This window comes from Cryptomeria japonica, chromosome 8, assembly GCF_030272615.1.
Source record: "Cryptomeria japonica chromosome 8, Sugi_1.0, whole genome shotgun sequence".
In the NCBI taxonomy this organism is placed as follows: domain Eukaryota; kingdom Viridiplantae; phylum Streptophyta; class Pinopsida; order Cupressales; family Cupressaceae; genus Cryptomeria; species Cryptomeria japonica.
The window spans coordinates 70097218-70169306 of NC_081412.1; the positions used below are offsets into that span (position 1 = coordinate 70097218).

General features: G+C 35.9%; 1 long non-coding RNA gene across 9 annotated transcripts; it reads left to right on the plus strand.

Moving 5' to 3' along the window:
- The first annotated feature begins 18867 nt into the window (after window positions 1-18867).
- On the plus strand, window positions 18868-54839 carry LOC131046377 (uncharacterized). 9 transcript variants are annotated; one of them, XR_009105984.2, is made up of 5 exons: window positions 18872-19447; window positions 19656-20142; window positions 22384-22501; window positions 22604-22671; window positions 23002-23346. It is a non-coding gene; the product is annotated as an uncharacterized LOC131046377 (long non-coding RNA). The 9 variants fall into 9 exon arrangements; XR_009105981.2 differs by having other exon boundaries at window positions 18868-19447; window positions 22384-22671; XR_009105982.2 differs by lacking the exon at window positions 23002-23346 and having other exon boundaries at window positions 18876-19447; window positions 22604-22995.
- The last annotated feature ends 17250 nt before the right edge of the window (window positions 54840-72089 follow it).

The following is a 72089-nucleotide window of genomic DNA, read 5'->3' on the forward strand; positions in this document are numbered from 1 at the left end:
GAAAAGCCAAGTTCACTAAGTAACTTTAAGTATCAAGAAGGAAAATATGAGCGGAGTGTATGCCCCCACGTTACAGCGATCGCACATGCCTTATCGGGAGTGATTGCTTTAAGGTAGGATACACCCAAGAGAGAGAGAGAGAGAGAGGGATCACGTTCTTGCAAGGATTTAGCCCCCAATCGAGGAATAAACTCAAGGATAATGAACACAAAATACAAAGAATGAGGTAGTTTCATTTTCCTTGGGGTCAGTATGTTGTATGATAACTCATGTATATCATGTATATATATGCATAGAATAGTCGGCATTCCCCAAAGAAAGGAAACTACCTTGGAAGAAAGGGAATACAGGTGCCTTTTGAGTCAACATGAAAGAGACCAAAAGAGATCTTAATGCTTTGCATCATCCTCAAGTAGACATTACTAGGGACAACAAATAGAAGAATGGGGATACACATAGAAGAATGGTCACAAAAGAGAAAGAAAAGAGAAAGAGGTAGAGGATCTACAGTGCTAATGTAGCTAGTCTAGCATGATATCCACCTCCCGATCTTTATGATCACTATTTTGGGAAGACAAGAAACACGCCAGAGGAGCGACATCGATCATAGTAGATGGAGCTATCACAAGATCCAAACAAGGACTATACTCATGTGCTAAGTCACTTTGTTTGATTCTAGGAAGGCTTTTGAAAATTCTGCAAATAAATGGTTGTCAATATCAACATATTCATATTCCCTATCAAAAGGGTTAGGAGTTGTATTGCCATCATGAATAAAATTTTCACCTATTTCTTCATCAAGATTTATATAAAAAGGGGCTCTAACATGAATAGAAGTAAAACCATCACATGTTTTTTGCAACTTATGATTTGGAAATTTTGGTTCAACATCTTATTTAGGAGAAAAGGGAATCATGTCAATTGTTGGAGTTTTGGGAGATTGAATAGTTTGAGAAACAACTTCACGAGCTCTAGCACGATGTTTTCATCGATGATCTCTTGCACAATGATTTCGTCGAGTCTTAGTAGAAGGCTGAGAAGAAGGAGGAATGTTTATTAAGGGAGGAATATTTGTTGAAGGATAAATATTCTCATCTCTGGTAGTTGGAGGTTTATGTTGAGGTCTTTTAGGTTGGACAAGAGGAGAGGCAAGTCTCTTCTCTCTATAAGAGAAAGGAGGCGGAACTGCACCATATAAATGAGGAATGTTTGGGGTAGGAAGGAGACCAAGTCCATCATGAGGAGGAGGTATAGGTCTAAACTTAGGAGGGATATTATTGTTCTTCTTATGAGAAGGCATAGTTTCATCCATAGGAATAGGTTGGGAGTATTCCTTAGGAGGAAGATTAGTTCTATCCGTTAAAGGAAGAACTTCATCTTCAAGAATGATGGGAATATCAAGTTTTGGAGTGTGAGGTTGTCTTAAGGATAAGATCATATCTTTCTTCCATTTTTGATAAGATTGGAAGAGAGCATCACTTCTCGATGAAAGAGATTGAAATTGTTTAGGCCAAAAGAAATCAATAGGAACATCTGGGCTTCTTTTGGCTAGTCGAAATAAGCTATGGTTAACAATTATGATTTCTCCATTGTGGGGAAATTTTAAACACTTATGGATTGGAGAGGAAATAGCCTTCATGGAAGATAGCCAAGGGTAGTCTAACTTCATATCTAATTATTCGGATGAAGTAATGACAACAAAATTGACATCTATAGATTTAGTGTGCACCTCAATAGGGAGTGTGATAGAACCAATGGTAGGACAAGAAAATCCATCAAATAACTTAATGACCACATTAGTATCATCATAGATTGGTTTATGCAAACGTAAAGTGAAAATATACTCTTCAGTGATGACATTGACCATGCAAGAGGGATCGATAAGCACACCACGACAAGGTTTATCTTGAATCTTCGCAACTATGTATAAAGGTCCATCAGGTGCTCTAATGGTCTCACTAGGGTCAAATGTGATACATGACTCCTTAGGTGTTTCTTGTTTCTATACCATATTCACTAAATTTGGAGTTGTGGTAGTAATATCAGAGGGAGAGAAAGAGATATGTTCAGTCTCAATCACATTAGAGATATCAGAGGGTAAAGGATCAATAAAAATCTTAAGATTTTGATTAGGAGGAGCTACTGATTTGTTTCCCTTATCATTCACACCTGCCACAGATATAGTATTATTATCAATCAGGTCTTGAATATTACTTTTTAATGCGAAACATTTCTCAGTATCATGACCAGGTTGATGATGAAATTGACAAAAATAATTATTATCAAAGTAAGGTGAGGCTGCCTTAGAAGGGTCAACTGGTTTTATTGGAGGAAGGTTGATACAATTTCTTTGTAACAATTGAGACATACTTCTATGTAAAGATTCATTCAAAGGAGTAAATTGTCTTTCTCTTTTGAAAAAATTAGAAATAGGAGGCACACCTGTTGTAGCATTCACATTGCTATTGTTGATGGTGTCTTTGAATTTGATGAAGCCTTAATTTGGTTTGAACTTCACAAATGGTTGTTGAGAACTCTCACCCTTATCACTTGGAGACATAGGAGTAGATTGCTCCAGTTGACTCACAATCTGTTGATAATTGTGAAGTGTTGCGCACAACTGCATAAAGGAAGTAAACTCAGAAAGGAGAAGTTTGTCTGTAATGTCTTTTTGAAAATTAGAAATGAAAATTATTTGAATCTCATTATCATGCATTGGAAAAGAAATTTGAGAATACAAATGCTTATATCTACCAATGAAATCAGTCACTTTTAATTTAACACCTTGTTTACAATGCATTAAATCAGTCAAAGTGATTTTAGGACCTATGTTGTTTTGAAATTATTGAATAAAAGCATTTGCTAATTGTTGAAAAGAAGTAATAGACTAGGAAGGAAAAGAGTAATACCATTGTAAAGCCTTATCTCTTAGTGTTCTAGTAAATAGTTTGGCAAGCAATCTTTGATCATAAGAAAAGTCAATACACAAAGTTTGGAATGTTTTAACATGTGTTAAAGGATCACCTTTTCCATTATAGAGTTCTAGTTGAGGGACTTAAATGTGTTTAGGAGGGACAACTCTAACAATATCAAGAGAAAGTGGGCTCGCAACATCAAATGTGGGCACACTAAACTTGGATTGACTCATAGAAGCAATTTGTTGTTTCAATGATGACATAGTTTGGGCAAGGCTATTAATGGTTGCTTTTATTGAACAATTTATGTTAGACATGTTTTATTGAGAAGGTGGTGTGATGTTATTGAAAGAAGGCATTGATTGAGAATAGGGTGGTGGAACACTATTGTAAGTAGGCATAGGCGACCATTGAGTAGGAAATGAGACACTAAAAGGAGGGATATAATGATTGGATAAATTGCCCCCTTGTGTCACATTAAGTGGTTGAGAGACAAGAGGAATACTTATTGAAGGCATAGATAAAGATGGAGGATTGAATGAAGAAGAGGGATTTCCCGCATGACTAATATTTGTAGGTATAACATTTTGAGTTGATGTAGTCATGATGTTTGAAGTGAAAGTAGGAATGCTAGTTATTGAAGTGGTCAAAGGAATAGAATGATTGATCTTTGTGTAGGAGGTTATGAATAACCTAAGTTCTCAGCACAACTCTTTATAGGCATGACATTATAATCAACAATATGGGCAATGCCACGCAATATATCAATTCCATTCTTATCACTTTGAATCATGCATTTTAGACCTTCAATTAATGGAATAGCTTCACTATTAGGATATTCTTGGGACATCCATTGTTGAAAGTTGTCAAATTGATTATCCAATTTTGAAAGTTGATCTATGGAAACTCTAGTCAAAGCTTCTTCTTCATCATTGGAATCATCAATTGGGTAGATAGGGATGTTATTAGGATGAGAAGAATTAGCATTATCCTCATTGAAGAAGTCACCCAAATTAGGCTCCATCTCTCTGGGAATTAAACCTTAGGAAGCCTTAATTCTAATGCTTCGTCTAATAGGGATAGTAGAGGTAGGACTAATAGTGGTAAAATTCATGCACTAGAGGGAAATTTTAAATATTGGGAACAAAGTTTGCAAAATTGAATAATGCAAAATTCAAGGGAATTATAATTATACAATTTGAACTTTGTTGAAGGAAGAAATGACATAATTTCCAAAATAATTTATAATGAATGAAAAGAAATTGAAATTTTAAAATTAGGGCCAATGGGATACCACTTAACTTTAAAATTAAAATTGACAAATTTTTTAAAATCAAGGCAGATTACAATTAACCACTTAATTTTAAAAAATTTCTTGAAAGTTGTGATGTTGAATTTGTGTCAAAGTATTTTTTATTTTAGAGGGATCAAAATTCGACAAAATCAGCCAATTTCCTAGATTTAAGCAATTAAATACAGTCATAATAGTCTCCCGAAATTTCGGGAAAAAAGCCGAGGACCAGGTTGAAAGTGCACCTGGTCCGCCCAACGTTTTCAGAAATTTTCAAGGATGAAAGTTACGATGATTTTATAGCTAACCCCCCAAAATTGGTTGATTTTATGAAGTTTAGATAGGCAAAATTAAGGTTTGAATGTGAAAATAGGACCCTATTAGGGTTTTGAAAAAGATATGAAATTTAATTGAAAATTTGAAAAAGGTCAAACCTAATGGATAAGGCCACCTTGAATAATGTTTTGAAAACTGAAATTGGTTGAAATTGATTGAATTTTACACAAAATCCAAGTGAATTTTAAAATTAGGGTTTTAGGACCTAATCACTGAATTTTTAAATTTTGAATTTTGGAAAATGGAGGGAAGTTGAAAATTTGAATTTTAGGCAAGAAGACAAAACTGAAAATAGTTCTAAATCTGAAAATTAAATGTAAATTGAATTTTTGCACAAGTTCAAGTTGATTTTTGAAAATTAGGGTTTGGACAATTAACCACTTAATTTTGTAAATTTGATTTGCAAATTGAACAAGACAATGAAAGAATTGAATTTTATAAGCGATTTAATTTTCAGATCTAAAACAATAGATAGAATTTTTTGCAAAACACAACTTCAATTCCAATTTTAACAACTAGGGTTTTTATTGAATTCACCACTAAGTTTTGTAAGAAAATTAAACTTGTACATGAAAAATATGAAATAATGTGATGAGGAGATCAAGTGGAAAACTTTACCCTTCTCAAGAAAGGAGTGAAAGTTTCACAAAGGATCCTCTTCAACCTCTCACACACATTACATTTAAAAGAGGGGGTTGAATTCCCTAGATCCAATATCAATGGAAAGAGATTGAATGCTAAGTGAATTGACAATGAATTTGGAAGTAAAAGTAACCCCTCTTTTAGAATGGATAAGATAAATTAAGTGAATTGAGACTGAGTGTAAAGATGGTAAATAAATGATTGTAACTTGAGATAGAAATGCGGGATGAAGCTATGCACCTAGAATTAGTAGTAAAATACCGAGACGAAGCTCCCTTGTAAATTTGAGCGAAAGTTGCGAGGACTGAGTTGAAAGTGTACTTGGTCCTCCAAAAAATTCGCACACCGAAAAGGGTTTTTCCGTCTTTGAGAACGAAGCCTAAATATGCAAATATAGATGTGCACCTGCAACCTACACACAGAAAAGAGAGGAAATGTTATTGGTAATGGGGGTTTTCCTTTAGGTCAAACCCCAGTTTTGGAATTAACCAAATGATGAAAAGTAATTGCAAGTAAATGACTGAAGTAGAATTCACCTCAAGAGAGGATACAATTGAAATGTAGTTGTTTGAAAGGATATGTGAAGTTGAATGATTTGAATGTTGATAGGGATCTCCTCTTCAATGGTTGAATCCTTGACTTGAATGCAACACCTATCCTTGAAAAGAGACTTGATATGCTCAATACTTGAAAGGATGCTCGAATGCTTGAATGCTTGAATGCAATTTCCACTTATTGAACTTATGCATGCCTTATTGACTTATTGAACTTATGCAAATGGGAGGGTAAAATGCGTCTTATATATTCGTTAATTAGGGTTATTTGACTGATTTTTCGTCTTAGGCTGACATAGAAAACCTTTTCCCATTTCTCATTTGACAAGCCCGATGCAAGATTAATGCAAAGGGGGGCCCAAAATAGGGCAAGGACAGGGGCACCACGTCCTTGTCCTGCCCTAATTCAGGGCAGGAAGTGCAGGAGGGAAGTGTGGGATGCAAATAAATACATGTTTTAGGAGGTATGAGCATGTCTCAGGTCTCGAATCAAGATTAGGGATTGGTTTCGCCAATGTGAAGACCCAAATGCAGTTGAAAATTACAGGGTTGCAATTTTATGACGTTACACATATATGGCTATGTTTGTGAATAGTTAGATGTGTGGTGTGACTAGTATGACACCTAACTCATAGTGTACATGGTGCTCCTCAGTGGTTGAGAATATTTTGCAAGTGTTGGACTCCATCCCCACCTTAGTTTGAGCTTGAATCTAAAAGTAAACAAATGAAACCATATTGATCTTTTTAGTTAAAGATAAAATATAAACAATATCCTCATCAATGAACATAACTTGCTTTCCACACTTTCAAAGTTGGAAAATAATAAATAATATGAAAAAAATTCTAAAGTATAACAATGTAAGAAAGCTAGAGGGATATATTTCCCAAAATAACAATTTCTTAGGAAATAAAATCTAGATGAAAGGGGGTAAAGATCACGAATCTATTTCCAATAGATCAATCCCATGGGAAATACTAGTAATATTTGAATCAATCAAGTTGATGTCAAGCTAAACATTTGGGTGATGAATGACCAAGGTAAATAATTGTTGGCCAAGAGGTAAACTAGGTTGTGATACAAGCACCATAAAAAGAGAAATATTGGCATCTTATATGGCTTTCCAAATTAGCTATAGCCATAAAAGTAAAGTGTGGGAAGAAGAGTGGAGACCTTGTTACAAATTAGGATTTAAAGAACTAAAGAAGATAGACCAATCATAAAACAATAGAGAAATCTAAGAGTATAATTCCTTATCATTATATCATGATTTCAATTCTAATCTTTCCACCAAGCATTCAAAGACTACAACTCCAAATTGTGAAAAATGTCATTATAGGTAAGCTCTTGGATATTCTAAATGGAAATTAGATTGAGAGGAACAAGTTGATAACATTGTTGCAAGGTTACCCAAGAAATCCATTCTTTAGGAGAGATGGTATCTAATATGACATAAAATACCTTTCCAAATAGTTTTTCTCCAAGGGGTTTTGATTATTGGAAATCTAGATGAATAATAATGACAGACTACAAGAGGTTCTAGTTGAAGGAAAATAAAATCTTAAAATCATGACCATCCCACTTGAGAAATTTGTATCAACTATTCAAAAGTTTTTCCAATTATTTGAGCAATAAATGAACCCTTAATTTTGACTATAATGGAAATTATAAGGGAGTGGAAGCCAATACCCTTCCAACATTTCTTTCAATAAGAAGAATCTCCATGGATGCAATGATCAATAAAAATTTCTATGCCTCATCTCCTTCAATAACTTTGATGGCCCACTTAGCACAAAGTGCTTGACTTTATTGATGAATTTTAATAACATACAATCCACCTTTTTCCTAAAAAATAGATTTCCTAAGGAATATGATGGGATTTGGGAGACTATTAAACATTGGATGACATGAAATCTATGAGAAGATTAATGTGTTGATCATAGGTAGCTTAAAATGGGTTTCCATATGAAGATTAATACACATGAGTGGTTGCAAATACTTTGGTACAAAATGGAAACTTATGAGCCAAAGAGAGAGGCATAGAGATATAGAAGGCTATGGTTCACTTGCCACCACATAAGCAAAAATACCCCCAAAATCTACACCATAATGACAACTTAATGCATAGCTCCCTGTATGATGCACCATTCATGCAACTCCAATAACTATTCCACACTACTTAGAAGTCACCCTATACCTCATGCATATCCCTTTGCATAACGAGCTATTTATGTACAAGTTCTAAGGATCATGTCACACAACAACTCATATAATTATATTTGTGGTTTTTTCTACACTTGCATTATCGATGTTAGTGCACAACAAAACTTCAACAAAAAGTTATGGTTTAATAACTTTCACAAGAAGGAAATTGATGCAGGAGCACCGGTCTAGTTCTTACCGGTTGAGCAGTTTTCAATGGAATCGTTTGGGATCATGTCATTTCTTCTTGTTTGTGTGTTTAGCATTGTGGTTTTGGGTTTATTCCCTTATGTTTGTTATCCTTATCATGTTCTATTTTCATAGCATTTGGCTTTGTTTTTGATGAGATATGGATTTTGGTACTGGTCGGTTGATATGTTCTTACTGGTTAGTCTGGCAGCGTGTTGAGCAAAATAGAATCGGGTTGCGGTTGATCTCCGTGACTTGTGGATCATTGGAGATGTTTCTTTGGGACTTGGCCGATATTCCCAGAGGTCCACACATCATTTTATGTTCTGGAGATTGTTCTTAGTGATTTGAGCCGACATTTTACCATTGCACATTTCATGAACCGGTTGGTCTTTGGGCCGACTTGATCGAGTTATTATTATTGCAGATGGTATAAAGTGTGGTTTGTGAATCATTTGAGGATATAGAAGTTAGAAGATTGAAGACATATTTTTGAGATCGAGCGAAGATGTAGATCTGGCGAGATTCTGATCCGGTAGGATTGAGGCTGGAAGGCTAAGGTCCGGATTAGGGTAGAACTGATAGATTGTTCCCGGAAGCCGATATGCTATGTGGATGATCTGCATAACTTGTAATTATGTTGTAAGCGTTATTTGTATCCTGGACTGCCATCCAACATGTGGCATGTGTAATTCTTCAAACAGTTATAAGATTTATTCAAACTGTTTACCGGTTATGTGTTTTTTTATGTTACTGGTTGTTCTTTCTGTTGTTTCTGGCATCTTGTTATCAGTTACCCGTATATCTTGTATGGTTTATGTGTTAAGCTACAAGGTTGGGCTGTCCTTCATTAGATATCCCTGCCTTGACTACGTCAAATGGTATTAGAACTGGTTTGTGAACCTGTTGTTGGACAAAGTGTTGTTTGTGCACCAGTTGGTTGGAGAGAGAACTGAGGCAACTTGTGGACTTGTTCAGATTTTTGAGCATGAGGTAGGGAAAGGTTTGCATGTAGACCACTGATCCTAGAGCTTGAGCTTGAGGCAGTTAGTGGGTGGAGACTTGAATAGATCATCGATTGAGGCATACCACATTTTGGACTGACAGATCACCTTGGAGAGGCAACCGAAAGTTGTAGTCAAATCATCGAACCCCTTGAGGTAGATGCAAGTACCTACTGGCAGATCATCGAACCAGGTCAAGTGATGGGACTCACTTTTCAATTAACCCTAAGAGTCTGATGCAGGAGCACCAGTCTAGTTCTTACCAGTTGAGTAGTTTTCAATGGACTTGTTTAAGATTGTGGCATTTCTTCTTGTTTGAGTGTTTAGCATTGTGGTTTTGGTATTATTCCCTTATGTTCGTGATCTTTATCGTGTTTGAGTTTCATAGCATTTGGCTTTGTTTCCAATGAGATATGGATTCCAGTATTGGCTGGTTGATATGTTCTTACCAGTTAGTCTAGTAGTGTGTTGAGCAAAAATGGAACCAAGTTGTAGTTGATCTTCGTGACTTGCAGATCGTTGGAGATGTTGCTTTGGGCCTTGGCCGGTATTCTTGGAGGTTCGCACATCATTTTATGTTCTAGAGATTGTTCTTAGTGATTTGAGCCGACATGTTACCATTGCACATTTCATGAACCGATTGGTCTTTGGGCTGACTTGATCGAGTTATTATTATTACGGATGGTATAAAGTGTGGTTTGCGAATCATTTGAGGATATAGAAGTTAGAAGATTGAAGACAAAGTTTTGAGATCGAGCGAAGATGTAGATCCAACGAGATTCTGATCCAGTAGGACTAAGGCCAGAAGGCTAAGGTCCAAATTAGGGTAGAACCAACAGACTGTTCTCGGAAGCCGATATGCTATGTGGATGATTTGTGGATCTTGTAATTGTGTTGCAAGCATTATTTGTATCCTGGACTGCGATCCAACATGTGGCATGTGTAATTCTTCAAACTGTTATAATATTTATTCAAACTATTTACCAGTTATGTGTTCTATAATGTTACCAGTTGTCCTTTTTGTTGTTTTTGGCATCTTGTTACCAGTTACTGGTATATCTTGCATGGTTTATGTGTTAAGCTGCAAGGTTGGATTGTCCTTCATCGGATCTCCCTACCTTGATTGCGTCAAAAATCCAAGGGAATGTCATCATTTATCTCAAATTTGTCTTCTTAATGAGGAAAAAAATATGACAATGCTCCTATCAATGATGGAGGCCTTAGCGTGAATCAAAATTTATTTATTGATACATAAGCTCTCTACGAAAAAGATCTTCAAAGAAAGATTTCCCTGAGATGTAAATTTGTGGATTTGATGGTAAGATAATAGGCTTATTTGGAGTATTTGATGGTCATGGAGGTGCATGAGTAGTATAATATGTGAAACAAAACCTATTACTTAATTTGAGAAATGATCTTAAATTTATCATTGATACAAAGTTGGTAATCATTTATGGTTATAGCTAATCTGGCTCAAAAAATGCCACGATTTCTGCATAACATGAGGGTAAGTAAAAAATTACAGATCTTGGTCATGCTCGACAAAACTAGCAGTGTCTTTGATTTTTTGACTGTGCATATAACACGAAGGTTAGTTAGCCGTTTTGGAGCCAGATTAGCCACGTCCATCATTTATACATTCAATTAAACAAATTAACATTTTAAGAAGGAAAAAATGATTACATAGAGATGCTAGCTCAATTACATTATCTACTATTCTTGTTGCCTAATATTCTTTCCATCCTAGCTTCCTTCTCTAGAACTACCTCTACTAGATTATCAATAACAAATATTTTAACAAGAGCTGCTATGCAGCTAGAGTCCCTGCCATTTGCTAAAAAATGGAGATTAGCAATGTTAGAGTAGAGGAGCAAGAGAGTGCGTGCGTTTATACACAGCTTCATAGGTTTTTTTTTTCCTTTGCATCCTTTGACTATTACCAAAATTTGTACAGAATCATGAGAGTAAAAATATCACCAATGCATCTTATCTATAAGCTCTAGGAATTCCCATTGACTAATTTAAACCATAATTAGTAGTCATTCATATGCTTTTTCTTTTTTTTGCATATGTTCTCATCGTCTACTCTTATAAAATTAGTCTCATGACAAAAACAACTAGCTTTGTCTTGTAATTTATAATTTTAATTAGATCCATGAACTTGTCTAATATTTTCACATGTAAAACTAATCAATGATGAGAAATACATGAATGCAACATATTAAATAGAAATGTGCCTAAACAATTGAAGATACACCAGATTTGTATTGAAATGAAACAAAACTGTTACATGTATTCATATGTCTTTGTTGATCTATAGCTTGCAAATTTTAAGACAAGGTTTTGGAAGTTCTTATACAATTAATAGTTATGGAGTAATCAAGCAAAACCAACAACATAATAAATTTAAGGAAGTTTTCAATTTCATTTGACTAATATGTTCAATATAGCATTTGCGTTTTGCTGAATCGACTTCATTGTGGGCCTCTTGATTGTTTTGAGCTTCTGTATTAAAAAACCTACAAAATTAACAAAATTAAGACCAACGATCTTTTGACATTTGCATCAATTTGAACACAAAGAATGATAAGAAATGTTACAACTTTGAGACGATGAATCAATTAACCTGAACCCCAAAAAATAAAAAAATCTTAAACCTATGGGCTCTCGATATATGCCAAAACAAGTTTTTTAACTCTTTTTTGAGACAATGTTATACATTAAAAACTATCAATTAAGGAAGGAGATGGTTTTAAACCCTAAACTTATAGACTCTTATATATGTCAAAACAACTAGTTTTGGTATAATGAAATGTGATTTTTAATATTGGAAAGAAAAATAAATGATATTTTACATATAATTTTAGGATAAAATAACTAAATAATAATTATCTAATAGTTTTGAAATTAAATAAGTGATTTGAATTAAAGTAAAACATAATTTGTGATGGTAAGTGGAAGTAATCTAGGGTTCAAAAAGTGTGAAGCAGGCTTGTCTTTGAACTAAATGGTTGTGGCTAGAAGACTACAGATTCAAATACTCGATATGATGATGAAAAGGAACCTTTGTTTGTTTGAAAGTGTCGAATCAAGAAGATATCAATTCTTTTGGTTGTGGAGCTACACCTAATGAATTGCTCTTAACTTTGGTGAGTGTTTTGACATATGACATTGACCTATTTTTTAAATGGAAGGATTGTAAAAAAATTATAAAATCTCTTAAAATCTATTACATAATTATAATATATTAGATCTAAGTCTTCATTTATGAGTGTGGAGTGTGCCAAATCACAATTCTAAAAAGTGTTTCTAAAGATGTAATGTCACATTTGAATGTGGATGTATCACAAGATCCATAAGGTTTTCTCTTTTAATTAGCTTAACTCTTAGTTGGAAATAATTTGGTTGCATGTAGGGATTGAGATAGTAGAATATTGTGTTTGATCTTAGATGAAAATGACCACCATGCCTCAATCACTACAGAGGTTTTACTTTCTAGAGGAAGCGAGGATAATTTCCATGTGGATTTGTTGACTCTAGAGACAAGAAGATCAAATTTAGATAGGTAGGTAGAAGTCTAGCTTCAAAATACTTTAGGAATACCCTTCTTTCTAGCATTATCTCCTTCCATTCAATTTTCTTGTAAACTTTTTTAATGAGATTTCTTCATCACTGAAGGCAATATCCTAGTTGGGAAACAATTAGAATCTTGTGTGTAGATTCAACAACCAAAGGGATGGAATTTTCTTTGCCTAAGAAGGAAAAATCCTTTCTTACTCTCAGCAAAAAAAAAACTATCATTTTTCAGTCAACTTGGAGGGTGGACATTTCCCCTGGCCCATCCATATGCATTTTCACAGAAAGATGAAGCTTCACCATGTGATTCAAGGTTTCAAGAATATATCACTATAGATTATGTCCATACATGCTACAATGTCGTTGAATGCAAGTTTCACTACTGCTGGTGTTAATGATATACCATAAATGTTTTAAAATCTAACATTGTTGATTTGAACTGCAGAGGTTTGAAAGTACAATGCAGACAAATGGTTTGGCTACTAAGTTAGATTTCCCTAAGCTTCCAATGTTGCAAGGCAAGATTGACAATGCCAATATTGTAAATGCAAACAAAATTGTATGCCATGATTTATTCTGCAAAAGATAAGGTTGCCTATGATCTCCTAGAGAAATATTGAGGGAAAATAATATTCTATATTTTGAAATGAAACAACTAGGTTGTAGAATCTTAAAAAAATGAAAGTATAAACATAAAACTATTCATTTCACAAATCACAACAATGTTTTTGATTAAAAAAGCAGTGAGAACTAGGGCACTGACCCTTTACATAGCATTACTATTAATGAGACCACAGTGCAAAAACAACACTATAACAACATTAACAACAACTAACAACAAAAAAAGACCAAGTCTTAGAAAATAAAAAACAACAACAGAAAACACAAAAACAAACTATAGGGGCACCTTTCTCACCCCAGTGGCATCAATGGCACTATTCCATTCATTAGACAGGAACTTATACAGGTCCTTAGCCTCCTTCTTATCCTTCTCTATGTCCGCAGTACGTTCCATCAGCAGAGATAGGGTGAGCGTTGAGATATGTAAAACCTGTAGATGAAATTTGTTAAGGCCCACAATTTGGGCATCCCAGGCCTCCATCTTGCTCTTGAGCCGATTGACATCATCCATGATAGCCTATACTTCAAGCACAGGGCCCAGGTTCTCAATCCTTTGCGTGATGTCCAACACGTCCGTGCACAACTTTTCCATTTGCTCCATAGTAGGGACACCCTGGGGGTTCACAGTAGCCATGTCATCCATAGTCTTATCCATCACCTTGGCCATATCTTCAGTAGGGGAATAGTTGATATCATTGCCTAGGCCCATTAGGGGAAGAGAGTTCATCACCTGTTCCGCCATCTTTAAATCCGAGTCCAAGTTACTAGAGTCTGGGGCTTTGGTATCCAAATTTTCCTCACCCATGATTCCCTCAGTGCCCATGTTCATAGGGGCCCTATCCTTAACATCAATAGAGTCTTGGGCTTGCATCTCAGAATTCTTCGTGCCAGCGACACCAACAGTGTTCAGAACCATGGGGTCCCTAGTCATATCCACATCCACAACATCCTCACTAGGGTCCCCCATAGTGGTATTAGGGTCCTCTCCCTCCTTGTCCTCAATGGGGTCCTCCTCCGAGTCAATATTTTCGATCACAGGGGTCTTCTTTTTGCGCAAGCTTTTGGAAGCCAATCTAGAGGATCTCCTTTTAACCTCAAAATTAGGGGAAGGATTGTCATTCTTAGCATCCTCAGAGGACGAATTGTCATCAAAGACAATATGTTTGTGTCAAGGGTTTTGCCTTTGCCCTTGGACAGGGAGCGGGAAACGCTGAGAGAGAATGAATTGGATTGTATATAATAAATTATAAATTTGTTTTTCACTATTTATTATGTTTTAATGCCCCATTTCCATGTTTATTACTGATGTTTTGTTTTATTGCTTTGCTGCTATATTCTAGGCCTTTTTATAAAATTTTAAGATTTATTTTATATTTTAATTATAGAATTTATTTTACAATTAATTGAATATTGATACAAATTCCGGGTAACAGATGTATTCATATGGATTTTGGGACTCTCTTGAAATTCTTTTACAATTTATAACTCTCTTAAAAAATCTTTCTCTAATAAAAACCATGTTTTTTCAATTTACAAACACCTTTGTAAATGTTCTATTTATATAATATTATTCGCTGTTGAGATGAGGCTTAAAATTTCATCAATTCAAAAACTCTAACAGATGGTACTTTGGAATGTACAATAAACATTTACATAAGAAAATAAACTACAAAAATGAATTCTTTGAGCTATTAGCTATAGAATATGGATCAATATAAATGATAGAAAACAAAATAAATCAACACCCAAAAATTATTACATTTAAAAAAAATCAAATTAAGAAAATGCCTCCAAAAAAATGATTCACAAGCAGTGAAAGCTACCTTATACCATGGCCTGGACTGCATGTTATCATCAAATTGGTAAGATTTTTATTCTCTATTCAATTTAATTGGTGAATAGTTTTTATTTTGGTAGAATCCCTTTTCAAATCATGCATATGTGTGTGGAGCTCTTTTAGATCAAGAAATGACTGATTTCTTCAATTCTAACAAGTGCTGCAGGGCAGCGTAGTTCCTGCCCAGTGCTACGAAGGTGGTTGTGGATTTGCGATAATGCAAATGGTGAAACCCAATTAGCAAACAGTTTTATTTCCCATAGAGAGGTAACCTTAGTAAGCTATGCCTCTTGCAATTTGTCATAGACTAAGCCCAGATACTCACATGCTCTAAAAAGTTATGTATGAAACAAGAAAATATTTCGAATCATTGATGGCTTTATGATCATTTTAGTCATGTAGCCATGGTACTTGAATTTTTAAACATACCACTCCATTGCTATTTGTCTGAATTTGAGATTCCAAAGCACCCCATGTATATGTGGCATTAGAATTGCTCTTCCATTTCTAGTTGTTGTTTTAGTTTCAAAGCAATTCTGAGGCAAAGAAAGAAGGAAATCTATTAATACACACATATGTCTAGAGTAGGTCAATATCAGTGAAGATGTACAACATGCTAATGAAAGATATTAGAAGATCTGAAAGGAAAAGAACTAGACCTTTCATAGTATGAAGAAAAAGTTAACAAAAGAGACAATTAACACATGTCCATTTGGGAGGTTAAGTAGAGGTCCCCATGAAAGTTGTGACCCTATGAACCAAAGGTAGAAACAATTTGTCATATCCTCCTAATCAAAAATCAAGGGAAAAGACCCTAAGCCCAGATAGTCACATGCTCTAAGCAATTACCTATCAATGGGTTTCCTCAGCCAAAATGGAGAAATAGAATGATTTATTTTTTGATTTAGAATTGATGCAGGGCATTCTAGAGACCTAATTTGATTATTAACCATATGACACTTGTACAATATGCTTGTCATGCTCGACATAACTGTAGGTGAAAATGTCTTTAGCATATACTTGGTATAGTATGTACTGTCCAAAAGTAGTTAGAACACATATTATAATGGTTAGCCTTACAAATTCTACAACCATGTCATTTATGAGAGCCAACAAAAGTGTGCTGAAACATTACACTAATTTAAAAGAAAAAAATTATCCTACCAATTCTATTTCTTCATCTTCAGACAAACATAAAACAATTTTTGAATGACCTAGCTTTGGTAGATGAAAAGTCTGTGATAGAAGATGAAGGGAAGAGGTAGAGGAAAGAAAAAGTAAGCCAAAGAAAATAACAGAGAAGAAGAACAACAAAAAGTAAATTCTATACAGTTCTGATTTAAAATTCATAGCAAATTGTTTACAGACAATAGAGTACTTCTGCTCATTGGCTCATGCGTAAACAAGAAGATAAATAGAGCTACAACTGTCTTATGCTGTTAGGAAATAAAACAGGTTGCTCTGTTTAACTAAGTTCAAACTATTCCAGGTTATTATGGCAAGAGGCATTTTTTTTTGTTCTTCACTTCATGATCACAAGACAAAAGCTGTCCAGAAAACAAAATGATTAATTTACATTTAATTCTAAGACTACTTATTGGCCATTTGTTTATAACCAACATGCCCATTGCCAAACACATGCAATTTTACATTGCGTGCCTTCATTTTATAAATCTCTGGGGTTACATCCCTTATTTTCATTTCAATCCAACCATGAGAATTGATCTAATAATAATATAATAAAATCAAAACCAAAAAAGTCTGCATTGGTTCATTTTCCACTTTAATCTAACTGAAATGAAACAACAGAAGTAAAAGGGAAAGGGACTTACCTTAAGATTCTACCCAAATTGTATCAAAAACGTTGATGAGGAAAAATGGGCAGAGACAAAAATGACCCTCTCCACAAGCATTGCTTCAATCCATTATTCATTATAATAGCAAAGATACAAGGCATGTGGATTTCTTGCAAATGCCACCTAGCTACCATGATTAATTACCTGCAGCCTCCTGCACATATGCAAAACCCCAAAAATGAAAGCTCCAACATGCCTGTTTCGTCAGCCAACTGTTTGGATAGTCGTGCGTTCTCTGGCGTGGTGAAATGTGAACCTCTGTATCTTCCAATCAAAAGCTCAAAAAATCAACTTTTAATAGTAAATATTTAAAATTTGACAGACAACCGCTAAAGTCCGATCACATATCTAGAGGGAACATTGAATTAATGTTTAGCACGAGAAAAATTAAGTGATGCTATTGGCTGTGCGAAAAAAGTTTAATAACTATTTAATCCAAACCCTCGCCAATAGTTCCATGCAGAGCATTAACTAGTAAGCCGGAATTTTCTTTTGAGAGACTATAAACCCAATCAAATTGATGAGTAATATTTGATAGAGGAAGGTGGAGGATTCATCATGTGCGTGACATCATACATTTAAAAATAATTATGTTATTTCAGAGAATGCATATTATAAAATAATGTTGTTTTAGACTAATTTATCTTTATTGACGCTGGGCATGATCTCATTGGTGGTGGTAAATATGCCAAGTAAACAAGCCTTTGTGGGATAAAATTAAAATTGCAAAAATATTACTCAATCTTCAAACACATTAAATGTGTTGTTGAGAAGCAGGTGCCCACTCCATACGTTCTTAAATGATAATAAGATTGCTAAGAATGTAGTGGCTTTGAATGAAGCAAGTCAACATTGGACGAATTATGAAAACAACAAATGAACTCAAAGGGCAAGTGCTTTGGTAGAAACATTGAGTAAAGTGATAAGTTGCTAGCTAGAAATAAGCTTTGGATATCTTGTCTTAAAAATCAATTTGATAATGCCATAATTGAGTAGGGATCATGGAGAATTCTTAGAGAGATTTTTGGTAGGCTTGGAGCAAGTCTAGATTCATGAAGAGCTAAGTGGCTTTGGAAAAATCACAATGAAATCAATCTAACCTTAGAGCTTTGACATCAACTATGGACATAAGCGCTTTGGGAAACTCCTATAATGTGAGTTGGATAAGGGGTAGAGCTAATTGATGAGTAAGTCGATTAGGAACTATATCAAGACATTGTTGAAGTGTAGATTAGTGTTCCTAGGAGTGTTGCTTAGCTTAAAATACTAGTTTAAAATAGCCTAGGAAAGCTTGAGAGACATTTGGTAAAGAGTCCAAAACTTGGCTTTAAGAAAATGGATAAGAGAGTAGGAATACTTGTTAAATGAGAATTTGAATAAAATCTTTAGATGCCTTGTCTCACACTTGAACTACTGGGAGGATCTCCTCAACTTCAAGCATGTTATAGAGTTTGGTAACTTTTTATAATTGAAAATCAAAAGAATATTCTTAAACACAAAAAACACAAGCAAAACTTTTGAATATTGCAAGCTCTACATATTTTGAGACATGGACTATTTGATTGCCAAATTGATGGAGGAAGGTGGTTGTGTGAGAATAAGATTTTTTTTTGGTACAAAAGAGATTAGATAAGATGAAGACCTGTCAATGGGGCCTTGGTTTGCTAGTGAAGTTGAAAGGTTCTTAATGAGCACCACTAGGGATCAAGTCTTGTTGAGTGCAAGGCTCCAACATCAAAAAGGAATGAGGCTAGGATCCTGCCCCAACTGAATTTGACGGAATGGGTACTCATGAATCCTTGGCTCTTAACCGAAAAGATTTAGTCTAAAGCTCATGCTTCCATATCGATTAGCTAAAATGACTTTGTAGATTAAAAGTCTGCCATCATTAATCCACTCATGCTTTTCCATCAATGAATTCAATATTGCATACAAATTGGAGGTATTGGCTTTATCAAGTTAACTTTTCTTTGAATGGTGTTAGAGAGCGAATACAATATTGTCGAAAGTGTTTTTGCCGGCATTAGTACAAATACATCTTTTGTAATTATGTTATGTAGCTGGTACAAATACAGATTTCCTACTGGTTTTGTACTAGTACCCAAGATTATTGATAATTGCAAATTTTGCTCTTGTTTTCATATTCATTGCAAGAGTGACGAGTATACTGGTTCGCTTCAAAGAAATGTACGCTTTAATGGAAATTAATTCAGGATGATCTGTTACACCTAAAAGTGGCGGCGAATTTGCGTACTTTTTGAAAATCCCTATAGAGATATTGGTAAGAAACTGATAAAGGTTTCCTGCACTTTATTTTTGTAATGATTGAACACCGGTACAACAAAAAGGGGAAATTAATTCAGGATGATCTGTTACACCGAAAACTGGCGGCGAATTTGTTTGAAAATCCCCATAGAGATATTGGTAAGAAATCGATAAAAGTTTCCTGCAGTTTATTTTTGTAATGATTGAACACCCAGCACGTTTTTGCATGGGAAACCTTGAATTCCTGTTGGCATCGTAGACCCGTTTTACTCTGGATATTCAAAGCCCTAGTGTAGCCTTTAATTTTCTTGATTCATAATTAGTCTTTATATTCAGGGCTTTTGATTGATTCTGTGCTATGAATTAGGATTCAGAGAAGAATGGAATGGCCATTTTTTTAAAATCAGGGTTTGCAGTTCTTGAGTTGCTGAATTTGCCACTCTTTTCAGTTGGCAGAACACAAAGCAGTGAAGGGACTTTTTCAATCGTCGCTATAATCAGGGTTTCAGTATAGCTTTTGGTCCATCTTAATCTGGTAATCGTGATGCAGGTGTGTTTTTTTCCCTAAAAAATTGGCTTGTAAAATAGCAGACGTATGAGCCAAAAAACCAGTAAATGCCATTGAAGAAAAAAATTTGTTATTTACAAATGGATTTTTTCTTAAACATTTTAGTCCAAAACTGTGTGGGAATTTTATATTTTAGAAATCTGGGTACAATTATAGAGAAACTGGATCAATGATTGTTGGTTGTTGTTTAGAAAACTCCGGATGTAGGTGGAACTGCAAACCAGGTTTACTCCCGAGCCTGGGCACAAGGGCGGAATGCAGTGTACAAATTTTGAACAACATGAAGGTAAAACACAGCCTCTACTTTTATGGTTAAAATTGCCAGGGATTTCTTGTAATTGAAAAATTTAAGACGAATTTTAGAATTGGTTCGCTCGGTGATTATTAGTCACAAGCAATTTTACCATAACTATGAATGACAATTGATTTGAAAGGATTTCAGATAATTGATAGGAAGAAATCAGGAAGAGAAGAGAAAAAGAGAGAAATAAACTTTTTTACCCAAATTACATTCTGGAGTGATTTTATACTTTAATCATCGCACATTAGAAAACCTAAAAACTGTAGGAACGAAATCAGATTTGTTTTATATGTAGAGAACTATGATGTTATGCAGATCCTAGGGCTAAAAGACAAGCTAGTGAATGTGAAGGAGAAAAAGGAAAAGAAATAATTTTTTTCCCAAAACGCAGGGTGGGATGATTAAGGAAAAAATAATCATTGCACATTAAAAAGCACAAAAACTCTGGGAAAGAAATTTAAGTTTGTTTTATGTGTAGAGAACTGTGATAATGTGCAGACCTTAGGGCTAAACGACAACTTAGTGATTATGAGGAGTCTGGCCAACTGCCTTGGGATGTTGAAAGACACTGAGGGCAGGCATACCTAGAAACTGCTTTTCATTGCACTAAGACATTGCATATTTTCCTTAATCAACTAAGATTTTAAGTTTTCTGAGCATGGCATGTTTTCATAAAATGATTATTGGGATTCTAGATGGGATCGGTTCAGGCTCCTCACATGTGCCAACAACCCTTTAGAGTGACTTAGATGTTGATCTGACAGTGAAGTGGTGCCTCCTCGTGGGTTCAAGCCTTAGCTTATAGTTATAAGTAGAAGTTAATATTCATTATAGAGTTCCATTGACAGCATGAGAGATATGATGGAACCTGTAATTAGTCATCATCAGAAAAAAACATTCACTCAAGTTGTTGACTATTTAAAGGATTGGTTTTTTTACAGAGTGAACGGCATTGATAGAGCCTAAATAAAAGTGTATGATTGTTTGGATGAGTGATAGAGAAAGTAAGAAGGATGACAATCTTCTACTTGGAGCTGGGAGCTTTAATCTAGTTTTATACAAAAATTCCCCATGGAGAGAGACCTTGATAGGTTTTAAGGACACTTATCTACTTAGATGATGTGAATGCTAGAGTGGAAAGGACCCAAATTTTATTTTCTTGCAAAGATGAATTAGTATCCATCAAAGCTGTAGTGTTTGTTTAGAACCATGATTGTTTACCAGAGTCTGAGAAGAGTAAGCGAATGTTATACTGTAGCAAATATTCCCAGGGGTTTTCACATCTGCATTGAGATTGTTATCAGAGTATCTTCAGCTGAAAGCAAGATAACTGCAATCACAAAAGAAGAAAACTTGGCTCATTTGAAGGAGATAAATTGAGAGAGTTCCGAGCTCTAAGGATCTTTTCTTTAAAAGATTCTAATTTCTGACTCCTGAATGGCCCTTGGTATACTTCTGTAGGATCTTTTGTTGATTAAATGACAAAACATCCAGGTAAAGAGATTATGCAGAGTCCCAGGCACACGTGGAACGGTGCAGACACAAAACATAACGCATTCTCATCAAGGAGGAAAATGATGTCTTACATGAGTGAGCCAATATAATCAGTCAAGCAAGAGGTGCCCTACTTCAAACATTTAGTGCATCTCTTAATCTGCATCCTCTGCAAGCTGTCATTGAAAGTTTGAGACTCTAATTCACCAATATCCTTATCTTGCTCTTCTGCAACAGCTAAACTCTCTGTTGATGCTGGATTGCTATACTTTACAATGACCTAACCCTTCTGCAACAGGTAACCTTGAACAAATTTAGTTTGTTCCTTCTAGGACCATTGACTGTGTTGTGAACCAAGAGAGGTCTATCTTAGACACAAATTGATTTCATAAATGCTATATATGGTTATAAATATTGTTTTCAAATATTTGTTAATTTTGGAATAAGATTTACCCATAATGCATGATGTCATTTATAAATATATTCCTCATTTTAGTTTGGAGTGGGTGATGTAATTGGGTTTAGTATATGTGTCATTTCTCAGAGAATCTCAGAATTTGAATTGTGAAGATTCAAATCATTATTTAATGGTTGTATACTGTTTCAATTGTCGAGGTAGATTGGGGATGGTGCGTTTGGAGTGAAATTAAAGCCCATTATGTCATGCATTTTTAGACTTGAACATTGTTTTTCATAGGGCATATACCTGTTGGTTGTAAATGCAATTTTCAGGCATCTAGGGCCAGGCTATTTAAGGAGTACAACGAGGCTCGAAGAGAAAAATCTCTGGGTTTGAATATTAAACTTATATGACAATACAAATATATTCTAAGGGACAGCTCTCATCAGGGTGAGGCTGTTTTTCTGCCAGTTGACATTCATGTGTTCTACTATTTGGTTGTATTAAGCGATTCTTAAAGCAGTTTAATATGCTTTCCACTTTTGAATACAGGATCCTATAGAAACACCCTATCAATATGGTCCGCTCTAGCTTGCCATGACCGTTTCAGAGCAATGCCTGTAAGTTCCACCTCTAGTGAGGTTTGTTACAAAAACATTTCATCTAGACACCGTTTCAAGGTGTGTTTATCCACAGCAGTTAATTTCAACGTTGTCTACTTATTGCTCCAGATTTCAAATATATAGGCAAAAAACCAGAATTCTTGATTTCGTCTATTCCCTAGGATTGTAATCTGAAGATAATATATCTTTTAACAATGTGTGTGTTGAATCAGATGCATGAGACGAAAAATCAGAATTCTTAATTTTGTCTATTGCCCAGCATTCTACTGAATTTATCGGAAGATATATAATCTTTTAATAATGTGTTTGTGTTGACCTTCAAATCAGATAGGAGAGATATGCTCCAATGTCTTGAAAACTGCCTGGAACCCAGCATGGTCTCTACAATCTGTCTGTCATGCCATAATTACTTTAATGGCTCACTAAGAGGCAGACAGCCCCTTAAACTGTGATCATGGAGTGATTTACATTAACCATTAAGAACTTTGATGTACATACATTTGAGTGGAAGGGCTTTACTATTTTTTGTTTTTCAACATCTATTTCAGGCATTATTCTATGATCTAGTGATAATTGAATTTGAGGGTATCAGTCAATAACCAGAATGTGTACAAGGTTAGCAGCCATGCCTAACAGGGGTAATCGTTGAACTCTGATTTGTCAATTAAATTCAAACATATTTTAATGATGAGTTTCTTGAAACATAACAAGACCATGAGTGGTTAGTAAATGCTCAGTATTTTTCTACGCAAAATTGAAAAATGTACTTGATGCTTCTATTAACAAATCAACACCAGTTGAAAGAGAAACCATGTCAATACAATTAGGGGCATTTACAGCATGAATTCCAGCACCCCATGACAGTTTGCCTGTGACATTAATCTGTGTTCTCCATTAGCATAGATTATAGATCTGAATGTAGTTTGAGATTGTTGCACACTTCTACATTTACTTGCATGAGAATGTAAGTAAAGGTTCCAATTGTATCTTGTTCCCTTTAATTGTTTTTTCATCAAAGGAAGGAGCCACTACTCGATTGGGCTCTATTAGTTGTGATGTTGTTTGGAAGAGGGCCATTTATAATTTGAAAATTCCTTGTAATGAATGTCTTAAAATGGCTCTGCGTATGTTTCCAGAATGGCAGGGGATGTGAGTCATTTTTTAAGGGATGGTACAGGATGACAGCTAAAATAAAAGGGAAAATTATAAATAGAGAAAGTTTCAAATATTTATATGATGAGGCATTCATCAAATTCATTATATATTCATATAAGAAACAATAGAGCTGAATGGAGAATTCATACAAGTTGACATACAAACTAACAAAATTTGAATGCCTAATTATTTGAGTTTTCATTACCAATGTGTGTGCATATATAATAAAATAAAAAGGCCTGCATATATAAGTAATAGTAAAGCTAAATGGGAGCAAGTTGTTGTTGGGATTGCATTGCCTTCCTCCTTAGGAATCCAATGGTTAATGGTTGAAAGCAATTCCTTGGTGGTGATTAATGGTCTTAGTAAAGGCTCTTGTCCTCATTTGACATCCTAAGAGATTTCGAGAGGAAACCTAAGCTTTGTGCCTTTGTTTTAATGTTGTTTTTTCGTTATTGTTCAGTCTTCTAGTTTTGTGGATCAAGAACCCCTATTAGCTCTTTATAACTAATAGTGAGTGCACCAATTTTTAGTTGGAATTTATTTATTTATTTATTTTATGACCCCTTAATGCTTTTTGGACATTTGGTCTATTTGGGGCCTGTGCCTTTTATTATAGTGAACTTGTTTTCAAAGGGCAACACTATGGAGGACTGTAATGTCCCCTACTAGGATTTGGTCTATTCCAACTATAATTAATCTATTTCCAATTACTTATGGCTTAAACTAACTTGATTAAGAGTCCAAACTATCCTAACATGAATTCAAACAGGGATAACAGAGAAACATAAGCTTCTTTCTGATATTAACTTAAGGATTCTATCTGATTTATATTCTAATATTTATTATTAATATACATAATTATATCTTTATATATATTTTATACGTTATTTATTCTCAGATGTTATATTACTGCAGATTCTCAGAACAATTTATTCTCAAATATTTATTCACAGATTATTATTCTGAGATATTTATTCTGAGATTATTATTCTGAGATATTTATTCTCATATATATATATATATATATATAATTTGTTATATGTTAATATATTATTATTATTATCTATATTTATATTACTATCAAATTCTGCATAAGAACGTTGTCGGGCTTCATATAGTAAGCAGTCATACCGAGCACATCATCGCGCATACCACCAAGAACAAGGACGAAACTGCCCGTAACTTGATAACATTTTTGTTCTGTTCTGATCGGTGGTTTCTATTGGCCCACATGGTGCCTTATCACCCGATCACAAGTCTCTAAATGTTTTTTTGGCCTCTTTCAAATTAAGACGGCGTGATATGTAGCCCCGTGTTGAGTCGACCTATTACCTTAAATATCCGGCAAAGAGAATTGATGGGAGAGTCGTGCCTCCTCACAACTCTTGCACCCATTATTTGATATCGTTCCTTCTGCTTCTAACTAATTAATTAGTTAAGCTAATGCAAATCATCGTTCCTCCTTGGCAATGAAAGCAAATCATCGGGTCCAAGTAGCATCACACCATTTGCTGTTGTTAGCATGTCTTTTGTTTGACAATCACTTGCTTTCAATCGCCAACGTATATGTGTAGGGTATTATATTTAAATTGTGTTTATTATTTATAACATATAAATTGTGTTTATAATAATATAATATTAATTTTATTTGAATATTTCAAGAATATTATTAGTAATAAATATTAATTAAATAATAATATTTAATAAATAAATAAATTACAAATAATCATTTTTTATTAATTATTATAATTATAAGTGTTATGTATATATGACGATGAGGGAGGGACATGCCATTCCTCCATTCTCGAAATTGCTTGTCCTCAAGCAATTGACAATTTTCTCGTTTGAGTCATTTCGTAATAAAACACAAGGAATACATAAAGTCACGAAGCAGTCATGAAGTATACACATAACACATGTAAGGTCACGAGGTAAGAAATCTGAATATATGCAATATACCTGAATACATGCAAGGAATGAAGCATGAGGCATTTAAAATATGTAAGACAGGAAGGGTATGAAGTAATACACACACAGACATGTAAATGCGTGCAAGACTTGCAGAATATATGAAAGTCTTGAAGCATGGACATATGCATGCAGCAATAATACACGTAAAATCTAAATTGTACATGTCATATGGATGTGCAAGGCATGTATATGAAACACACAAAGTAAACACTCTATATACAAACTCAATACATCAAGCATACACACGAAATACATATAGTACATAAGGTATGGAGTATACACTTAGATCTGCTTAAGTTAAGTAGCAGGAATTCACTCAAGTCATATATGTTGGTGTTGGAAATAAGCTACACCCAGACCGACAATGAACTGGTCTAAGAGGGGCCAGTAGCTCAGTGGTAGAGCACTCCAGCAACGTATGGAAGGTCCTAGGTTCGAGTCCTAGCTGGTCCATGTCTCAACATGGTATCCGAGCCAAGTTAAGGAAGATCATATTAAAATTCTGTAACGATCTCATAAACTTTCACCAGGGTATTACTAAGATAACATTCCCATAATCCTAATGGCAACCGGAGTTAGGTTTGAAGATAGACTAGATGGAGCATCCAATTTTGTATCTTGGAAATTCAGGATCATGCTTGTTTTGAAAGAAAATAAAATTGACTCCCATGTCAAAAGTGAAATTCCTGAACCCTCTGATGATATAGAGAAAATTCAGTGGAGCAAGGACAGTGAGAAGGCCCTTAAGATAATTGTGGATTCAGTAAGAGACCACATTGTACCAGTTATTTCTAAATATGAGACGGCCTTTCAGATGTTCAAAGCACTAGCTGACATTTATGAAATCAACAACACTAGCAGGGCTCTCACCCTAAAGAATCAACTACACCATATAAAGATGAATAAAGGAGAAACAATTACATCCTATTTCTTGAGGATCACTGAGCTTAGGGATCAACTATCCACTATTGGACATCTAGTAGACAACAAAGAACTTGCTATGATGGCCCTAAATGGACTTCCTACCTCATGGGAATCGTTCATTCAAGGAATCAGTGCTTGTTCTAAATTTCCCAAGTTTGATAGATTGAAAACCGATTGCATTCAAGAGGAATCTTGGCTTGTCACAAGAGGAATAAAACAAAACAATGGTAACGAAGACATTCAAGTTCTAAACTCTAATTCCCACAAGAAAGGAAAGAAGAAGAACTTTAAGAGAAAGAGGGACAACAACTCAAACGGGAAGAGGTCTTCAAAGAAGAAGAGAGACATTTCTGAAGTACAATGTTTCAGATGTGACCAATATGGGCACTATGCAATGAAGTGTCCAGACAGGATCAAACAACAAGCTTCAATGGCAGAAATTAAGAAAGGGAGTAATTCCGAGAAGCTAGTCTTCTACTCAGCCCTCTCTAGTCAAGTCACCTCCAGTTTCAACACATGGGTGATTGATAGAGGAGCACCTCGACACATCACTGGATTTCGTGAGCACCTAGATACACTTGTGGAAAGTTCAAATGAAGAAGTGACAATTGGTGATGACTCAAATTATCCAGTTATGGGAATAAGAGCTTGCAATATCAACCTAAAGTCAGGCATATCCCTACAACTGATTGGAGTTCTATTTGTACCTGGTATAAAGAGAAACCTTGTTTCAATTTCTGCACTTGAAGATAAGGGTTACAGATTAACCTTTATGGAAGGAAATATACTTGCTTGGCCAAAGAACTCCACCATCAAGAAAGCCCACACCATTGGAGTAAGACAAGAGAGCCTCTACAGATTTTGCACCACTCCACCTCTAACCTTGATTCATGAGACTCTAGATTCGAATGAACTTTGGCACAGAAGATTAGGGCACCTTCATTTTCATTCCCTACCTAAGATAGAGAAGATGGTGATCGACTTACCCAAGCTAAGTCAAAAATTTGAAGGAGCTTGAAAAGGGTGTGCCTTGGGAAAGAATACTAAAGGGTCTTTTAATTCTAGCAATAGTAAATCCAAAAATGTATTAGAATTAGTTCATTCTGATTTATGTGGACCCATGTCTGTACCCTCATTAGGGGGATTTTTATATTATGTAATATTTGTAGATGATTATTCTAGGAAGACGTGGATATAATTTTTGAGGTACAAAGAGTTTGAAGAAATCCTTTCTAAATTTAAGGAATTCAAAGCTCTTGCATAAAATATGACAGGTAAGAAAATCATAACCTTAAGAACAGACAATGGGGGGGAATACAGTTCTGATATGTTTAAAGATTATTGTATAAATGCTGGGATTAAGAGGGAGTTAACTGTACTTTATAACCCACAACAAAATGGGGTAGCTGAAAGAAAGAATAGGACTATAGTAGAAGCTGCTAGGGCTATGTTGTTTGACCAAAATATAGAAACCTCATTTTGGGCTGAAGCATCTAGGACGGCTGTGTACATTCAAAATAGATGTCCTCATTCTCTTCTTGACAATAAAACCCTTGAAGAAGCTTTTACTGGCAACAAACCTGACTTTTAAGTCATTTCCGGATCTTTGGGTGTTTAGTCTATATTCATATCCCCAAAGAAAAGAGGTCAAAGTTAGAACCTTTTGGAAAGAAAGGAGTATTTGTTCGGTACAGTGAAACCTCTAAAGCCTACAAAATATACATACCTGGTCAAAGACAAATTGAACTAAGCAAAGATATCATCTTTGAGGAAGACATAGCATTCAAGAGGTCCAAAAGCTCTAATGAATTAGAACACCAAGATCCTCCTATAAGCTTGGATGAGGATTCCACCCCTGAGATTTAGAGGGAGACCCCTAAAGATGCTGAGCATGAAGTTCAAGGTTTACCTTTAGAAGAAAATTATCCCGAAACTAGGAAGAAACCACTTTGGGCTAAAAGGATGCTTCAAGAAGCTGAAAATTATGTTGCTCCAAAGGGGACCTTTAGAGAAAGTAAGAGACCTAACCTATTTTCCAGTTATACTGCCTTGATGAGTGAGATCATTGATGCAGAACCTTCCTATGTTGGAGATGTGCTCAAGCATCAAGTTTGGAAAGATGCTATGTTAGAAGAGTATCAGTCAATTATGAAAAATGATGTCTGGGATATTGTGTCTAGGCCTAAAGGCAAATCTGTGGTATGTTCTAAATGGCTCTTCAAAATCAAACATGCAGCAGATGGCAACATTGAGAAGCACAAAGCAAGGTTTGTTGCTAGAGGTTTTTCACAGAAAGAAGGTATTGAGTATGAAGAGACATTTGCTCATGTTGCTAGATACACTTCTGTCCGAGCAGTTTTGTCTATTGCAACATCTAAAGGATGGAAAGTCCATCAAATGGATGTTAAGACTGCTTTTTTGAATGGTAAGATTGAAAAAGAAGTTTATTTGGAGCAACCTGAAGGTTTTGTGATTCATAAGGCTGAATCACATGTCTGCAGATTAAATAAAGCTCTATATGGACTGAAACAGGCCCCTAGAGCATGCTATGAAAGAATTGATCACTACCTCTTGGAATTAGGGTTTTCCAAGAATGAAGCAGATCCAAATCTCTACTACAAGGTAATCAATGGTGAATTATTAATTCTTATTCTTTATGTTGATGATCTACTAATCACAGGAGAGGATAATTGTATTTCTCAATGTAAGAAAGAATTAGCCTCTGAGTTTGATATGAAAGATTTTGGAATTCTTCACTACTTCCTTGGATTGGAAGTTTGGCAGCAGGTAGATGGTATAATCCTTAATCAAGGAAAATGCACCATTGATATACTCAAGAGATTTGGAATGATGGATTGTAGATCCATGACCACACCTATGGAGACAAATCTGCACAAACTAAAGGAAGCAGCTGTAGAATCAGAGTTTGTAGATTTTACCCTCTATAGACAGATTATTGGATTTCTGATGTATTTGGTAAACACAAGACCTTATATATGTTATGCTGTTAATGCACTAAGTCAGTTCATGTGTGAACCTAGGGAAATACATCTTGTTGCTGCAAAACATATTCTGAGATATCTTCAAGGAACTATTGGTTTTGGTCTGAAGTATAAACATGTAGACCTTTACCTACATGGATTCACTGATTTTGATCGAGCTGGAAGCGTGGTTGACAAGAAAAGCACATCAGGATGTTGCTTCAGTTTAGGATCAGGAATGATCTCATGGATATGTAGAAAACAGTCTTTAGTTGCTCAGAGTTCTACAGAAGCTGAATACATTGCAGCCTCCATGGGAGCAAGAGAAGCAGTATGGCTTCGGAAACTGCTTGTAGGACTGTTTGGTCAACCCTTAAATCCTATTGTCATCTACTGTGACAATCAGAGTTGCATCAAGCTTTCAATGAATCCAGTATTTCATGACAAGTCTAAACACATTGAGATTCCTTATCACTATGTTCAAGATATGGTGGAAAGGAATGTGATTTGACTGAATTATATTGGTACAAGTGATCAGATTGTAGACATTCTTACCAAGCCTCTCTCCAAGATCAAGATTGAACACTTTAGAGATAAACTTGGTATGGTTGAAAATGTTATTTAATTTTGAGATGGAGTCTCATTTATTTTGATATACTAATATATTAAAGATGTTTAGTGTGTAAACTCTTTTATTTGTCATGTGTGTGACTCCATGACTGCATGGACCTTCTGTGAACATTATTGAAAGGTGACGACTTTTCAACAACGAACACTTGTTTTAAATTGATATTGTAAGGTGATGATTTTACAATTATCAATTTAACTATCTTGATGGATATCATGTGACTTGATATCTGTGGACATGTCATGATAGTATATATATATATATATTGTTAATTTTAGTACTTTTAGATTGAATAAAACTCAGAAAATCAGAATTAGTTTCAACTAGGTTAATTAAATTTATTGATTTCCAGATTTAAGCATAGTAAAGGAAATGAGTTCAAAAGACAAAGCATAGTTACCCTGGGAAAACCTCCTAGGAGAAAAAACCCAGCAAAAGGATCCTCAGATCTGATTATGATTTTGAATTCAACTGATCATTACACACTTATCTGGAGTATAGAGGTTGCAGTCACAAGGAAGATGAGATAGAAGTCTTCACAATTAGTTTGCTAATGAAGATCACGATTTGCAGTCCTCCTAATCAGATTTGCTGTGTGTTACCAGGGTAGCAACACCTTTCAAGTAGTTCGCAATCCTTCTAGGGTTTGTTTGGGCCTTCAATGGAGTTCTCTATCTTGATGGTGATCTACTGCATTCGGTAGAATTCGTTGTCTTCTATAATGTTCTGCTGCACTTCAATGTGGATCGCTGATGTCAACTGCCTTGATTCAATATTTCGCTTCCTTAGAACATATTTCACACCTTTCTTACAAAAACTGAATGGATGAAATTATGAGAAGTATATGCTATATTTATAGGAGTCATAATACTTCTCAATCATGTCGGCCTTCTTTGCAAATTAAACATTTTAATTATTTTAATTCCTTTTAAGTGAATTGGATAGGGTTGGCCCTATCATGGAGGCAAGTTGGGTTTGCATGTAGCGTGGAGGCCTTCTAGGTGGAGCCGAGAGGTATTGGGCCTGGCCCTATATGTTGGAGGTGGATTCCAATGTTGCCCAAGGCAATTGGAATCCGCCAGCCCTAATTACAAACAACATATATCTCTGAGACATTATGGTAGATATCTGTTGGTTGATATCATTAAATAAACCATAATTATGATAGAGATCTTCATGGTGAATATTATGAACATAATATTCGTGGACATGCCATGAAATCATTATCAGTATGGTAAGCATCATGTGACTTGATGCCAATGCACATACCTTACTTGATAACTATGAGTTATGGTGAGTATCATGAGACTTGATATTCATTGTTGAACCATATCTTTGAATATCACTATGGTGTGATATCTCCTCTCTTCACAATCAATGGATGAATTGTGATGTTTTCTCTAACATGAAATGTGTCCTCCCTAGTTAAGAGGGAGTGTTAAATTTTGTAACGTCGGTCATACTATTTCATGCTTCCAATATATATATATATATATATATATATATATATATATATATATATATATATACACCGTTCATGGTATCAGGTGGTAAAGCGATTCTCAAACAAGTTGCACTCCTTCCGATCGGGTAAGTAAATGGTGACTAGTTTATATACTGTGGTGAGAGGTACGTAGGGAAGATATCTCTTCACTACGTAACCCCTCATCCACTTATATAGCATGCTTACATTGAGGAGGATGGACACACCGAAATTAATAAGCGTTGTGCATCTTCAAAACACGCTATAGCAGATAAAATACAACTTTCAGATCATATCTCCATCTCTTCTATTCAGATCATAAAATACAATTGATACCATGTTGAGACATGGACCAGCTAGGACTCGAACCTAGGACCTTCCATATGCTGTTGGAGTGCTTTACCACTGAGCTACTAGCCACTCTTGGACCAGTCCATCGTCGGTTCGGGTGTGGCTTATTTCCAACACCAACACCCCCCCTTAAGCCACACCTCTCATGTGCTTGGGGCTCCTAGCCTAGACCTGGCTTTGATACCATGTTAAGTTCTTTCAAAATTCTGTGATCAAAATAGAAGAGATGGAGATATGATTTGAAAGTTGTATTTTATTTGCTATAGCGTGTTTTGAAGATGCACAACACTTATTAATTTCGGTGTGTCCATCCTCCTTAATGTAAGCATGCTATATAAATGGATGAGGGGTTACGTAGTGAAGAGATATGTCTTCCCATGTGGGAAGACACATCTCTTCCCTACGTACCTCTCACCACAGTATATAAACTAGTCACCATTTGCTTACTTGATTGAAAAGAGTGTGTCTTGTTTGAGAATCGCTTTACCACCCGATACCATGAACGGTGTATATATATATATTGGAAGCATGAAATAGTATGACCGATGTTACAAAATTTAACAATATAGAGCATACAAAGCATGAAAATCACACATGGAAAAATATGTGAATCATCCACAAGAATACACTCAAGGCATGAGTCATTCATAATGCATGTAGACATATAAATGCATGGAAGGCATGGAGTATACATGTCAGGGGTAAAGCAGTATGACAGGGACACAAACATGAAACAATATTTTAGATACATATCATACATTTAGTGCAGGAAAAAAAAAATGAAGTATACACAAAGTATGAAGTAGCACACATGTAAACATAAGGTAATACTCATAAGGCACGAAGCATAGATGTAAGGCATGTAGCATTCACGTAAAACACCAAGTAATATATAGGACATGCAAGGCTCGAAGCAATATACACGAATATACGTAAAACATGAAGCAAGGCACATAAGGCAGTAAAGCATGAATAATTCATATGAATACACGAAAAATCATGAATCATGAAGTATATAGAGGAATACATGGAAGACAATAAGCATGAAGCAATACACTTAAATACATATTGGACGTGTAGTGCAAGAAAAACAGGAAGTATACTCAAAGTATGAATTAACACATGTAAACATGAAGTAGTATGCATAAGGCAATGGAGCATTTACGTAAGCACAAAAAGCAATGCACAAGTGCACTTAAGGTACCAAGTATATATAAGAAAGGCACTCATGGAGTGAATATGCTGAAGACACAACAGTCTTATAGAAAACACATAATTACAGGAAACATACACAAGGCACATGAATACCCTTAAAACATGAAATATACACTTAAGGCAATAAGTACAAACTTAAAGTATACACATAGGATATAGAGAATAAGCATAAATATACCTAAGGGAAGAAGCATTTTCATAAAAAACACATGAAATACATGTAAAACACATAAAAATGAGCAAAGCAATAGGCATATATACAGGTACTTATACACATGTAGCCATGAAACATATACATTTGCAAGGCATGAATATACATATGGCTTGAGTAATACACATGAAAACACTCAAGACATAACTAGACATATAAATACACAGTATATATACAAAGAATACATGAAGCGTACATCAAGAAGCTGCGTGATGTAATCATGCCAAAAACATGACAACATTAAGCAATCTCATAAGTATTTATACAAAACATACACATGTAATGGAGCAATCAAGTTGAAGACATATCAGGCATATAGTAATGTAATGTCCCCAAGTAAGTTTAATCATTTAAGACATCATAATTCCAACATTCTCAAAGCAAATAGAAATAGAAATAGAAATAGAAATTAACATCACGATGGAGTTCAACTTAAAAACCTTACTACCAATGTAAGTTTGGAAAGGATTATGATCTTGAATAGGACGCTTTGATACCTCAGCGTGATGACTCCCTCAGGGTTTTTGGATCCAAGCCCAGACCTAATTTTGGGACGACACCCTCAAGGTCTTACATGGGTCGCTGATCTCTACCCATCTTGGGATAAATGTCCGATAATTTTACACATCCCTTTACCTATTCATTCATACAACCTTTCGACTACATTCATATTAAGGATTAACAATTTGTTTCTGTCTTGTGTAATTGTTCTATCTTGCTCATTTGCTAGTTACGGATAAGAGTTGGTATCATCCAGAATAAATAGTCTTGGATTCCTAACCTTAAGATATATGAATTCCCATGACTTCTTCATAAGTCGTGACTCTAATAAGAAACACATCTTTATGTAGAGGTGTCTTCTATCAATAATTAGTTGTTAATGTAATCGGTGGGAGTATATTACATTAGCAAATTTATGTATAAACAATGATTTCCATGATAAACATGTGATCATCGATTTTTAGTTGGAATTTAATTTTTTAAAATTTTTTATGACCGCTTAATGCTTTTTGGACATTTGGTCTATTGGGGGCTCATGCCCTTTATTATAGTGAACTTGTTTTCAAAGGGCAACACTATGGAGGACTTATTTTTTCTTTTGTGTTGTTTGTGTGCTGCATGCATTTTCTCATAACAATATATTCCAACTTTTTTTATAATGATGATTTAGTGGTAGGGAGAGTATGTTGCATTCGTTTGTTTTCCCTTTGGTGTGTGGTGGGTTGCTAGTTATGTGCCTTTGGTTTGTTGTGTCTCATGATGATACAATAGAGGAATAAACTAAAGTTTTTTATTGTAGTTGAAGCAAGTTTTGAATGAAACTCAAAGCTCTTTACAATAGTACATTTAGCCAAAAGCTAGGAAAACAATAAAAAATATAATTGAACATGCTAGCTACCACAAAACAATAGCCAAGTAGACACAATCCAACAACAATTGAACCAAATAACTAGAACAACCACCAAGGATGGCCAACTACACCACCCTTGGTCCCTTTCTAATGCTTTGAGCACCCTTGACTTGGGTACCTGAAACACAAACATATTTTAGATAAAGTTGTATGATTTTGATATGCATGGTTATGTTTTAGGTAAATGCTTGTGTTCTATTTTAATTTTCAAGGAGCTGATGGCGTTAGGGTTTCTCAAAGTGGTGTTTGGAGAGTTTGGATGGGTGATGAAGAGTCTTGTTCTAAGGTGACTATTTTAGAGGATTTTATTACAAGGTTAGTGGAGGGGGTGCTTATGGTAATGCATAAACTTTGGTTGTTGTACCTCCTATTCCTTCTCTTTTTTTTTGGAATTTTAAAGTGTTGTGTGTTGGGCCAAATACATCTTAGGGTGTGGGGAATGTGGCGTCTTTTAATACTTTGTATAATGTGCCAACTAGTGACAAGGAGTTGTCTCAAATTTAAAAGGATAGGAATGGATTAGAGTACAAATACCTTAACAATAGATGAACAAATTTGTAGTTTTTTTAGTGTGCCTTTCATGGTACCTGTTGACATGCTTTTTTTTGTGATAGCGCCTCACATAATAAAGTTACCAATGGTTACCTTACTCTCTCTTGATCAAGGTTAGGACGTATGCTAAGATTACAAAAAGATCAAACGACTAACTCCAAGGTTCCTTTGCGCAATGGACGTGACTCAGTTGACAACTGTGATTGCTAGTAATCCAAGGGGTCTTACGTTTGGATCGTTTTTTCACTTCTTTGTTGTGGCTGAAACTCCATCATCGGATATAATGATTTTGTGATGCTTCTACTTCGAACGAACCAAAATGAACTAAAAATAAAGGGGAAAACGTTTATAAGGATCTAAATCTACTCCTAAGGGTAGTGATATCAATAGATAGTGCTCTAGTGGATGAACTCCAAATAAACCAAGCTCTACTTTGCCAAGATAAACTACAACTACGCAAGAACTGGTGCAATCTTTTGAGGATGTTGAAGGATTTTCAAATTGAGAAAGTGCATTTGAATACCCAAAACGACACAATCCAAATGACTATCCACAATTGAACTTAGCACAAATTTAGGGGTTGGGACTAACTTTACATTGCAACTTACAATCAACAAGATGCAAAAAGTATGAACCATGGAAATTCATCGAACGCCATTACATTCTCCATTGAAATCAAAGCATTATACTACTTCTACTCTAAGTGAGGAAGGTGAAACCATGCAAGCTTTGAAAATAAGTGAACACTATCAAAGAACAATGTTTCACTGTTATTATCTCAAAATTTATCACAACAATTTCATACAAGTCTCCCTCCGCTTTACAAATGAGGGGGTCACCCTTTTATATAGGCTTCATGCAAAACCCTAATTAGGGTTTTCCCTGAAAGATTCCCCACACATGATGCAACAAGGTGGGAATCAATAATAGATGACCATTATGCCCATATACAATTAATTATAATCTTGCCAAAAATGGCACTCATAAAGGATTAATTAACAATTACATTCAAAAAGTGTCCACTATGCAATGAATGCACCCTCATGCAAAAGGATCGCCCATTGTGCAATAAAGGATCCTTCATGCAAAACTGCCCCATCATGCCATAAATGCACCATCACCTCCACTTGTGATGATTGCATACAAAAGATGCTCCATTAGTTCATCATGCGTTGACCCAATTGCCACTTGGCGAGAAACCCCAGGAGAGAGAAAACTTTACTCGGGAATAATTTTTTTGAAGTTTTGAATTTTCCTTGTTCAGGGGAAGCTTTTCCATCAATTTTGCATATCTCCTATTTTTTAGGGATTTTCCAAAATTAGGGTTCCAGGGTCTAGGAGAGAAATTTATCTCATGAATCCAAATCTATCACTATTTTGAAATTCGGATGATCTTTGATGCTCGAAAATGGATTTCTCTAGAAATTTCCCGAGGGGAATTTTCTTGTTTAGTTCATCCTTGATTTCTTCCTTGCCGTAGAAATTTTATCTTCAATTCATCCTTGGGTGTGATTTCTTCCTTGCTTGAAATTTCGTCTTGAAGGAAGGAATTTCCAACACTCAGTCAATTTTTCACCTTTCCTGGAATTCTGTCCTAAAGGAAGGAGTTTCCAACACTCAATCAATTTTCCACTTTTCCTGGAATTTTGTCATAAAGGAAGGAATTTCCAACACTTGGTCAATTTTTCACACTTTTTCCAAGAATTTTGTCCTGAAGGAAGGAATTTCCAACACTTTGTCAATTTTTTACTTTTCTTGGAATTATGTGCTGAAGGAGCGAATTTCCAACACTTAATTGAATTTTCATCTTTTCCAAGAATTTTGTCGCGAAGAAGGAATTTCCATCACCTAGTCAATTTTTCACTTTCTTGGAATTTCTTCTTCTTGGGCACAATTCTTCATTGAGGAAGGAATTTTTTGAAATTTGAACCTTTCTTCCTGAACCTTGATTTTTACGTCTTGCTTCCAACTGTGGGCACATTTTGGAACTAGAAAAGAAATTCTAGAAATTTGTTCCCTGAGGAAGGAATTTTTGTGCTCTTTGAATTCATCATGTCCGTAGGGAGTTTTTTGACCAATTTTTCACATCTCCTATTTTTTAGGAACTTTCCTAAAATTTACGTCCTAGGTCTAGGAGAGAGAAAATTCCCTCACGATTCCAAATTTGCAAAAAAATTGAAATTTGGATGAGATTTGGTGTCTAAAAAGGATTTTTTAAAACTTTTCTCAAGGGGATTTTCTGCTTTTTCAATCCATTCCTGACATTCAATTTCCCCTTTGCCTTGGAAAATTTCCACTCTGTTGGCATTCTACACTCATTAGAATAGTTGATGTTTTCATTGATGACAACCAACTAGCAACCAACCGACAATAGGTTTCTACACATGCACTGGCAGGCACCGACACCTACAGGCACTTTCATCGGCATCCAGTTTACATCGGAAATGAAGTATACCGACACTTAGGCCGACATGGGATGAACTTTTGTTTATTATATAATTATCTTTTGTAAGCCGACTTGGTATACTGTAAAAGACTCATATATTTATGAGATCTTATAAGATCATTTTGTAATGATATGTATGGTAGAAGATAGTTTTTTTTGTGGCAGAAAAGGTTTTTGGTTAAGGTATCTATTTGAGCTTAAACTGGTACTGAACCTGGCATTAGAGATGCTGTTTTGAGCAGTACATTGTATTGGATTTAAATATCCATTTTTGTAGTCAGCGAGACTCTTCATTGAGCAGTGAGCTCTAGGCTCTTGGCCTCCCTGCATGTACATACCCCTATTGTAAGTAGTATTTATTCATTGGCCAGTGAGTAAATATTGTGAGTCACAAATCCCACCAAGGTTTTCCCACACCGGGTTTCCTCGTTAAAATATCTTGTGTTATGGTGTGTTTCTATGCTGTCTCTGTTATTTGTGTTTACTGCATTAATTCTTGTTTATCGATACACTATTTTGGGTTGCAAAGTTATAATTAAGTTTAAATATTCATTCAATCGGTTAAACACTGATTCACCCCCCCCCTCTCAGTGTCTTTGAGATTGTCATTGAATCTAACAATTGGTATCAGAGCCTGGTCCTCTATTTGCAAAAGCCTAATAGCTTGAGGAAGATTCTAAAACCGGTACAAATGTAGAACTTAAGAAAACAATTGGAAGGAGCTCTTGAAAATTTTGATGCAGAAAAATTGAAGAATATCAAACTTGAAGATGATCTGAGGACTGTTAAGGAATTCATTAAAGGACTTCAAGAGAACCTGGTTATAGCACAAAATAAGAGAAATGAACTTCATGAGAAAATGCAGAATGATGATGATGATGATGAAAAGGAAACTCTTAGAGACATTGCAAATAAGTTAAGGCAAGAGAATAGTAATATGAAGAATGAAATGCAAGATATGACTATGAGGTTATGTAAGGATATTGAAGATAGGAAGAAGAATGAAAAAGACTTGACTAGGAGACTTAATGATGCATGAAATGCAAATCTGAGACTTAGTCATGAAATTGATATTCAAAAGACAAATATGATTCACATGCAACATGATAAAGATGAGCTTGTGAGACAAGTTGGAATTCTTGAAAATAAGTTGATCACTGCAAATGAACACAAAGACAAATTCAAGAAAAGTTCAAAAAGGCTTGATGCCATGCTGAAAAGACATAAACCTGATGGAGATACAATTGGACTTGGATTTGAAATTGGAGAAAATTTCAAGATCAGAACAAACCGGTAAGACAACCTAATGCTTATAAATTTAATGAGAAATATTTCCATTGCAACAAATATGGTCATAGAGCAAATCAGTGTAGATTTAGAAATAATCAGAATACAAACTCACCCACCGGTCAATGTTCCAAATGCAACAAAGTTGGTCATAATTCAGAAAATTGTAGAATGAATGTGAAATGTTATGTTTATGGTAGATTTGGGCATTTATCTAATCAATGCAGATCACAAACCAGTCGAGGATATGGAAAGGCTATTTAGAGGAATAATGTAACTTGTTATGCATGCAACAAGATTGGACATATTGCAAAATTTTGTAGAAGCAAGACTATACCGACGAACAATAAAGGATCTAGTGTGAAGGGAAAAGAAAAGGTAAATGAAATAAAGCAAGATTTTTCAAAACAATGGATTAAGAAGGCAAATCAGAAAGTTGATGAATCTATCTTTACACTGTTGACGTGTTTTTAATGACCGTGTCTAACACAGTATAAAGTTGCCTAACGATCACTTCACTCTCTCTTGATCAAAGTGTGATTGTATGTTAAGATTGCAAGAAGTTCAAACAATCGACTCCAAGGTTCCTTCAATACATGGACGTGACTTAGTTGGCTGATGTGATTGCTAGTAATCCAAGGGGCCTTACGTATGTCGAAGAAATTTATGCAAGCTCGAGAATTTATTGACATGGATGATTTGCAATGAAGCTCTAAGTTTTAGATTTTTTGGACTTTGAAATATGCAGAAAGTAAATAGGGATAGGGTAGAGGGAAACTAAACTAAAGGTAATCTAATCCTAGGAACAAGGAGACGAGATAACTTGTGCAAAATCCAACTGCGCTTCGCTTTGCCAGCAACGCACAACTACACGAAGGCGATGTAATCTTCAGGGGGAGTGCTAAAGATTTTCAAATCGTCAAAAGAAACCATTAGATAGAACAATCTCTTCTAACAATCAAAGTTGAACGTATACATATAACGAGGCTCAGACTAACTTTGCACGGTATGCAACAATCAACTTCACACCAAAAGTATGAGCACGAATTTGGCAACAAGCGATCCTATCAAATCCAGTTCATCTAATAGCATGAAAACGAATCTAATCTATGAAGAGAACAAGACCATGCGAGTTCCAAAACAACACAAGAACACACCAACAATTGAACAATGTATTAAGTGTTTGTTTCAAAAACTCTTAGCAACAATCTCTGATGATAGTCTCTCTCCCTTACAAATGAGGGGGTCACCCCCTTATATAGGCCTCAAGCCTAGACTACATGCAAAACCCTAATTAGGGTTTGCCCTAAAGATTCCCCACTCAAGGTGCAACAAGGTGGGAATCTGCATTAAATAACCCATTACGCCCACTTACAATAAATTTAAAAGGGCCAAAAATAACACCCATGGTGATGATCATGCCTGGAATATAACTGACATCATCATAAATGCCTACCACTCTCCAAGCGACGACGACATGCAAGAAGAATCCGTCATAAAACCATAATGAGAGGACGACATACAAGAAGATTCCTTATCCTGCAGTGGCATGTGTTGACCGGTCCCATGCCTTAGTCAATGTTCCTTCAACCATAAATACGCCATCACTATTCAGTCAAAAGACTTTCGTCAAAAAATGGACGACCATTATCTCGTTCATTAATGGTGTATGCGATGAACCTACCGACGACAACCTCTAGTTCTCCAATGGAGACACTTGGCACATTTTCGATGTTGAATTCCATCAAGGCAATCTCCTTTTCACTTCTGGAAAAGAAACCTTCCCACTCTGCCATGGCTTCCTGTGTTTTCTTCATCATACCAGAGAATGAAGAAACGTTTGCAAAGTGTTCTTTAGGAAACGAATCGACGAAGAAGAAATCATGCAACTGGGATTTCAAGGAATTCACTATTATTCCTCCGTCGTTGAGTTTCCTTGAAAATAAAGCTTCCATGGCACTGAGGATTTCTTCTTGTATCCCTCTGATAGACTCCTTCAAGGTGACAAAATCTATGTTGAATTTATCAAGGGTGTTCTTCCCTGAACAGATGGCGTAGAACCATCGGGGAAAGTCATAGGCTTCATTCTCTTGGATTACTTTCCCATCTACTAGTGTTTGCCTTGGACTCCTTGTCAGGGCCCTGAGTCGGGAAATGGTTAAGTCTTGGTAGACATCAACATCTTCCCATAGTCTTTCTGCCGTTTATAACCTACTTAGGAGGGTCACGAACCACGAATGGAGCCGAGCTAGATCTTCTACAAATTTCCCTGCCTCAGCATAAACATCTTCTACCCATTCTCAGGAATTCTGTGCCATTGTCTTTGTAAGTTCTGCATCATCAATTACTTCCTTGGGAAGGAAGGGAGGGGGAGTGGATGAAGGACCCGCTTCCTTGAGGGGTTTCTTGAAACTCCTGACGTACTCGCATAGAAGTCCGTTTTCCTCCTTCAACCGCTTGCATTTTGCCTTTGACTTCAACAATTTCTCCTTCATGGCAAAGGAAGAATCGTCAAAATCTCCCATTACTTGACCGGTGGGAGCATGGCCAAGATCCACCTGTCTGATGACGTAATCTTCCTGCCTAATCTCACTCCTATCTTTAGCCACTGTAGGTTCAACAATGTGCAAGGTTCGGGCTCCGAATTCTTCCTTGACTACCTTGGAAACCTTCTGGGGGGCTTTTCTTTCCGGTGGCTGATCTATCCTCTTCAATAATTCTTCTAATTCCTGAGCAGGATTGGTCCCTCCTTCTGCTTCATTTCCCAATCTGCCTACCAACCAATCTGGTGCGGGAATGGAATGGCTGTAATCTTCTGCATGCTCCCGTTCTTGAGATTCCTCTTCCATTTTGCCAAGGATAGTCTCTACGAAATTATCTTGGCGAACTTCTTCCAGGTGCGGGGAAACTTCTTGTCTCTGACTTTTTGGCCGATGACGGCCCTGTGAAGCATTGATGCTAAGTATATCAGGTGCTGGAATGTTCCCTGGAAGTGGGCCTGCGGGATGTGGGAACATTTCTACTTCCTGTACGCTTGCAGAGCTGACTGTTGAATGTTCCCTTCCTGTGCTTGTTCTCTTTTGTGGAGGCTCCTCCTGCTGGGCTTCCTGGTGAACCTCGCGCGGGATTTCCTGTTGGGTATCCTTTGTCTTTGTTACCCTGGCCTCTTTGGGGCACTTTTTCCTTTGTCCACCCGGGCCTCTCTTCCTGCCTGACCCTGTGAAGATCCTTCAGTTGCCTCGCTATGAGAATCCAGATTTCCCATCAGCTGGTATGTCAGATGGACATGGTTTTCCACCAACTTTCTTGTCTACCTGTCAATCTAGTGCTTAGTGAATTTTAGCACTGGTCTAGCCAAAATGTTCAAATCATCTACCTTAGGGTCCGACCAATCTGGCAATAAGATAGGTTGATCCTTTATCCTCTCGAATTCGGGTTGCATCAAATCTGAGTCTTCCTTCACCTGGTCTGGTACCTGATGAATCTCACTTATTTTGATGGTGTTGAGGGGCAGTCTGGAGTGCATTCTTCTCCGGACCTCAAAGTCATCCTCGACACCTGCCCAGTAATCCTCCAAGTGAAATCTATGTATGAATTGACACCGGCAACCTTCCTAATCTAGCTGTAAGGATCATATTGGGCCCTGGAAGTGTAAAATGGTAGGCAGTAGAACGCCAATTCACTTGTTGCACTTTCAGCGGCCTCCAATCTTGGGCATATCTCCATGAAATCCCCCAAGACAATTGGAAATTCAATAGATTGCTTCTTCTTCTTCTTCTTCTGCAGCTGATCGTAGGCAGTCAATTGCCTCATGAGCTCAAGCAATATAAGCTTATTTGACGGATATCTAGGCAATTTGTAAGACTGGAAGGAGAAGCCCCACGTCCTGATGTAGGTGAACTTGGGGAACTGCAGGAACGCTGCGCCATACTTCTGGACCAAAGCACTTGCTTGCAGAGACAACCTCATGTGCAACTTATTTTGCATAATTTGTGTCAGGTACATGGTGAAGGTGCAATTCGCCAACTTGTAAGAATTCACGTTGTGGAGATGTCGCTAAGGATAACATTCATGCACCTTCAACTGAGCTGGCCCGCAGCCCATGGTTCCTCTTACTGGCAGCCCATCGAATCCTCCCCTTCGTGCAAGCATATATAATAGGTAGGAACTCATGGAAAAGGACTGAGGCCTTTTCTCCTGCAGGTTCTTCAATTGTTCGTGCAAGTAGTGGCTGATCAATCTAGCCCAGTCGATCAATGTATTAGAATTCATGATCTCGCCAATGTAGAAGAACATCCAAGGCTCGAAGTTCACCGAGTGTGAGCATCCCATTACTCTGCTCAACATTTTTATCATGTCCACATATTCCTGCTTGAACTCGAAGATTGTGAGAGTTTTGGGCATCTTGGAAATATGTACTGTAGGCTTCAGCAACCACTGCTTATTGATCAAATCAGCACACCTGGCGGGGCCTGCTTCATAGACTGCTTGAGCTCCGTTGCTGGCCCTGTACGTCATGGAGTAATGTGAAGGGATTCCAAAGGCTTCACCAATTGCCTCTGGAGTCAATGTTGCCAGTAACTTGCCTTCTGGCATTGAGATTGTCTTTCGCTCCAGATTCTAATGTGCTGCACATTCCAAGACTAAATTTGGGCATTGAATGGTGGAAGGAAAGCCAGCTACTGCAACTATTCCGCTTTTCACAATTTTGACAGCTGTCGGAGATGGATTGTGCCCTGCGGTTCCGAACATTCTTATCTTGAATGCAGCCCAGTTGAACATGCCGAAGTTGGTATCACTGATCTCTTCCCATCTTGAATTCAACCGAGAATGGGGGAGAAAACCCTTTCATCTCTGCTTTGATCAATGCTTGCCTAGAGATGGTAGCCGCCTTGCTAGGTTGCGCCATCTTGGGAATACTTCGAAATGATGAAAATAGAGACTAAGTATGAAAACTCTTTGCTTCTTTACTCTTTCTTTCTTGAATCTTGCACGTGAAAAAAAATGAAATGTTTTTCCCAACTTATATAGAATTCCCAAGAGGCATCAAATTAGTAATTGCATTTATGGTGCGTTATACTTTCCTTAATTACTATGACATGCAAGGCAGTTTCCCATGCGTGTGAGCTCAAATTTAGAACCTTCCTTAAATGCTCCCAGTCATGCGTCATACTTGGAAGATTCCTCTTGCCAACTCGTTGATTTCATACTTTCCAATTTTGGAGGGAGATTGCAGGATCTTTCTCGGGATTTGCTCAATTCCACTCCGACTTGTCATCTCCTGCTGTCGAAGGAACTTTCTTGGCCTTTCTCCATATCCCTATTTTTTAGGGATCTTCCTAAATTTTAGGAATCAAGTTCATTGGATGGGGAATTTCGTCCTGATTCAGAATCTATAAAAATTTCCATATTTGGCCGGGATTTGATGTCTAAAAATAGCATAACTGAAAATTCGCCCGAGGGGAATTTCTGATTTTTATTCCTCAACTCCTTGGATTTCGTGCCTTAGGCAAAATTTCAAATTTTCTGCTTGGGTGAAATTTTACCACACCAAGGATTCATGAATTTTCCCTCTGTGAATGACTTCTTGGATTCAGCGCCCCAGCTCAGACCTTGGCGCATTTTGAACATGTCCATGGAGAGGTGGATTATTGCACTTGTGAATTCATTCTTGGTTTCAGTGCCTCAGCCCTTACCTGTGCGCATTTTGGCTATGTCCATGGAGAGGTGGATTATTGCACTTGTGAATTCATTCTTGGTTTTAGTGCCCCAGCCCTTACCTGGGCGCATTTTGGCTCTGTCCATGGAGAGGCGGAATTTTGCACTTGTGAATGCCTCCTTGGTTTCAGCGCCCTAGACCAGACTTGGGCACATTTCCCACATGTCCATGGAGAGGTGGGTTTTTTCACTTGTGAATGCTTCCTTGGTTTCAGTGCCCCAGACCAGACCTGGGCACATTTTGCCTCTGTCCATGGAGAGGTGAAATTTTGCACTTGTGAATGCCTCCTTGGTTTCAGCGCCCCAACGCTGATTTGGGTGCATTTTCCACATGTCCATGGAGGTGGATTTTTCACTTGTGAATGCTTTCCATTTTAGGCATGGATTTCCAGCACTTGACCCATTTCTGGCCACCTTTGTCTACTATCTGACTTTCTGGAATTAGAAATGCTTGTGAATGCCTGATCCTTGTCGCCTTGGTTGACTGACCCTGCGTGTAATAACTTTCCAAAAATAGAAACTCTCCAGGTGTCAGTGTTAGATCCCCGAACCGGGTGCAATAATGACTTACTATAAATAGAAACGTACTAAAAATAGTAAGTTTGATTTTTGGCAAAATGGCAACATTCCGGGACTCGAAAAAAATCCCTAAAAAATAGGGATTTTTTAAAAATAGAAAGTTGTTTCGTTTGGGCTCGAATTTTGTTGGGAGGTGCCCTGAACGGTCAGTTTCCCTGAAACCCTAACAAGAACCCCTAAAATCTAGGACGGAAGGCAAAACCCTAGAAAAGGGACAAAACAGGCTTTAGACTTCACAAAATTTGCTTGACAGAGAAGCAAATTAACCCCAACTGACTCCCAAACACCCATAACATGGAGAGATTGAAGAGATTGTCACTAACACACAAAAACGAAAGCCAAACGACCAAAAGGGCCTAAAAGCTAAGTGGGTCCCCATCTGGGATGGGGTGATGTGTGATTAGGTCACAACATGCATCGGTATAGCAGAGTAACCCTCCACCGATAGGAGATTCTTCATCTAACTAAGGAATAATCCTTAGGGGGTATTGCAGAAAATTGAAAATCATGCATTTTACCCTCGGTTGATGGTGAGAAGATACATTTATTCTTTACCAGCAGATGTGTTAAGTTTTCACTTAACTGGCAAGCATTTAATGCGGTTTTAAAGAACCCTTTTGGCTATAAAGCACCGAAAAACCCTCATTTCAACTCACCAAGCATTCAAATAATTAGAGAGCGTGAAATTGAGCAAGGGCATCCTAAGGCGAAGCTGCGAAGTGATTTTCAGGCATTCAAAGACCTTCAGTTAAGAGGTATTTATCAAAATGGCAACCTCATCTTCTGTTCCTGAGTTTATTGCAAAACCTATCATTGTTGAAAACATCAAACGCCCCAGACCCGTGTTTAAGATTATCCCCGAGATTGCAAAGGAGGATAATTCTATCAGAGCTTTTTCAAAAATTTCGAAGGGTGTAGCATTTGCAGAAGACCTTAGAATCTACATACATTGCAACATAGAAAACCTAGAGACTGAGGATTTGAAGAAAATGTTTAATGTGATTATTATCAATAAAAAAGGCGTGATTAAACCTGAACATAAGATTGTGGAAGACTTAGGTTTTTTTAGAAATACTGAACATTCCCGAATTTCCAAAGGAAGTTGTAAGACTTGTATTGAGCAGAGTCCATGGAGAGTTCATGTGGTTAGAGTCAGTTTGCAAGATAACCAAGGAATCAATTAAGGCAGTTACTGGTTTACCTTCAACCGGTAGTAGGCCTGATAAAACCAAGAAAATACCTAACTAGAGTGTGACAAGCTTAACCAGAGCCACATCTGATAGCAGGTCACTTAGAGTTAATGATGTCAAGGATATAAATGTGAGATATGTTAGTATGATACTTGGATATAAAGCAATACATGCCAATAGACTGAATTCGGTTTCTAGCCTTTGTATTCATAGTGCATATGAGATGGTGAACAATAATGCTAAGATAGATGTTTGTGAATGGCTTAAAGATGAACTAATTGACAATTTGAAGAAGATTAAGGGAGATAAGAAAGGTACTTTCCCTTTTGGGAACCTACTAGTATGCTTAATGCTATACTTTTCCAAAGAGATACCCGACATAGGTCACAAGGATTTTGGTTATGACATCTCAGTAGGAAAATAGATACAGGAAGCTTTCACCGGTATGGGCACCGACTGTGACAAGAACATTGCAGACTACTTCAAAACATTTCAAACTAAGATGAGAGTAAGAGAGATATTACCACAGAGCATAGTTGATAAATATGACAAGGAAATTTGTTTTGTCATTAAGTGAGATGAGACTTGGATGGAAGCAATAAGCCCTAGAACTATTTTGGTTACTGAGATGGGTTATGAGGTAGACCTACCTGTTCTGGAAACATATGCAAAAGCCGTACTTGATGCACCTAGGGAGCCATCTGAAGAAATATTTGGTAATGCATAAACTATTGCAAGTAATGTATCTATGCAGAAAAAAAGGAAGAAAAGAGACAAGTTTATCAGAGATCCTCTAAGAAGGCAAGTGAAATTAAAGAAAATGTCATGAATATCGGTGGTATATCATCTAGTGAGCTTAAAGGATTGCAACCAGAAGCATATGTTTCATCGGTTGTAACATCTTTTGATACTGACAGTGGCAAGGCTGCTGAGTTTAAGAGAGTGGAAAGGAAAAGGAAAACCCCACCGGTACCTTCTCCTCCTCCTAAGAAAACAAGGACACTAAGGAAAAAGCAACATGCAGTTAGGGAACCGCAGAAGAAGCTTACACCAAAGAAGAAACAGACACCGGTTACCCCTACACTGGATGATCTATTGAATGAGATTACATAGGAAGGTAATCTGGTAAATGTAAATAAATGGTATGATTCTTTTAAGGATTTTGACAAACAAACTATTGAAGAAAGCATTATTTTACATTTGGATATCTACAAGAAAGTTTTGATAGAAGTAATTGATGATTTACCCAACGATTTATACATAAGATTAGAAGCTTAAAGGCTATCTGTGATGGAACTGGATAAGAAGTTGAAATTTGAAGCACTCTTGGCTGTACATCCGGTAAAATCCAAGGAAGAGATAGATGAGCTTATATCTAAAGCAAACCGGTCAGTATTTGTTAGTGGGCACCGACAAGTAAGCCTGATGGTTGGAAGGGTTAAGGAAATTGCAGATGAGACTACAAATAAATGGGACATATTTTTTGTTGAGAAGGAAACGCAAGAGGAAAGAAACAAACTGAAAGTGGAAAAGACATTCAAGGTATATCAAAAAGACAAGGGAAAAGGTAAAGTAGGTGGTGTACCTGCTATAAAAATAACAGATAACATCCCTCCACCAGCTCTGGACACCCCTCCATTAACTTCAACATCATCGATACGTACAGCTAATCCACCGGATATGGCTACTGAAGGTATAACTCATGATGATACTAACCCAAAGTCTGAGATACTTTTCACCATGAATGTAGATACTCAAGACATAAACATTGTTGTGGACAAAGAAACTGCAGAGGTTAAGGCAGATGATGTCAAACACAACAAGATCGCTGAGATACCGGCACAAACTGTTCATTCTCAGAACACTGAGATACCAGCTCAAGCAGGGCAATCGGAATCAGAGAAACCGACAGTTGTACAGACTGAGAAACAATCTGAGGCAGAGGTTCATGTTGAATCTGGGAAACCGACAGTTGCAGAGATGCTTAATTAAACTGAGAAACCATCAAAGGCAGAGGGACATACACAGACAGATCCACCGGAAGAAAATGTAAGTAAAGTGGATGCATCTGATGGAAATAAAGAGGATATAGTGAAGGTAATTGGACAAACATCTGTTGAGAAGAAACCCATAGTAGAACCGAACACATCTACAGGTGAATTTAGACCTACTAACATAACAAAGGTTCTATTGGATTCCATCAAGAGGATAACAGATTGCAATGCCTTAGCATTTAAAGAAATTGATAACACATTACCTATCCTGAAGACGATTGCACCTAATTGTCAAATACAACACATTAATGATTCTTTAGGTAAATTGGACACATTGTCCAAATTCATTGTTGATAATGTCATAACTCTGGAAAAGGTGAATGAGGATACCATTAAGGAGAGAGTTGACAAAGAGAAGAATACATTCTTTGAGAACACTATAAAGAAATGTATCGATCACTTGGACACACTTTTACCGGTACTTAATTCTACAATTTTGGAGTATAAGGAGTTATATAGAGAAGCACGTAAACCTCACTGTTTGACAGAGGACATTGATGAGGAGATTAAAAAGACACAAAAAGAGATTGATGACATTGCGGATAATATGATAGGTTCATTTGAACTTATCTCAGTTTTTTAGCAAGAAATGACAGTTTTTGAGAAGATGGAGAAACTTGAGAAAGAAAAGGCAAGAATAAGGTCCAAAGCTCGGGAACTAAAGAATACACTTGGTCCGAGGTTAGATAGTCTGATTACTCAGAGAGCTGAAATGACTAAGGCAACAATTATGGAGAATGATCACCGGAGCAACAAATGCACTATCTCACTGGTATGATCCAACAGACTGAGGCAACTCTAATTGACATCAACAAGTTTATGCAGAGTTTGAATCTAGTTTTGGCGGACATTTTTCAGATAGTAACCAACCGGTTACAAACTTTGAGGTAATATTTTTGTACTCTTTGATTATTTATGACATCCTTTGTCATTGATGTCAAAGGGGGAGTAGTAGTATAGAGAAAAATAAGGAGTAGTAGAGAGAAAAATGCATGTACAGAGGAGATCACTTGCTCAGGGGGAGCACATCTTTTTGGATTTCAGTTTTGGGATAACAGTTTTGATTTTTCTCATGAGTGTTGCCATCAATGCCAAAGGGGGAGATTGTTGGCATTCTACACTCATATGAGAATAGTTGATGTTGTCATTGATGGCAACCAACTGACAACCAATCGGCAACAGGTTTCTACACATGCACCGACAAACATTGACACCGACAGACACTTTCACCAGCATCCAGTTTACACCGGAAATGAAGTATACCGACTTTCAGGCCGACATGGGATGAAATTTTGTTTATTATATAATTATCTTTTGTAAGCCAACTTGGTATATTGTAAAAGGCTCATATATGTATGCGATCTTATAAGATCATTTTATAATGATATGTATGGTAGAAGATAGTTTTGTTGTGGCAGAAAAGGTTTTTGGTTAAAGTATCTATCTGAGCTTAAATTGGTATTGAACCTGGCATTAGAGATGTTGTTTTGAGCAGTACATTGTATTGGATTTAATTATCCATTTTTGTAGTTAGTGAGACTCTTCATTGAGCAGTGAGTTCTAAACTGTTGGCCTCTCTGCATGTGCAAGCCCCTATTGTAAGCAGTATTTATTCATTGGCCAGTGAGTAAATATTGTGGGTCACAAATCCCACCGAGGTTTTTTCTACACCGGGTTTCCTCGTTAAAATATCTTGTGTTATGGTGTGTTTCTATGTTGTCTCTGTTATTTGTGTTTACTGCATTAATTCTTGTTTACCGATACACTGTTTTGGGTTGCAACTTTATAAATAAGTTTAAATATTCATTCAACCGGTTAGACACTGATTCATCCCCCCCTCTCAGTGTCTTTGGGATTGTCATTGAATCTAACACACTCTTGGGCATGGAATTCACTTGGTGATGGATTTTACATCGTTTAACGAATTCCATGGCATATGGATTTTGGTGCCCTCCAAACCACTTGGGCTCTAGATTGACTTCACGAAGGAATTCCTTACAACTCCATGAATTCCCGGCTACCTCACTTTGGCGCCCCAACTGCTTCCTTGGGTAAAATTTTGACTTGGTCTTGGATTTTACGTAATTTCATGAATTCCATAACACATGGATTTTGGTGCTCTCCTGATTCCTTGGGCGAAATTTTGACATGGCCCTGGATTTTACGCCCTTTTCATGAATTTCGGACCATAGATGAGGCTGACATGCTTGGATTTTGAAGTGATTTTCCGAACTTAGGTGATTTTCAAGCTTTCCATTCTTGGACTGAATATCCACACAACCAAATTTTGATCACGCTGCCTACTCTTTGAATTTCCGGATTTAGAAATGATCGTGCATATCTGGTCTTCAGTGTCAACCTGCAAGGACTTGCCACAAGTAGACTTTCCAAAAATAGAAACTTTTTCAAACTGTTAGCGTTAGAGAAAAACAAGATGCATGACACTTTCTAAAAATAGAAACTTACTAAAAATAGAAACTGCTAAAAATAGTAAGTTTGATTTTTGGTGAAATGAAGACATTCTAGGAGGCAGTGAAATCCCTAAAACATAGGAACTTTCTAAAAATAGAAAGTTGCTCAAAATTCGCTCAAATTTCACATGTCGGTTTCTTAAAGGGCCTCGATGCCAATTCTATGTTCATTTTTTCAAAAACCTTAGAAAAGACCCCTAAAATCTAGGATTGAAAGGAGAAACCCTAAAACTGTTGAAACAAGCCCTAGACTTAGCCAAAATTGCTCAAACGAAAAACAGACTACATCAAATTGGACCCACTCACTTGCAGACTTGGAGCACTGACGAGACTATCGCGAAAAGACCCAACAAACAAAAACCAAAAGACCGAGAGGGCCTAAAAAGTAGGGGGTCCGTATTTGCAATGGGGTGATGTATGAAAATGTCACAACAATACCCATGTCTAATTGAATTATATCCCATTAGTCAACCAATTTGTTGGATGCATAAGAAATTGGGGGAAAATAACATTTAAAAATGGCCATGAATTAAATTTATCTATCATCAAAGGCCCAAAATCCCTTTAGTGTTACAATTATATGATTTAATAGATTAAACCAAATAGCAACTTAGGGACAAAAGTATCAATTGAGATAAGTACACCATTAGAAAAATTGGAAGAACAAGTCCCTTATCTTCACATGATATGATCAATGGTTCAATTGATAAGGCTAGATTAAATTTGACTAATTTATAATCTACTTTCTAGTCTTCAAATAGAAGTTGATGATTTTATGAAAACACCAATTTGGTTCAACAAGGTAGGAAGTTATTTGTAATCTCTCTAGATCAATCTATTTTCTTTGATAGATATTATTGTTAATAGCATAACATTATCATCAATTTGTTTTTGATTAAGGAAAAACAGGTTTTAAGGGACCCGAAACGCTTTTACAAGGTAGGTTTTGGAAGGACCTGCAACCCGAACCGAAAGATAAACTTGAAAGTCCACTCAAAGAAATAGAACACAAATGAGACACAACATGGCCAAACCAAGGATGGGGTACAACACAAAAAGGACCCCCAACAAGAACCAACGGGCTACAAGAGACCAACAGGCCCAACCCAACTAGTTTGGATCAAGAATTTGACCTACCCTTATGGGATCAAAGGGTCATGTCAAAAGAGGACTGAGATGATTTAGATTTTTTACTTTTAACAGTAATCCATCCCTCCTCAACCCTAGCAGCAACCTTTTGCCAAGAGGATGGATCCAGAATAGAGGACCTCCCATCACCAAGAGGAATAGAGCCAGCTTCCGGAGAGGCAGGGACAACATAAATCAAAGGATCAGACAAAGATCCAACATCAATCTGGGAAGCGGGAAGGTCATCCACCAAGGAAGAAGATCCAACATTCTTTAGACGATCATTTGGGATGCCACTGCAAGTATCCCCACACTCCTGAGCACGAGAAACAGAGGCAACAACCAGAGGCTCGGCCTGAGGAGCCTGCACAACCACCTGGGAAAAGCTTTTCTTTTTAATAAAATAGTGTTTAGAGGAGGCACCTTTCCACCAAGAAGCAAATCTCTTTTTCTTTTTATTTGATACACACCGTGCAGCAACATGTCCAGTTTGGAAGCACTTTCGACATCTGAAAGGGATACCCTCAAAGTCAAGCAGTTGGACCCAAGATCCCAAAGAAGATTCAATTTCTATCTCAGCTGGAAGCCCTTTAGAAGCATCAATGTTAACCAAAATCCAAGCATAAGTAGAATGATAAATTTGGTAAGAGTCCTTATCAATCATTAGGAATTCGCCTAATGCCTCCCCCACTTCCTCTAGCAGAGAGTCCGTCCATAGATGAAGGGGAAGGTTAGGGAACCTAACCCAGATAGGAATCTTATTAAAAGAATCAGTAGAAGGATTAAAACCCAAGAACCAGGGTTTAACCATCAAAAAAAATTTGTCCTCCCAACTGAAAGGATTTGTACATAAAAATTTTGACCTATCCTCTTCATATTCAAATTTAGCAATGAAAAAGCCCTTGGTTGAAGGAAAAATGTTAATTGAACCTTTTAAAATCGGTTCCCAGCTTTGGGAAATCCAAGTGTGCAGCTGAGGAAGGCTTGGCCAAAAGCCTCGAAACCTGCAAATCAAACCATGAGACTCAAACACAGAGGAGTTGTGGATGATCTCCCGATCAGTATCATCAGACACCCGGAAAGCCAATGGTTTGCAAACGGTAATAGTCCCCAAACCACAGGCAGCCCGATCTAAATCAGAGGGTGCCGAATGCACTGTATCACTACCCTCCATATTATCATCAATTTGTTGGCCATCAGTAACATTGGTCATTGTTGGCGGTATTGTTGGTTCATATAGGTTGATTGTGACAAAATTAAGTAATAGGTGTAGTAAAGTAAATGCTGAAGAAAATAAAAATGCCTAATGCATTTTCAATCTTTAAATCATCTCAATCTCACTTCATAACATTAAAGTTTGGGAACAATTACTCCACATATTTTAGTTGTATCCTTTATCACTAAATGAGATGATTTGATCAATAAAAATGGGATTATGAGAAATAAGGGATTTATATAGAACAATGTAGTTATTGTAATAAGTTCTCTAGTCAAGTGGAGCTTTAGCTACTGCTCAACTTTCTCCTTGATACCTTATGGTGCTTTAAAAGATCTTATCCAACAATGTATGAGAGCAAGGAATGACCTCACTTCCTCCCAAGGTTTAATTGTGAAGTGACTATCACCTCTAAATATGTCAATGGAATTAAATGTGTGATAAGTTTTAACCAACATTAAGCTCTTTATGCCCTTAATCAGGTCTATTATTCAAGCATGACTTCTTCAAATCCTTGATTCATTATTCCTTTTATAGATACAAAATGAAACAAAGAGACAATAATCAAGAGAGGGCATCAAACCTCTATTTCTCCTCCACAAGGAATATAAACCAAGCAATATAATATATGATGGTATCAAACCTCTATTTCTCCTCCACAAGGAATATAAACCAAGCAATATAATATATGATGGTATATGATAAGGTGTAGAAAAGGGGATTCAAACCATTTATGGCTTCTATGACATTTATAATCTGTAAATGATATTCAAATTTATGTTCAAGTTTGAAGTTATGTATATTATTATTCTCCTTACTGATATTTTCTATGTCTTATGTCACAGGTTGCTGAAGATAACATTAATAATTTCAATGTTTCTCCAACGCTTTATTTGCATGTACTTATAGCCTATGATTTATTGATCAAGGCATGGCTTGATCCGTCATGTCTTTTAGACATGCCTGATCGGTGCATAGACACCCCTTCGGTTAATATAAACACATTATTTATGTGTCGTGCAGTTAATCATTGGTCACGTCTTTCTTCTTTAACGTGTGTTATACCGATCACTATCGGTCATGCTATTTAACATATGCCGATAGTTATTAATAATCGGGGCAATGCATAGTGACCCGATAAGTGATTGGGATAAGTTAAACATAATCAATGAATAAATGATTTAGTATTAATATGTGTTTTAGAATGATAACTATTATAGTTATCATATGATAGCATTTAATCAATGCTATCATATGATAGCTATGGTAGTTATAATTCCGGTCTGATCACAACATGATTAATATAATTGATTATGCATATGAGATGGTTATAACATGATCATTTATTTAATCATGAGGTCTATACTTAAATTGTAGTTATATCGATAAGGTAGATGATTGAATGAGAGATAAATGAAGTCTCATTCAATCATTTATCTTACTGAAGCTATTAAGTTTCAACATAATCACATATGATTCTTCTCTAATAATTTGCATTAAGAAATCATTGAAATAAGAAATTTAAATGCACAATTTCCAATGAGAACATATTTTCAATTAATAATCACACTATGGTAAAGAAAAAACAAAAAATGAAATAATAATTTACCATCAGAATATTTTTCATCCATTTTTCAAATAAAATAACAAAGTTATTCACATTTTACCCATAAAAAAGGAAAAAGACAAGTGATGAAATTTTCAAGTACGAAAAATTGACTACCTTTGTTTAGGGTTCAAATGATTGGATTGAACTAGATGGATGCATATAAAATGAGGGGAAGAGGGGAGAAATTTATAGGAACTTGGGTGATATTCACTTCTAGAGTATCTTTGTAGGAAGAATTTGGTTAGTAAAGTACATTATGCTGATTTTTTGAGTATCATGGTACAACATTTGTTAACTTGCATGTCATCATGTTGTGTTAACTTGCTATGCTTATGTGAGCTACCGTAAGCTAAGAGCTAGTAGTGGTGGCAACACTAGAAACAGGTATATATACCAACAATGTTACTGTTGTAACTATTGATTCACAGTGTGACATAATTATCGTACAGGGCAACTGTCCACTTGCAAAAATCCTAGAGGTTTTTCATCTCTTATGCCTAGGTTTAGTGCTGGATTTGGTCAACGAATAGGAATCAATAACAAAATTGAATTCATCTTCATTTCAAGCTTTATAGGACCAATGGGGTAATCCTTTGGACATCAGTTTAAGATTTTACTATACAAAAATGATGCAACAACAGATACAAATATCACATAGTAAGGAGAAGATCGTCAAAATTTGACAAAGCTTCCTTCAAATCCTTAAATAGCCTATTCAACCTAAATGTGAGATAGTAAAGAAAAGAACATAAAAACAAAGAAAGTAAAAGATTATGTTTAGATTTTTCATTTTTTTCTTTCTAGAGTTTCACACAAAGATGCGAACCAGACTGGTGCCTTATCCATCATAGAGTCAAAATGAAATAAACTCTCCTGATAACAACATAAACACAATTTCAGAGGCCTTACAATTATGAAACCTCTCATTAACATGCTGATAATCTTCTTTGAGACTCCAAATACAATACAGTTACTTCAACATTAAACTGAAATCAGACTTCAATTTGTTACTTGAACAAAAGCTAACAATCAAATGCCCATTACAACAAATGCATAATAAAAACTACAACCACCCTTGATTGTTTTACTTAAAAAGATATGCCATTAAATATAAGAGACATTATAGCATGCCGTATATCATTCTAAGTTGCAAACTGGACTCCTTGCCATTACTAAACAACAGATTACATCGTTAATTTCTTGATTTCAAAGAACCCCAAAACCTAACCTAGCTACCCTGAACAAAAATCACAATATCCAGAAAACCTAGAACTGGAACTTAGAACCAGAGAAGAAAAGAATATGAAGAGAAGAAACTCTAATTTTAACTTTAATTTGACATCTGACATCTTCAGCTCTATTTGACCTGCACAAAGACTAAAATCTTTTCTCTCACTTATGTTCTCATCTACTCTTTCTTTACAACTGACTCATGCCTCTCATTTGTCCTCTTATGTGTTTTTTTTTTACTTGATGGATTCCCCTTTTCACTTTTAATTTTCTTACAAAATCAAAAACTGGGTATAAAAACCCAGTTATTGGCCCCATTTTTCACATCAAGGTAAAAACACAGTTACTTGGTGGCAAAATAAAGCCATTTACTTCACTTTTAAACCTTTGAAATCAGTAGCTTCCTCCATTCTCAAATTTGGCATTTTAGCAAATAATTGCCAAATGCCATGTACTCATCTCTCTGCCTGTGCACTGTACCTTTGCATACAACTGGAAATTTCATTACAATAGACATTTAAAAAAAGTTAAAACACTTCCCAATTTGAAGCATGGACAGACGAAAGATCCTGAAAACTTATGGCTATTGTGAGGCATAAGAAATCTTGTGGAGGTACACAGGAATGTTGTTGGGTTATGAAAATCATTTGCAGGAAGTTTTTTTAGTTTCTTAATACCTCGAAATTTGTCCAAACAAATGCTAAAATCTTCTCCATAGTGTGAGAAAAGATTGCAGATGAGTTTTATGCATAAAACCTTCATCTTCTACTTGATAGAAACCCCAAAATGCAGCCCATATGATTTGTACATTAGAGACAATACTTCCAGTGCTGAATGCAGGTTTAAAGTGCATCAGAAGCTCCAAAGTATCGCTGGAAAGTTCGAACTTTTACTTCCCACACTCCTAGAGCCATGTCTTTTGTTTAATCAAGCTATCATACAAACTAGCAGATTTGGCAAACATGACACATAAAATATATGCTTGTTTTGATAAAATAAAAGTATCAACTAATATTTGCATTATATGGTATGTGAGAAATCCTATTTTCTTTATGACACCAGGACATTGTAAACACAAGATTTTAAAACATATGAGGTATCACAATTTTGTGGGAGCCGGTGATTCTCTATACAAAATGATATCTGATCACAAACACAAATTTGCAAAATAAAATTGTTTTTCAGCAGATTTTTTTGCATTTTTATAGCATTGAGAGGCAGATCAAGAGGATCGAATCAATAGAATTGCATAAAAATCTGTTGTAATTTGCAGATTTTGTATTTTTGATCAGGTGTTGTTTTGTATGGAGAATAATCGTCTCCCAATCATGCGGCCTTTATTTGGCTTTGACCATTCTCTCTCATGGATTGGAGGGCTATGGTAACATTATTTTTAGTATATTTGATATATATTAATTATTTACAATAATACCCCTACCTATTTAAATCATAAAAAATGATTTAAAACTTAAAATAAATAATAGTGGCGACGATTGATAAATCACATAACTCATTCACCAAAAAATTTACCATGAGAACAACTGGAACAACTGGAACAACTGCAACTAGAGATTGTAAACACTTGGAGAAACGCAACACCATTCATATTGACGCCCATTATCCTTTTTTTGCCAACTGAAAAAAAATCATGCCCGTTGGGCCCGCTAGGGTATGACTAAAAAGTTTTTAATTTTCAATCAATAAATCCTCATATTTCCAAAAAAATGAAACCATAGATATTTTAATCACAAATGTGGAGGGGTCAGGCTTTTACAATAGGGGTCAATACATTAATTCACTTCGTAATCTCTGTGTCATAATGCACTGCAATTGTGCCAAATTTGTAGGTGCGAACACATACATTGAGCTGCTATCAAGTAATTTTTATTTCTTATTGTGTATTGTTATGAACATGTACTAGAACATCTTCAAGAATGAAATTCATCATCACCGCACATGAGATTTAAGCAAGGGTTTTATGCCTAAGGTAATAATTGTCATTTTTGTTATTTGTTTTCCTCTATTGCCCTAACATCACATGAATTTTATCATCATCATCATTTCTATTATGGAGTTGGGAACACCAAAATGAGGTTTGACTAAGGCAAGCCCTTGTATAAAATAATATTTTCTCCTCTTTCGTGGGTGCATATGTAGATCTGAAGGATTTATACTCTAACAATGACACTGACAAATATTGAGAATTATGACAAATAATTCCACACTTTAAACAACCCAAAATCTTAGGACTATAATGCCAAACAATAGTGTCCTATTTTATCTCTAGATTTATAGGAAAGTTACCCAAATTCTTGCTTAGGCCATTGCTGTCATCAACCCTTGTTTGTGCACTTCTTCGATAGTAGCACCTAGTATTGGAGTCCTACCCAGTCAGCTCCAGATTTGTCATAGATTCCTCCTAAATATTATTTCTAGATCTTCCTTCCTCTTCTATACTTCTATTCTATATATCATGCATTATGTTAAACTTGTTTGGTTTAGCTTTATGTAACCTAGTTATTTGTAGACATTCAATCAATTCCAATAATATATAACCCATAAAACAAGATATTTTTATCTCCCTTGAACATTGTAGTTAATCCCATTCACACCCTTCTTCTTATTATTTGTATGTGAAAATGAGATTGATTCTAGGTTAATGCAAATGCTAGACTAGGATCACTTTTCACACACATGAAGAGGGAGGTAGGGAAGTGTAGGTAATAGAATGATTGATAGGTAAGTGGTAGGAGAAAACTATGAACAAATAATAATGTTAAAAATAGAGAATATATGAATGGAAATGTTAGAAAAGAGGAAGAGATAGTTGGGTTGTGAAGAGTGAATAGTGTGAGAAATAGATGAAGAAAGAGGGGAAAACGAGGATGTGATTAAGAGAGATGGGTTAGAAGAGGGTGTGACCTTGTTAACAATATGGATTATGCATTGATAATTTCTATGCCTAAAGTGTGAAAAACTAACATAGTGTAAGGAGCATTAGTAAGGGATGAAGGATTATCATCATCCTCTAGGGTACCAATATCACTAAAAAGGAGTTGGAGATTTGAGGATATACTTTGTCACTTTTTGTTTTTAACATCATGGTTAAGGTGGATAGTAGAAGTTAGGAAGGATTAAGTCTTTTTATTTTTCACAATGGTTATAAAGGGAATGGAAAGGACTGAAGTGGATTTTAGGAAATGACTACAAGTTGGGGGATGAGAAAAGAATGAACTAAAATAATAGGGGTGGGTGATTTCATACAAGGGAAAGTGGAGTTGGATAAATATAAGCCAATGCAAAGGAAATGATAAAGAAGGAAATGGGAAAGTAAGGAATGCGATTTAGAAGTATAGTGTGGTGAAATAAGGAGGGGACCAGTTATAAAAGCAATGAAACAAGAATCAAGAAAATAAGTTTAAGGTAATAGGTTGTAAATATGAAATGATTGAAATGTGAAAATTTGTTAATTTTGGTGTGGTGTTAAGTGTGTGTGTTATTTTGAGTTAAGTGTAATTTGGATGGGTGAAAAATATACGAGAGAAAGTGTTTAGAAAGGGATGTCGATGATTAATAAATTAATAATGTGTGTTTGGGCATTATTGTCAAAATGTTATGCTAATTTGGTGAAACAAGTGATAGATGTTTGGATTGGTTTGGCTATGTTTGACTCGAAAATTTTTTGCAAGAAGGTTGTTTAAGTAGATTCTTAACTTCAACAAAATGTAAGGAAAAATAAACACCCTATCTACTAAAGATTACTAAGTTAAATTACTAAAATATGCTTAATCTACTAATAAATAAGATTTAATTATAGATATTGACAACAAATTAAGTTTATATCCGACTTAATAAATCAAATAATTATAGTTGAGATTGCACAAGAAAAAAGTATTGAAATAGAGTATGTATTAATCAAAGTGTGTCTAAAATAGCTGTAAAATATTGGAGATGTCTAAATAAGTTTGTTGGAAGAGGCTTCGAATGTGTACAATTTTATTCTACAAAGTTGCTAGATGAGTACATGTCTAGATTCTTATAGTAGTAACCTCTTTAGAGCACTCATGTTTGGAGGTAATACTAATATGTAAAGGATCACACTCATGTCTAAAGAGACGTTCTTGTGTGTAAAGGAGCATGTTTGCTTCTTATGTACAAATGTTCATGTCTAGTGTCAATTATTGTTTGTATTTTTGTATAGTTGTCATACCTTTCATAGTTGGTGGAAAGAGGGAAACAATTGTAAATGAATGTAATATCTATGGATAGGAGAAATTTAGGAACTAGCCTTAGTCAAGTCCCTATTTGACACGTTTCATCATGTTGTAGGTGGGTTTTGGTATTATGTGATCTTAGATGTGTAGGTGTTGTAGCAACAGGTGTTGGGAGATGGATGTGAAATGGAAAGTTATCATAAATAGTTTACTATTTGAAAAATTGTAAGGTCAGGGTTGGAAAGGGAGTTGATTATTGTCAAGAAATGTAGAGCTCAAAAAGTTGGGGGACACTAGTGGCAATGGTGAGATTGAGATACAAGAATGAGTGGGATAAAATGTTTATAGAAAGGTTCTTGCTTTAATGTAATGACATGTTTTTGAGAATTTTAAACTTTACAAAAGTAAAATGGGGCCAAAAACAGGTATACATTTTTATTTCTATACAATTCTATAAAAACATGTCCCCTTCAAGAGAGGCATTAATCAAACTAGAAAAAAATTAATGAAACTGATAAAAAAGATATAAAGATTATTGTACCCTACCCTCAAAATATAAGACACTAAATAAGAAGGGAAATTTAACCTATTTTATTGATTGATTAAAACAATTAAAAATTAGCCTAAAAATTCTAAGTACTAGGATATAAAAAAGGTGTACAATCACCTACCCATTACTTAAATTTAAACTCACTCCAAACTAGAGTGGAGCATTGGATAGACATACAATATTGCAAGGTCAATAAGTAAATCTTAATTGAATAAGACAAAGAAAAATACATAATTAAAACCAAAATATTTTCCTTTAAGAGGCTCACTAATATAATAAGGACATGGATAGTTTAAAATAACAAACAATCAAACAATTTGAATATGAATGATTGTTAAAAATTTAGCGAAAGCTTTATTATACATATTAAACAATCATCATAGTTATAAAACCTTTGCTCTAACTCTCTTGACTTCACAATCTCTCTCATATTCCCTTTCTACCCCTTTCTCCACTCTTTTTTTTTTGTATTGTAGAAGATTTGAACTCAGCACCATGAAAAGCAGTTTTCGAAAAGATTATTGGATGAGAGCAATGGTTGGCGGGTGCTCTGGGCCTTTCGGCTAGGGCCCTTGTGCTCTATAGCCTTCTCTTTTTTGCATTCTATTTGCTTTGTGCATAACTATTTTGGGGCGAGTGAGTTTTGTTTGTTGGGTGCGGTGTGTGGGGATAGGGGTCCCTCCCTTCTTTTGCTTTGTTTCTTGTGGGTTTTCACTACCGGCTATGTGGTGCTTTGGTTTTGAGGTCGAAGATTTGTTGTGGCTCATTGGTGGTGATAATTTGGGGGTTTAGGGTGGTTTGTTTTTCTTCTGAGGGTATGGAGGAGCAACGTTTGTCTTCTATCTTGGTGGTGGCTGGTGTTGTACCACTAATGGTTCTTCTTCGAGTGTGCTTGCAAAGAAGAATGACTCTTTTTATGTGGGCTAGGGCTCAAAACTTAAGAAAGTAAATCATTGTTCATCTAGGAGTCAGGATTGTCCAGTTCTATTAATTCCACCTGAATTGGTTTCAGAGGATGTCGCTTATTGGAGTAAACATGCTTTGATATGTAAGTTTCTTGGGATTTGTATTTCTTTGTCAGTGTTGGAAGCTTGGATTTGTCATTCTTGGCAGGTTGAGGGGGATATGGAGATTATGCTGGTTGTGAATAGTTATTTCTTGGTTGTTTTTTCTTGCATGTTTGACCGGAACCATGTTTTTGAGGGAGGGCCCTACTTTTATAACCATGTGAGCTTGTTCATTAAACCCTGACAAGCGGGTTTCAACTCAGTTGAAGAATTGCCCTCGAGGGTTCCTGTTTAGGTTCGTTTGCCTCGAATTCCTTTGGAGTTTTGGAGGGAGGATATTTTGCAATGAATTGCTTCTCTTTTAGGGAAGTTGACCACTATTGCTCAACAAACCCTTGAAAAGACGGTAATTTATTTTGCTCGTATTTGTACTAAGATTGATCTAAATAATCAGCTGCCAAATTATTTGGAGCTTTGTTTAGGCTCTTCATTATGGGTTCAACAGTTAGATTATGAATCTCTTCCTTTTTGATGTCGGATTTGCCATGAGTATGGACATCATCAACATAAATGTCCTAGGGTTATTAAGACAATTGGTAGTTCTCCGTTTGCCTCAACTCCAAAGGGAGATAATGGGGGTAAAAGAAAGGCTCTTGTGAAAGATGGTGGCCTAGATAAGGATGGTTTAATGGCTGCTAAGCCTTTTGCTAAGGGAAGAGGTTAGAAGAGGCCTTACATAGATAGTCAGAATGATGACGGTTTCAACAAGTTTGAGGTACTAGATACTTTAGCTCTAGAGGAGGGGATTCTAGTGGATGTCTCTTCTGTGGCTATTAGTATGGGTATGGATGTTGTGCAGGAGCAGGGATGTACTTTTTTGGATCTAGTTGTTGTGTTGTAGCAAGAGGTGACCCCTAGTGCTCCTGATTTGGGAGATCTAGGTGACTCTGCAGTTTTACAGGATGATATTGTGTTATCCAATCTGGCTAAGATGGCGATGACTTCTAGTAAAGGTAGAGGGTCTTCTTAGGCTCTGGGTTTGCAACAACAACCTCTTAAGAAGGGTTCTTTTGATATTTCTTCCAAAGCTGGTCGTAAAAAGGATTAGGAGAAGATTAAGTTAGCTAGGGACTTGTTGATGGAATCTGGGTCTATCAAACCCATTGATACTCACTTCTCCCCATCATGATTATACTCTCTTGGAATGTTAGGGGGTTGAATAGCATCCCTCGACAAAAGGCTATTCATGAGTTGGTTGCAGTTCATTCTTTAGACATCCTTTGTGTCCAAGAGACTAAGCTTTCAGTTGATTCTATGCTTCAGAGTGCTTCTAGCATTTGGCGATTTGGTTAGTGTCAGTGCATTGGTTCTTTGGGTTGTTTTGGAGGTATGACTCTTTTTTGGGATCCGAGAAAGATTGCTCTACTCTGGTGGATTTCTAGTCATTCTTCATTTTTGGTGGTTTCTTCTAGCGTGGATTCTGGAGAGATTATTTTGGTTACTAATGTTTATGCTCTGATCAATTTTCGTGGTAATTATCTGCTTTGGTCTCATATTTGGTATGTTAGATTGTGTGCTCCTTTCCTTCCTTGGATTTTAGTTGGGAATTTCAATTCAGTGTTAAGTTTGGAGGAAAAAAGTGGAGGATTGGCTCGGTTGAGTCCTTCTAGTGATCTTTTTCGTGAGAATGTGGACTTCCTAAACTTAATTGATATTAAACCCTATAATGGGATCTTCACTTGGAACAATCATTGGTGTGGAGATGAAGCTATATCTGAAAGGTTGGATAGGTTCCTTGTTTCCTATTTTTGGGTTGGTGGTATTTGTGTACTACCTCTGAAATTCTTGATTGGAGGGGTTCTAATCATTGGCAATCAGATTTTCTTCTGCTTCTATTTCTATTCCTAAAATCCTCCTTTCAGGTTCAAGCTTATGTGGCTTCATGACTCTTCTCTTCACGATTTAATGACTTAGTGGTGGACAGGGGGTGGTCCCGCATATGGTACTGCGATGTATTCCTTTGTTAAGAAATTGCAGTTTGTCAAATTTTGGCTTAAGCGATGGAATAGATTGTGTTTTGGTAACCTTCATGCTATGAAGAGGAGTTCTCAATCTCGTCTGGATGTTATTACTCACCAAATCCGAGACCATGTTTTCTCAGAGGATTTGGGTAGGGCAGAGTCCCAAGATGTGAGTGAATTGAAGGAGTGGAAACTTTGTGAGGAGGTTTTTTGGAAGCAAAAGGCTCGGGTTGATTGGCTTCAGGAAGGTGACAAGAATACTGTTTTTTTTCATAAATCAGTGCAAGCTCGTTGGAATAAGGGTTATATCTCTTCCTTGGTGAGTGTAGAATGTATATAGTTGACTTCCCTTCATGTTCTATCTCTTGAGGCTTCCCAGTACCATTCTAGTCTCTTTTCAGAGGACTTGCCTTCAGTTGAGGATGAGGGAAATTTGATCCTTGCTTGTATTCCTTCTTTAGTTACCAATGCGATGAATGAGTCCCTCATGCATTCGATTTCTTTGTCTAAATTGGAAGAGGTTGTTTTTGGGATGTGCAAGGGTAAAGCCCTAGGTCTGGATGGTTTTATTGTTGATTTTTTAAAGAATTTTGGGATATTATTAATTTGAATTTGTTGGAAGTGGTTCATGAATCTTATGGTAGTAAACATATGCTTCGAGCCTTGAATTATACTTTCCTTGTTCTTATTCCCAAAAAGGAAGGTGCTAACTAATTGGACTTTTTAAGGTCCATTGCGTTGTATAATGTGGTCTATAAAATTATTACTAAATTGATTGTTGAGAGACTCAAAATTTTCCTTCAGACTCTAATCTCAGATGAGCAGGGGGGTTTTGTGGTTGGGAGACAAATTTTAGATGGGGTTGTGATTACTTCTGAAGCCATTCACTCTATGGCAGTGTCTAAGGATAAGTCTATGTTTATCAAGATGGATATGGCCGAAGCTTATGATAGAGTTAAGTGACTCTTTTTGGAAAAAATTCTCATCGCTTTTGGTTCTAGTCAAGAGTGGGTTAGATGGACGATGAGCCGTGTTACTTCATCTTCCTTTTCTGTTATTATCAATGGTGCACCATTTGAGTTATTTGGAGCTTCCAGAGGTCTTCACCAGGGGGATCCTCTTTCTCCGTATTTGTTCATTCTTATGACGGAGGGCCTTTCTCAGATTTATTAAGTCTTGGGTTTTCTCATGGCTTTGATTCAAGGTTGGAGGTGGGGGCCTAGTTTGCCTACGCTTTCTCATCTTTAGTTTGTGGATGATACTTATCTTATCGGGGTTGCTCGTATTCGAGAGGCTTAATCTTTTAAAAGGACTTTAGATATTTATTTGGCTTCTTTTGGTTAGAAAGTCAATGAGCATAAATCCTCTATTTATTTTTTCAATACTCCTGAGGCTATTTAGAGAATGATTGCCAATATTTTGAGGTTTCAGATTAGCTCTCTTCCTTTGGTCTACCTTGGTATCCCTCTTTCTTTTGGTAAACCTCCTAGACTGTATTGGCAGGATTTATTGGATAATCTTCATTGGAAGATTAATCATTGGACTCATAGATGGTTGTCCACTATTGCTAGGATGACTCTTCTTCAATCCGTTATTCAGGCCCTTCCTATCTACAAGTGCTTTGTTTTGATGACCCTTGTGTATTCTCTTAACGAATTTGATGCTCTTTCATGCTAATTCTTGTGGAGTGGTAATTTGAATATTTGTAAATGGAGCCTTGTTAAATGGGATTCTGTATGCCAGCCTAAGGAGGAGGGGGGTCTTGTTCTACGTCCTGCTACCTTGAGTGGGCAAGCTTTGGCTACCAAATTATGCTGGCGTTGGTGTGCCTGTCAAAACCAGTTTTGGGTTTGTATACTTACTGATAAGTATCTTAAAGGAGCTAACTCTTTGGATGTTCCCCGATATGGTTTGGAAGGAAGGGGGTCTCAAATTTGGCATACCTTGAAAATTGTCGCTCAACTAGTTAAGAGGGGCTTATTCTGATTTGTAATAAGGGCTCAAAATCTCTCTTTTGGTTGGATTCTTGGGATGGCTATCCTCCTATCCTCTCTATCTATCTGCACCTCCAACCTCTTTGTGATTTTTTTTCTGCTGCGGGTTTGTATAAAGTGGAGCACTACAAGGTTGTTCGGAATTTAGGGATGGTTGTTGGTTATGTTTGGAAGGATCTTCATGAGTGGCCTCTTAGTGGATTTGAGGAGGATTGTAATGAGATGGCTCAGATTCTTGCTTCACGGGAGTGTACTTCCCTAGCAGTGTGTGATGTTCTTGTTTGGGGTAAAGATTCGTCTAGTAAATATTATGTTGTTGCTGGTTACTTGGAACTCATTCATCATCTTTTTGGAGGTGTGGAGGTTCCTTGGTGGAAACATTTGTGGAGTAAATTTGCTTGGCCTAAATGCAATTTTTTCATGTGGCTGGTTGTCCAAAATCGTTGTCTTACTTGGGATAATTTGTGCAAATATGGTTTTCAGGGTCCCTATATGTGTGTTCTTTGCCGTAATAGTGAGGAATGTGTTTCTCACCTCTTCTTTCAGTGTTCCTTCTCCAGGGCTATTTGGCACCTTTAAGGGGGACTTTGAAATCAACCCTGCTGGCATGTTTCTTCTTTGGCTGAATTTTGTGCTCGCCTTGGCAAGCCTCCTGTTAAAACTTCTTTTCTCCAAGTTGCTTGGGATATTGGTCCCTCTTTTATTATTTGGCGTATTTGGTTGGAAATGAATCATAGGATTTTTCATGATGCTAGGATGGTTGTTCATCATTTATGGTGGAGAATTATTCATTCTCTTTGGGAGACTGTCTTTGCGAAGTGTAACTTTGATGAGGGTGTGGACCTTGGGGATGATATTTGTAATCGACTCAATTTCTCCCTTCAGGGGAGTGTTACTTCTTCTGGGGGGCAGTATACTGGGCAAATAATGAGAAATTGATGTTTCCATCCTTTGTAGAGAGTTAATAGGGTTGGTCACTAGTCTCCTCCTCCTCAGGGACTCTTGAAACTTAACACTGATGGTTCTTCCCGAGGGAACCCTGGCCATGCTAGTATTGGTGGGGTTGGCCGCGATAGCTTTGGAGATATTCAGTTTATTTTCTTTGTTTATAAGAGTTATCATTCCAATAATCTCATGGAGGCTCTGGTCATTTTGCATGCGATGGAGCGTAGTTGTGTTCTCAGTTGAAACCAAATTATTTGTGAGTCAGATTCTCAGGTGGTGGTGACATTTTTGAATGAGGTTCTGGTAGATGAGATTAATTGGCATTTAGCTGTGGTGATTAAGAAGATTCTTTGGTTATGCACTTCCTTGGAATCTATTACTTTTTGTCATATTCGTAGGGAGTGGAATGGAGTTGCTGACTATTTAGCCAAATGGGTTTCTGATCATAGGTAGGGCTAGAATATTATGGATAGGGGACAATTATCTTCAAAAATGTCTCATTTGCTAGATGCTTTAGTGGATGTTGACAGGGTGGTGTAATTTTTTCATTGCTGGGCCTGTGGCTCTTCTGGCTTTGTATTTCTTTCTTTGATTGAATAAATTTTTACCCCTTTTAGTTCCAAAACTCAACACCATTTAGGCACCTAGAACATGGACTTTGCCACTAAAACAAGTGCCAAAAGATACTTGGTTTAATGGCGAATTCCATGTTCACCCTTTATATTGCATCATTTTTTGTTAGATTATAGGGAGTTTTGTTCAAATACCAGATTAATTAATAAATATATTTTATTTTAATTTTTATGTTTTTGAATTGTTGAATTCTTTAAATAATAATTTATGATATCATATTTCATAATAGGTTTTTTCAAATTATAAAAATTGTTGTTGAAACAATATTTTTTATTTAAAATCATTTTTTTAATTATTAAAATGTTAACATATGTATGAAGAAGAAAGGATTTCAAACTGTATGCATGAAAAGTGGGTTGATAAAATTCAATATGTGAAAATATTACAAAATGACTTGTCCACACACACACACAGGACTTCTTGATGCAAGCTATGGAGTAATAACGTATTACTCAGCTTCCCAAGGAGGGTCCCATGGTTCTCTATCTCACAATGTCCCTCAAACCAATGTTTTTCTCTCAGATCACTGAGAAAAATGGTTCAGGGATGGCAAATGTAAGAACGAGAGATGCTTTGATATATTTTAGTATGAAATGGATGTTAAGCTATGTATGATCTTAGAAATACAATAAACTAGATGATAAGATGACAAGATTAGTATGAATACTATCCTAGCATACTATATTTAGTCTATGATTGAGCTAAAATGATAAAGAAATTATTGTAAACATGCATATTAATCTAATTCCTGATCTAAAAGAGGCTAAATGATGAGCATATATGAAATGAGAAAGCTTGAAAGAATTTGAGCATAAGTGTAATGCTTCAAATTTGAAAGATGATTGTTGAAAATGGAGGAATGAGAGCTCTATTTATAGCACAAACAGGGCAATGGATGGTTAGGATTGAATGGTTTAATCAAGGGTTGAGTTTGAAAGTTGGGGATCCATGTGCACAATTGGCACCAATGAAATGGTGACAAGTGTCAACATAGGGTTGGGTTGAGAGAAGGGGTTGGAGGCATTAAAGGCCTGAGAAGACCTCATGGTTATCTAGAGGCTAAGGGTCAAGTCTAAATTAAGATTACCCACTGGATTAAGAGTTAATCCAAGGATAAACCTTTGTGCAAATGATTAAGAGATAATCATGGTCAAAGCATTAATGGCCTGATGAGACCTTTGGGTTGGGTAGAGGTTGAGTCAAAACAAATGTTTTAACCATGTAGGAGGGTTTGAGTTAACCATTAATGGTTATTGGAGACTTTGGGGATTAAGTGGTTGAAGGTTGAAAGCCTTCAATGGTTATCAAAGACTTTGAGCCATTTGGTGGTTGAAGGTTGAAAACCTTTAATGGTTATCAAAGACTTTGAGCCATTTGAGAAGTGACTTCCCTTTGCTTAGGGATGTGACAAAGTTTAGAGGAGGGGTTAGGTTAATTAGAAGTGATTAGAAGATTTTAGAAGGGATTAGGAAGGGGTTTGGGATTTTGCAAGTGGATGGAGGGATAATAGGATTTAATTGAAATAATTTAATTCAATTTGGTTGCCATTTGGGGAAATTAAATAAATTACATTTATTTAATTTAGGATAACTATTTAATTAAATTTGAATTTAATTAAAAGTGGATAGGGGGGATTTAATTGAATAAAATGATTTATTCATTAAATGGATATAGTGAATTTAATTTAAATAAATTGAGTAATTTACTTAATTAAATAGAGGAATGTGGATAACTTAATTAAATTGGATTTAATTAAATAGAGAAATGAACATAAAATATTCATTTAGGAATATGGTCATTTTTATACGTCTACACAAACAACAATTGTAAATGCATTATTTGGTACATATTATAGTCTCTTCAACTTAGAATTGAAAACTGTAAGAATTTATTTGATTAGCAAATTAATTAGATATTTTTTTTTCGATAAAAGTGGCTTAGATACATGATTACATCAAAATGACACATTGCCATATATAGATAACCCAACCAGTTGATATAAAACCCAATACAAGGTGCAAGACCACCCCACCAACCCATACACTAGGAACAAAACTCGAATCTGGCAAGGAATCTAGATTGCATACATAGGATTACAAACAATGTTATGTCCAATCATTAATTATTTTTCATATAATTTTTATATACTTAAATAAAATGTTCTTTTTCAATAGTAATTTAATAGCATCTTTCATAACGAGTTTTTATATACATTATAAAGTTGTTACTAAATTAATATTTTATCTGTTTAAAATTATTCTAACAATAAAATGATGATAAATATAATTGAAAAGTAAAAGATTAAATTATCACATCTTTCACTTCAAAGTCAAGAATTATAATAAGTTGATAAAAATTAATAAGACATTTATTTGATTAACTCACTAATTACATAATGTTTACCATTGATGATTTCTCATGTCAACTGTTTATATAAGTAATAATATTATAATTTCATAACAACATTCCTCATAACAATTTTTTATGTAAATTATACAATTGTTCATTGAATTGATATTTTGCTTATTTAAATATTAAATAATTAAAAATGATGGCAACCACAATTTTGTTTTCACAATTGTAATGTTAGGTGTACGAATTATCTTGCCTTTTAGCTTAGGGCCAAGGTTTGTGGAATGTTTGTTCGGTAAAAGTCATAAAGAGAAAAGTTCCAATCTCATTTCTTAAACATAAAGAACTTTTGTATTGGACAAGAGTTGATCTCGATAACTTTTTGTAAACCAATTAAATTCACTAATAAACCCAATGCCACATGATATAAGCAAAAAATAGACATTAACATTAAATATCAGATACATGAATTATTAACATCTTCATCTAAATGACAAGGACTCAAAAAGAATATTATTGTTGTATGCTTTAAAATACTAAGCATAGGTAAACTGGGAAAATATATGGAAAAAAGACATCTACATTATTTTTCAATCGGATGTAAAAAGATGATATTTTTTTCTCATGAACATTCAAAATAATTTTTTCAATTGGATGTAAAGAGTATCAATAAGGGATGAAGACTTATCACCTCTCTAGGGTACCAATCTCATAAAAAATAAGTTGGATATTAAAGGATATAATTTATTTTTATTTTTTATTTTTAATCTAATAATTTAGGGAGCATCATGATTAATGTGGCTAGTAGAAGTAGTGAATGATGGAGTCTTGATATTTTTCACAATGGAAAGGAAATGATGGAAGTGGGGTTCAAGCAAGGATTATGAGTTCGGGGATGAGAAGAGAATGGAGAGGGAATGGGCTAAAATGATAAGAAACAGTGGTTGCATATGAGGGAAATTGGAGTTGGATAAATACAAGATAATGCACAGGAAATAAGAGGAAGGGAATGAGAAGGGAAGGAAGGAGATGTAGAAGGATGGTATGATGAAAGAGGGAGGGGGAGTTGGAAAGGAGATGATATAAAAATCAAGAAAATAAGTTTAAGGTAAGAGGATCTAGATGTGAAATGATTAAGAATGTGCAAATTTATCGGTTTTGGTGTGGTGTTAAGTGTGTGTTGTTTTCAGTTAAGTGTAATTTGGATGAGTGAAAAAGATATGAGAAAAAGTTTTTAGAGATAGAGGTTAAGGATTAATAAGTTAATGGTTCAAGTATTTAGGATTGTATTATTGTCAAAAAGTTATATTAAATAATTTTTATGGAAAAAGTTGATAGATGTTAGGATTGATTTGGTTATGCTTGATTTAGAATAAGTTTGCAAGAAGGTTGTTTTAAGTATTTAATCTTAAGTTCAACAAAATTTAATGGAAAGTAAGCACCTTATCTAATAGTGATTACTTTAAAATATTAAGATGTGCTTAATCTACTAATAAGTTAGATTTAACTATAAAAAGTGACTACAAATTGACTTTAAATTTGACTTCAGTAAATTAAACAACTAAATAGAGATTGCACAAGAAAATTGTATTGAAAGAGAGTAAGCATTAATTGAAAAGGTCTCTATAATACTTGTAGAATATTGGAGAAGCCTAAATAAGTTGATTGAAAGAGGCTTTCAATGTGCACAAATCTATTCTAGAATTTTTTTATATGAGTGTATCTTGATTCTTTGTTTTAGTATATGTAATGGAGGAAATGTGAATCTACAAAAGGAAAACTATATTCCTCAGAGAGCCAAATTTGCAACATACATTCAAATATCTCCAACTAGTTAAACTAGTGGAAATATCTAATTATAGGTAAGTAAAATGAAGTTTCTAATT